Genomic DNA, 72,089 nt, shown 5'->3' on the forward strand with positions numbered 1-72,089 from the left:
ATTTTCTGCTGGATTGCCACAGAGACACTGCCTCTGCCACTGTTGATATAGCTGCCAACCAAACCAAACAACTGGCAGGCCAACCTACCAGCCAGCCAACCAAGCAAGTCATTCCAACAACCATTTGATGAGGCCTCCATCACCTCAAACTTCGTAGAAAACATATTTATAGATGGAATGGATGGATAGATGAATGGACAGACAGACAGCGAAACAAACTGAATGAATGACTGTCATCTAATGTCTCTCGATTTATTTCGTTTTTTTTCGTTTCTTCTCCGAGTGCTTCGTTCAAACATCATGTGTCCAGTAGAGCTGCCACTTCAATGCTATCGCCTAAATCTGTGAAAGAAGATGGTGAGAACGGTGATGATGATTAAGATGGGATTCTAACAACATTATTTTTTTCGTTCCTTCTGCCATCTGTATTCCTCCATCCTTCCTTTTGCGCCCTGCAGTTGATTGATACGATTCGAATGATAAAGCTCTCTGGATGACTGACTGACTGGATGCCTGGCTGAATGAGTGAATGAATGACTGACTGGAAGTAAGTTTTAAGTAGGATATACAATAATACTTTTTGTTGTTGCTGTTGTTGTTTTTTGTTGCTGTACATCAACCTTTAAGAATATTTCCCTCCATCGAACTACATGGCGCACAGTTGGATGAATTTGCTCCAACTTCTGGATCATTGTGTATTTTATGACTTATTTGTTATGCCATCGTTGTAGTAGTTGTTGTTGTTATTACTGTTATTATTAGATTTGTAATAAATTCCATTTCATATTCGTCAGATGACTTATTTTCATTGCAGATAAGCAGACAGGAAGGAAGGAATGGAGATTAAAGAGCGCGCTCCTTGTTATCTTCAATGAGATTTGTAGCTATGATACAGCCTAGGTCTTATATCATTTGGATGATATATGTAACCATCATGAGGACATAAAATTTTATATTTGGATTATTTAATATTTAGACATATTTTAGGATTTTTTAAAGACCAAAGGACCATCATAACAATAGTCGTGGATTTTTTAAAGAATATTTTTACAAGGACCTTCATACAAATAGGCGTGGATTTTTTAATGAAAATGTTTTCAAGGACCTTCATACCAATAGGCTTGAATTTTTTAAATAATATTTTTCAAGGACCTTCACAGCAAAATAGGCTTGGATTTTTTAAATAATATTTTTCAAGGACCTTCACAGCAAAATAGGCTTGGATTTTTTAAAGAATATTTTTTCATGGACCCACCGAATAATAGGAGTTGCTTTTTTGAAGAATATTTATCTAGGACCTTCACAACAATAGGAGTGGATTTTTTAAAGAATATTTATCAAGGGCCCACCGAACAATAGGAGTGCATTTTTTAAAGAACCCATAGCCCAATAAGCGTGGATTTTTAAAGAATATTTTTTCAAGAACCCATAGCCCAATAAGCGTGGATTTTTAAAGAATATTTTTTCAAGAACCCATAGCCCAATAAGCGTGGATTTTTAAAGAATATTTTTTCAAGAACCCATAGCCCAATAAGCGTGGATTTTTAAAGAATATTTTTTCAAGAACCCATAGCCCAATAAGCGTGGATTTTTAAAGAATATTTTTTCAAGAACCCATAGCCCAATAAGCGTGGATTTTTAAAGAATATTTTTTCAAGAACCCATAGCCCAATAAGCGTGGATTTTTAAAAAATATTTTTTCAAGAACCCATAGCCCAATAAGCGTGGATTTTTAAAGAATATTTTTTCAAGAACCCATAGCCCAATAAGCGTGGATTTTTAAAGAATATTTTTTCAAGAACCCATAGCCCAATAGGCGTGGATTTTTAAAGAATATTTCTTCAAGAACCCATAGCCCAATAAGCGTGGATTTTTTAAAGAATATTTTTTCAACAACCCATAGCCCAATAAGCGTGGATTTTTTAAAGAATATTTTTTCAAGAACCCATAGCCCAATAGGCGTGGATTTTTAAAGAATATTTTTTCAAGAACCAATAGCCCAATAAGCGTGGACTTTTAAAGAATATTTTTTCAAGAACCCATAGCCCAATAAGCGTGGATTTTTAAAGAATATTTTTTCAAGAACCCATAGTCCAATAAGCGTGGATTTTTAAAGAATGTTTTTTCAAGAACCCATAGCCCAATAAGCGTGGATTTTTAAATAATGTTTTTTTCAAGAACCCCTAGCCCAATAAGCGTGGATTTTTAAAGAATATTTTTTCAAGAACCCATAGCCCAATAAGCGTGGATTTTTAAAGAATATTTTTTCAAGAACCCATAGCCCAATAAGCGTGGATTTTTAAAGAATATTTTTTCAAGAACCCATAGCCCAATAAGCGTGGATTTTTAAAGAATATTTTTTTCAAGAACCCATAGCCCAATAAGCGTGGATTTTTAAAGAATGTTTTTTTCAAGAACCCATAGCCCAATAAGCGTGGATTTTTAAAGTCGTGAACTTTTTTAATATGTTTTATTTCAAAAATAAACCATCTTCCAAAAAATATTGATTGAGTCTGTTGAGCTTAATATCCAACATAATTTAACGATATTGAACGAAGTGACAGAACTGCAATCGAATTGAATTGAATCGAATTCTATCCAGTTATGGGGTTGACACGAGTATTAATATGAATTTTGCCAAAAGCAGTAGCAACCGTTTGCCTTCGCCAACCAGCCACAGCAGCATAGCGTTGCTGGCTGGTTGGCTGTTTGAAGCCACATTTTCGTTCGCTTAACAATCTGACAAATTCCTTTAGCCTCGTCGAGGTGTTAAATCGTAATGACATGATATGCCAGAGTCACTGAGCGACAACATAGCATAGCATGGCGTGAACATGACGCACATATACTTGTGCACTCTGATACACTTATATCAGTGGCAGCAAAACTACATACAAATATTTTGGAGCACCACCAGCAGGCCAGAATAGCAACAACAACTGCAACTACAAAAATTCGTCGTACAACATCACCTTTAGCTTGATGTAAATGAACAACAGCAACAAGATTGGTGACAAGTGTACTGATCGGTCTGTATGTCTGTCTGTCACATGTACAACGCACACAAGGTGTTGCGGAACACAAGGTGTATTCAGGTCCATTCTACTCGTTCCAGGAAGATTACGCAAGCATAAGGTTGAACATTTTATGGCAGAGCATACATTTTTGGGGATATCCCGATGATGGTGATGATTAGATATGCAGTGACAGTGATGGAGAGTGAGTGAGAGTTACATGTATGCGGAATGCCATCCCAAAAACTGGAGTTAGTTACCTATCTCCAGATGGGCGTGTGAGTGATATGTGATTTTTACATATGACTTTTAATACTTTTACATCAGAGATTAGGTATTTATTTCGCCAAAGGTCCCAAATATCGTTTAGAACATAAATGTTGTGTTCGAATAGAAATTGAAAATCGAAAATAATGCACCCAATAGTAAAGCAGCCCTCGTCATCACCACAAGTACTTAACGTGCGGCATACTCAATCGATATCTCCCTCGACCCCTTCCCCTCACCACTACATAATCGTGTTATGATTTGATGTCGTTGATGACAGTATTAACTTCACGTCTGAATAAGCAATTTAATCGCATTAAATTGTATCGATTTGATATATCCCAATAGCTTAAAGAAGGTCATAGCATAACTGGAATGATTTCGTTTATTTTTTTCTGTTTGGGATGGGTATTAAAATATCACAAAAAGGAGGAAAATAGTTTTTTTCATGTATACAAAATGAGGAGGATTTTTGGAAAAACAATTTGAAATCAAGGTTGGTTTTGAATTCCAATGTTTAACCCAAAATTTTAATTCTCGTTTTCAATGCATATATTTTGGTGGGATAAACGATAGATCTCTGAATCGATTTTTTATCATGGTCTATTTCACAGAGACCGAACCGTAGAACGAATAAAAATTCCAATAGGTTCGACTGATACGAAAATTGTATACCCTCGACCATGATTTGTTGTTCTCTGTGAAAACGATTAGGCAAAGAACGTACCTAACAAAATTCGGGACATTAGGGGTTTCCAAAAAAATTGGATAATATAAAACCAGTAAGGAAAGTTCGACACAAAATCCAATACACGTTATTCTATGTTCGATTTGTTACGTTTTGCACTAATTCGTCCTAAGCGGACAAATTTTAGTTATTTGGTACATAATTTTGATGAAATCGGATGAAAATGTATATGGAAGCTATATCTATACCTGAAACGTCTTCAATCCAATACGCTATACAATATTTCATGTAAAGCGAACAGACATAGGCTCCTCCATTTGCATAAAATCTATATTTTTATCTGAAACGATCTCAACAACAAAATATCGTTCGAATATAAAAGGATCTATAGCGCACCACTTACATAAAATGGGACAAAAGTATATATGTGAGCTATATTTAAATCTAAACCGATTTCAAACTTAACAAAGATCATTCTAGACTAAATTCCATACCCGCTGCTAAATTTCGTGAATATAGAACAAACATAGACTCCTCGGATCACCATTTACATAAAATCGAACGAAAATATATATATGGGAGCTATATCTAAATTTGAACCGATTTCAACAAAGCCTGCATTAATTTCAATACGGATGTCAACTTGTAGTAACTTCAATATGTAATGCACAATTTTTTCTCTTTCGGACAAACATTGACAATATGGTGCAAAATTTACATAAAATCGGAGGAAAAATATATACCTAATTCTGAACCGATTCCAACAAAACTTCGCATACCTAAATTTGGACCTAATTCAGCACGCTGTGCAAAATTTTGTGTCAATAGGCCTAAATTTGACTTTTTGGTGTTCCATTTACATAAAATCGGAAGAAACTATATATGGGAGCTATATCTTAATCTGAAACGATTCAAACAAAACAAAGCATACATCAATCTGGACCTAATTAAGTACTCTGTGCAAAAAGTTGTCTCAGCCGGACAAATATTGGCAGTATGGTGCTCCATTTACATAAAATCAGACGAAGCTATATATGAGAGCTATATCTAAAACTGAACCGATTTTCTAAAATTTCAAAAAGGTTTGTTCTTGGACCAAATAAGTGATCTGTTCCAAATTTCATCCAGATTGGATTATAAGTTCGACATATTCTTGGTTCGACGCAGAAAGTAATTCTATGCCTATTCTCAAAAGGAACCATGGGTCTATCTCGTTTCCTTTTGCCTGTTACAAACATATGCACAAAGACATTATACCCTGTACCACAAAGTGGTGAAGGGTATACATATTTTCTTCCAAGTCTTATTATTTTATCCTCCGAAACCTTAAACCGAAACTCCATCCTTATAGATATATTTCTTGGAAAGATAGGCTGTTATAAACAAATTATTTAAAATTTACCAGGACTTTCATATGAGACCCATATGTAAATTGTTCTGCGAATAAGTTTTGTACGCTCCAGAAACATGGAAGTCATAGTCGGGACCGTATTCTGTTCGATTTGCCATAGCACCATTTAGATCAGTGTCGCTGAGATGTAATGGGTACGAGTACAAGGAATGGGAGGATTTCAATAACTATTTCGTCATCCTTTATTTAATCAGCGGGTCTTCGTCATCTATGGAGTATAGAAATCTAACGCAATATCTTTACCCGCAACCTATTCTATGTACAAAGATTCCGAGGTAAACATAATAATAGAGTGGACTTCACATCATGGTCGACGAGGGCGGTCTAAAAGTCCATAATCCTACATCCTAAAGTTCTGAAACCAGTACTTTTCTGATCCAAAGAGCTGAGCTAGTTATATTGACGCAAAGCGAAAGGTACTACTACCGCTGAGAAGGACCGAATTTCTACCCTAATATTAAAAGATCTGCATCAGCCGGAAGCCGATTAATGTCCCCCAATTTGGTATTTTGGCTTATAATTTAATAGCAAATCTTCCAATAAAAATTATTTGTAATTTCGAGGCAAGTTGTTCAACAGGCCTGGATCTAATTTTATATGGTTGTATCTCATCATCTTTTTAACAATTATCAATATCGGCCCATTTTTGGTGTATAACGATGCACCCATTTTTCGATATTTTGAGGATTATTAATTACAAAGGCTAAGCGAAATTTTCGGTCCCAGCCCAACCTTCTCTTCCAGAATATCTGTAAATCGACGTTAGATATTTCGAATGTCCTCTTCATTGCGGAAAGCCCAAAAAAGTTCGCAGGGCCGAATTTGTCGCTTGTTTTATTCAACGCAATGCCTTTCAGGTGTGATATCGCGATTAAAACCAGCATTCACGAACTGCCTTTTGCTTAAAACTAAGTCCCAGTTTCCCATGTCTTCATTTCTTGAAAATGTCTTACCTGAGAACAGACTAAAATATGGTGGTGCCTGATATTGAAGAGATGAGAAGGAGTTTTGGCTTAATGTAAAACTTCCTCGTTCCAGGTTTCCACAATTTAAAAATCCGATACATCAATTTCAAACGAAGTGGTTTTATTTTATAATTTCTGCTTCTCAAATGATAAAATACCTTCTCAGAATGACGTCACCCTTATAGTTGGCCCGTTCAATTTTAATCATTTTTTGAATGATAATCCAGGAGTCCAGTCTTTGGGAAAACAGCCCGGACTTCTAATTCTTTAAAAAAAATACCCTTCAAAATCGATTGTTATTGGTCTGTGGCTCCTTAAAAATCCTGGCTTATTTGGTCATTTAAAATATATTCTTTAAACCCCCACGTTCCTTCCTTTTCATTCCTTTTCAGAGCAGATTTTTTCTTGTAGTGACGGACATTTTTTCCATACAAACTACAATATTTTTCTTCAATGGTATGCATCTGCATATTTGTGCAACCTTAGGAAGATAAGGAGGGGGCTTTGAACGCTAAGGCGCCGGACATCAACAGATGACATGGGAACCAGGGTTCAAATCCCAGCCGGGCTCAAGCTGAATTTTTGAGTTTTGTTTTTATGCCTTTTTAGGGCGAAGGATCATTCATGTAAATGTTTTTTATTAATTTCTCTTTCGAGATGAGCTACATTATCGGAGTTGCAATGAAAAGGAAAGCCAGAGAGATGCTACATTCCCACCACTATGCGACGCGATTTGCCGTTGGTTAAGCGGCTCATCAGGCATATTGGGCAATGTGATTCAACAGATGCCATGGGAACCAGGGTTCAAATCCCAGCCGGGCTCAAGCTGAATTTTTGTGTTTTGTTCTTATGCCTTTGTAGGGATTTTTATTTTTAAAGTGGGTTATGGTCACATTGATTACTATCGGGGAAGGCAGAGAAGACTATAGTTTCGGATTTCGCCACAAATCCTCATCACTTCTCTTAGTTTTTTGCTTGGATCTTATAAAATTTATTATGTAAACATTCACGCTTGTGGCTCTGAAATTATTTTAAAAATATTCGTTAAAAGGCCTTGATATACGGCCTGTTTATACTTTAAAATTCTGGGACATTAAACGCATTTTCAGCGGAAGTGGACCAATATCTCGATATCACTTCGAGATAACCCATCTTTACCAATAATTAGAAAAACATGGAAAATTGACGACTCTCTTCCGGACAACACAGTTCCAGCTTGCCTAGTTGGATCTAGGCGCTCTCACCTTTTTAACCAAAACAAAGATATAACACCTTCTCCCCAATGTGATCGAGCCAATTGACATTTTATTTTTGTTTACAAAAAAATATGTTTGATTTCCACTCTACACCCTTAAGAAATTTCAACTTTAACACCTATTTTACCGTGACCCGAAAAGGAAACAATTCAAACACAAAGAAACAACAATAACAACAAAGCAAGAAAGGCATAAATGTTAGCAAACGCCCTAATTGCATGTTTCTTGAACATTATTAACCAGCTCTTTGTGGCGCTTCGGGCCAACCTCTGTCATGAATGAATGGCTCGTTGTTGCAATAAGACAAAAGCCAGAAATAAGGACATAACTCGGAACAAAAAAAAAACAAACATGGGACACATTAACTAAATAAACATCTGTGCAGAAAAAAAAAAACAAAATACACAAGAATACAGGTTATTCAAAAGACACACGAGCCCAAAAACACCAAAGGTGGACCATTTAAAGGCAACAACTACAACAATGCTTTGAGGGAGGAAGCTGATGAAAGGCAAGGAAGGAAGATCGAAAAGAAACATTAACAGATGAAACTGTGGCAAGCGAACAATACTAATTATAATAATCATCATTTCATAATCATATTTTTATGTTCACCTTTTTTCTTGTTTCTTCCCCTGCCGAACAAATTTTGCAACATACGAGGGGCGTCAACACCCCTTGTGCCGGCCCCCAACTGTGTAGCCGGTTTACCTTTTGTCACCAAAAACTACAACAAAAAACAACAATAATAGATGTTCTGTACGCCCTCCTCTCCACTCTGCAGGGCAATTTGTGATGAATGAATGAAAGTAGAACCCACACTGTGGAGTGAAGCTGCTACTTTGTTACTCTTCGTCCTGCTGTTACTGTTGTTTGGATGAAAACACTACAATGACGGTGATATCTGTTAACAAGAAATTGCAATGACTCATGTCGCATTGTTTGGACCAAATGATACACACATTCGCATCCATTGTCAGCACATATGCCCACATCCAGAATCCAGATGAATATTTTTTTTTGGTAAGACTATTTAGCGTTCAGCCAACTATGTTTGAAATGGCACAAAAAAGAAAATTATATTACAACTGTTAGATAAAGGTGCACGGTGGGATTGGGGTAAATAAAATATGCTTTAAAAATCCACGCCTATTGGTGTATGGATCCTTGAAAAAATATGCTTTAAAAATCCACGCCTATTGGTGTATGGATCCTTGAAAAAATATGCTTTAAAAATCCACGCCTATTGGTGTATGGATCCTTGAAAAAATATGCTTTAAAAATCCACGCCTATTGGTGTATGGATCCTTGAAAAAATATGCTTTAAAAATCCACGCCTATTGGTGTATGGATCCTTGAAAAAATATGCTTTAAAAATCCACGCCTATTGGTGGTATGGATCCTTGAAAAAATATGCTTTAAAAATCCACGCCTATTGGTGGTATGGATCCTTGAAAAATATGCTTTAAAAATCCACGCCTATTGGTGTATGGATCCTTGAAAAAATATGCTTTAAAAATCCACGCCTATTGGTGTATGGATCCTTGAAAAAATATGCTTAAAAAATCCACGCCTATTGGTGTATGGATCCTTGAAAAAATATGCTTTAAAAATCCACGCCTATTGGTGTATGGATCCTTGAAAAAATATGCTTTAAAAATCCACGCCTATTGGTGTATGGATCCTTGAAAAAATATGCTTTAAAAATCCACGCCTATTGGTGTATGGATCCTTGAAAAAGTAGGCTTAAAAAATCCACGCCTATTGGTGTATGGATCCTTGAAAAAGTATGCTTAAAAAATCCACGCCTATTGGTGTATGGATCCTTGAAAAAGTAGGCTTAAAAAATCCACGCCTATTGGTGTATGGATCCTTGAAAAAATATGCTTAAAAAATCCACGCCTATTGGTGTATGGATCCTTGAAAAAGTAGGCTTAAAAAATCCACGCCTATTGGTGTATGGATCCTTGAAAAAATATGCTTAAAAAATCCACGCCTATTGGTGTATGGATCCTTGAAAAAATATGCTTTAAAAATCCACGCCTATTGGTGTATGGATCCTTGAAAAAGTAGGCTTAAAAAATCCACGCCTATTGGTATATGGATCCTTGAAAAAATATGCTTTAAAAATCCACGCCTATTGGTGTATGGATCCTTGAAAAAGTAGGCTTAAATAATCCACGCCTATTGGTGTATGGATCCTTGAAAAAGTAGGCTTAAAAAATCCACGCCTATTGGTGTATGGATCCTTGAAAAAGTAGGCTTAAAAAATCCACGCCTATTGGTGTATGGATCCTTGAAAAAGTAGGCTTAAAAAATCCACGCCTATTGGTGTATGGATCCTTGAAAAAGTAGGCTTAAAAAATCCACGCCTATTGGTGTATGGATCCTTGAAAAAGTAGGCTTAAAAAATCCACGCCTATTGGTGTATGGATCCTTGATAAAGTAGGCTTAAAAAATCCACGCCTACTGGTGTATGAATCCTTAAAAAAGTAGGCTTAAAAAATCCACGCCTATTGGTGTATGGATCCTTGAAAAAGTAGGCTTAAAAAATCCACGCCTATTGGTGTATGGATCCTTGAAAAAATATGCTTTAAAAATCCACGCCTATTGGTATATGGAATCCACGCTTATTGGTATTTGTTCTGTGGATCCTGGAAAACATATTTTTGAAAATCCACATTTATTCTCCTTAGAAATATAGATTTTAAAATTCTTTCCTAAACACTGTGCCTTTTTGTTAACCGACCAGCTAAAAAAGGAACACCAGCATGGCCAAAAATTGTGGTCCCCTGAAGTTATCTCTGTTATGGTGGGGGATTTCACTTTTTTGTGGAATTTTTTTCAACAGTTGCGAAAAAATATAGTTCCCTTTTGTATAAAAACAAATATCTGCAAGCATAATGTATCCTTTTTTCTTCTTGTTTTTGTCCATGTTAACATGGTTAGTGTTGTTGTTGTTGCTTCTTTACTGACAGACGCGACAGATGTGTTTCCCATTCAACTTTTAATATGTGGCCAATCTAACAGTAATTGGTTTGTTATTGCATTGCCGCGGTCTAGTAAACACCCAGCGACAGGAAAAAAACACAACACACATATTTGGAACTCATCATCCCGTCATCCCAGAGGACAAAGAAGACCCTCGGAAACTGATAGAGACTAACACAATAAAAAAAAGAAGGAAGAAACAAAAAGATACAAAACAAAAATACTTTTGGGCTGAGGTAAATTCACAAGAATCCAAAACAAAAATCCATCATTCTATGTGACTGGATGTCTGTCTGATCTATGAGTGTTCTGAATGAGAGGTGGGGGGGAACTACACGAATGCAACTTCTATGTGATTGTCATCATCATTTCAGTCACCCCCGTGCCCTAACCGTCCCTTAAATTATGTATGGCAGCGTTGGCAAACAGCCTCAGGAGACTTTTTCTTGTTTACTTTCGTATCGTATCGTTTTGAATTGCTATGGCTGGGGGAATTTTGAAACAGAAACCAAAATAGAGAAGATAAGCCAGGACCAACAAGCAAACAAACAGTCAACCAACCATCCGAGCAACAACAAACCCTTAGCTTTGGCAAGTTTATAATATTTACATTTATATTCCTATGTGTATTGGTGTTGTTGTAGTTTTTATATTTTTAATGTTATTACATTTAGTCCTGGCCCATGTCCTTGCAGCCCTCCTGCCTAGTTGGCCGGCCTCCTGTCGAGTTAAACAACATCGATTAGGGTTTTGCTTTTATGATGAGCAGAATTATTATTATGATTGTTGTTGTTGAATTTATGAAAAATGTTGTTCACACTTTCCCCAGAAGAATTCTCCGGTTATCTGTGTGCGCGGGTTTTTCTTCTCAATTTGTTCTGCTGGATGGTGTCTGACATGAACCCTTGCTGGCATTTGGTTCAGCATCATTGCCTTTGAAATATCTACAAATAAAGTTTGTGAGGGTTTCACTGTGTTGATGTTGTTGTTTTTGGTGTTCTATGTTTTTTCTAACCTGCGGAGATGTGTGTGAAGTTGGGGGGTAATTTTGAATGAGCTTTTGAATTATATTTCATGCTACAATGATTTCGATTTATGAACAGCAGGTTGTTGTCGAAATACAAATTGTTATTGTTGCGGGTGGAACGAACATATTTTTAGGGACACAAAGGCGAGCCGTTCAAACCCCCACAGCCTCTCTCCTCTATGTATTAAGGTCCATGAAAAACATGTTTAAAATTCCACGTCAATTCGACTGATGGTGCTTCAAAAACTATGCTTTAAAAATTCATGCTTATTGATATGGAGGTCCTTGAAAAAACATTATTTAAAAATCCAGGCTTATTGATATGGAGGTCCTTGAAAAATCTTCTTTAAAATCCATGCTTATTGATATGGAGGTCCTTGAAAAATCTTCTTCAAAAAATTCACACTTATTTTTATGAAGGTCATTGAAAAAATATTCTTTAAAAAATCCACGCTTATGGTTATGAAGGTCCTTGAAAAAATATTCTTTAAAAAATCCACGCTTATGGTTATGAAGGTCCTTGAAAAAATCTTCTTTAAAAAATCCACGCTTATTGTTATGAAGGTCCTTGAAAAAATCTTCTTTAAAAAATCCACGCTTATTGTTATGAAGGTCCTTGAAAAAATCTTCTTTAAAAAATCCACGCTTATTGTTATGAAGGTCCTTGAAAAAATCTTCTTTAAAAAATCCACGCTTATTGTTATGAAGGTCCTTGAAAAAATCTTCTTTAAAAAATCCACGCTTATTGTTATGAAGGTCCTTGAAAAAATCTTCTTTAAAAAATCCACGCTTATTGTTATGAAGGTCCTTGAAAAAATCTTCTTTAAAAAATCCACGCTTATTGTTATGAAGGTCCTTGAAAAAATCTTCTTTAAAAAATCCACGCTTATTGTTATAAAGGTCCTTGAAAAAATATTCTTTAAAAAATCCACGCTTATTGTTGTAAAGGTCCTTGAAAAAATATTCTTTAAAAAATCCACGCTTATTGTTCTAGAGGTCCTTGAAAAAATATTCTTTAAAAATCCACGCTTATTTAGGTCCTTGAAAAAATATTCTTTAAAAATCCACGCTTATTGATATGGAGGTCCTTGAAAAAATATTCTTTAAAAATCCACACTTATTTATATGGAGGTCCTTGATAAAATCTTCTTTAAAAAACCTCGCTTATAGTTATAAAGGTCCTTGAAAAAATATTCTTTAAAAATCCACGCTTATTGTAATGAAAGTCCTTGAAAAAATCTTCTTTAAAAAATCCACGCTTATTGATATGGAGGTCCTTGATAAAATCTTCTTTAAAAAATCCACGCTTATTGTTATGAAGGTCCTTGCAAAAATATTCTTTAAAAAATCCACGCTTATTGTTATAAAGGTCCTTGAAAAAATCTTCTTTAAAAAATCCACGCTTATTGTTATGAAGGTCCTTGAAAAAATCTTCTTTAAAAAATCCACGCTTATTGTTGTAAAGGTCCTTGAAAAAATATTCTTTAAAAATCCACGCTTATTGATATGGAGGTCCTTGAAAAAATATTCTTTAAAAATCCACGCTTATTGATATGGATGTCCTTGAAAAAATATTCTTTAAAAATCCACACTTATTTATATGGAGGTCCTTGATAAAATCTTCTTTAAAAATCCACGCTTATTGTTATAAAGGTCCTTGAAAAAATATTCTTTAAAAATCCACGCTTATTGTAATGAAGGTCCTTGAAAAAATCTTCTTTAAAAAATCCACGCTTATTGATATGGAGGTCCTTGATAAAATCTTCTTTAAAAAATCCACGCTTATTGTTATGAAGGTCCTTGCAAAAATCTTCTTTAAAAAATCCACGCTTATTGTTATGAAGGTCCTTGAAAAAATCTTCTTTAAAAAATCCACGCTTATTGTTATGAAGGTCCTTGAAAAAATCTTCTTTAATAAATCCACGCTTATTGTTGTTGTTGAATATTGTGATTGATCGCATAAGTGGCAACACATATATTTAAATTAGAGAACCCTACATTGTCCAGTTACAATAAGCAACAAATGGTTATTTGTATTAAAGATAATACTAGAAAGTAGTCACTAAGAATAATCTAGAGTTAGAAGTTACTAGAATAAGATAAAAATGTATAAAAGAAGATGTAACGAGAATAGAGTTTGCCAGTTCGTAATAAGTAGCCAGTTTGTAAGGTAACGTCTGCCAGTTTACTAAGTGTTCGCCAGTGCTAATAAGTGTTGTAAAGTTATCGTATAAATAATAAAGTCTGCCAACAACTCCGTATCGTCCGTGTTTTATTTATTTGGTGGTCATCAGCATCGTCCGTCGAATGCACTAGAAATTTAAATTTCAACAGTTGTAAAGGTCCTTGAAAAAATATTCTTTAAAAATCCACGCTTATTGATATGGAGGTCCTTGAAAAAATATTCTTTAAAAATCCACGCTTATTGATATGGAGGTCCTTGAAAAAATATTCTTTAAAAATCCACGCTTATTGATATGGAGGTCCTTGAAAAAATATTCTTTAAAAATCCACGCTTATTGCTATGGAGGTCCTTGAAAAAATATTCTTTAAAAATCCACGCTTATTGCTATGGAGGTCCTTGAAAAAATATTCTTTAACAAATCCACGCTTATTGTTATGAAGGTCCTTGAAAAAATCTTCTTTAAAAAATCCACGCTTATTGTTATGAAGGTCCTTGAAAAAATCTTTTTTAAAAAATCCACGCTTATTGGTATGAAGGTCCTTGAAAAATTTTCTTTAAAAAATCCACGCTTATTGTTATGAAGGTCCTTGCAAAATTTTTCTTTAAAAAATCCACGCTTATTGTTATGAAAGTCCTTGAAAAAATATTTTTTAAAAAATCCACCCGTATTGTTATGAGGGCCCTTGAAAAAATATTCTTTAAAATATCCACGCTTATTGTTATGAAGGTCCTTGAAAAAATATTCTTTAAAAAATCCACGGTTATAGTTATGAAGGTCCTTAAAAAAATATTCTTTAAAAAATCCACGCTTCTGGTTATGAAGGTCCTTGAAAAAATATTCTTAAAAAAATCCACGCTTATTGTTATGAAGGTCCTTGAAAAAATCTTCTTTAAAAAATCCACGGTTATTATTATGAAGGTCTTGAAAAATCTTCTTTAAAAAATCCACGCCTAATCGACTTATGGTGCTTGAAAAAATCTTCTTTAAAAAATCCACGCCTATTCGACTGATGGTGGTTGGAAAAATATTATTCAAAAAAAATTATCTTAAAAATTCCATTTATATTGTTCCAAGGGTTCACGAAAAATATGCCTTATGCTTGATTGGCAATGAAGTGTGGAAGTGCTAGTTATGCCCCAGTTCGGGACGACCGAGGTTTTTGAAAAAGAAAATATATTTCCGTTCAATAACCTCTCATATTCAAATGAATTGATTGAAACATCTGTGTAAATATGCATGTATACATGTGTGTGTGTGTCTGTGTCTATTTGTAAGGTACGAACATTGGCCTTATGTTACATAATGATAATTGCATACAAATCACTATTTTGGCAGTAACCATTAATTGCTTGTGAAATTTTTATGAAGCTCATTCATTGCCTCAGCCATCACCATAATCATAACCAGCAGCAGCCGTAGAAGCGGCAATAACTACCACCAAACGACCGTCAAACTGGCACGACACTTTAAAAACTTGTTTCGACGATTCTTCTTTTGTTTTTATTTTTGTTGTTCGGTTGGTTGGTGCCAGACACTCGTGTTACAATCAAAACCGACAACTAACCCTCAACCCAAAATCCTCAATTTGTTAGATGACACCGTTTTTATTGTCCTACTCTGGTTTCCGATGCACAGCAAATCAACCCAAATTTCGGGGTAAATCTTGTTAAACCGATTCACAACAAAATTAACCACAAAATTCATCGTTTGACTGGAATCACATCAATAGAAACAAAACAAGAAAAAAAAACGATTCGGAACAATAGCAATCGTAACATGTTACAAAAGTGATAAAAACATATGACACCATTTTTATCAAAACAGACCAGAGGTTGGGTATGGGATGAGCAGCAGCAGGAGTCGCATGCCCTTCGAAAGAAAATCAAAACGATGTTAGTTTTGTTGTTTGACGTTTTTTTGTCGCAAGGTATTGTTAGAGGTTATTTGAGGAGCGGTAACGAAGTAACGGCTAGAGGTATTTAACTACCCTAAAACGAGGATGCTTTTGTTATCCACCTCTCTGATATGACAGAATTTAAATTTGATATCTTAGATTACAAATAACAAATATAGATTGTAATAAGAATTTAAATATTATGAAATAGATAATCGGATATAATTTAAGGGTTAACAGGACTAAGGAATCCTACGCCAATAATCGTGGATTTTTTAAAGAATATTTTTCAATGACCAACACACAAAAACATTTATTTTGAAGTTATTTAAAGAATATTTTTTGAAGGACCTTAATCAAAATTTTGGATTTTTAAAAAAAAAATTTTTCAAGGACCTTCATCAAAATAAGCGTGGATTTTTAATGAATATGTTTTGCAAGGACCTTCATCGAAATAAGCGTGGATTTTTAAAGAATATTTTTTGCGAGGATCCTCATCAAAATAAGCGTGGATTTTTAAAGATTATTTTTTTGCAAGGATCTTCATCAAAATAAGCGTGGATTTTTAAAGATTAGTTTTTGCAAGGACCTTCATCAAAATAAGCGTCGATTTTTAAAGATTAGTTTTTGCAAGGACCTTCATCAAAACAAGCGTGAATTTTAAAAGAATATATTTTTCAAGGGCCTTCATAACAATGAGCGTGGATTTTTAAAGAATATTTTTGGAAGGACCTTCATCAAAATAAGCGTGGATTTTTAAAGAACATTTTTTGCAAGGACCTTCATCAATAAAGCGTGGATTTTTTAAAGAATGTTTTCAAGGACCTTCATCAATAAGGCGTAGATTTTTTAAAGACATGTTTTCAAGGACCTTCATAACAATGGGCGTGGATTTTTTAAAGAAATGTCTTCAAGGACCTTCATAACAATGGACGTAGATTTTTTAAAGAAATGTTTTCAAGGACCTTCATAACAATGGGCGTAGATTTTTTAAAGAAATTTTTTCAAGAACCTTCATAACAATGGGCGCAGATTTGTTAAAGAAATTTTTCAAGGACCTTCATAAAAATGGGCGTAGATTTTTTAAAGAAATGTTTACAAGGACCTCCATAACAAGAGCGTAGATTTTTTAAAGTATATGTTTTGCAAGGACCTTCAGAATAATACGCGTGGATTTTTTTAAAGTATTTTTTCAAAGGATCTTTATAACAATAAGCGTGGATTTTTTAAAAAAAATTTTAAGGACCTTCGTAACAATAAGCGTGAATTTTTTAAAGATTTTTTAAGGGCCTTCGTAACAATAAGCGTGAATTTTTTAAAGATTTCATTTAATAATTGGGATTTTTTAAGATTTTTTCAAGACCTTCATAAGCGGGGATTTTTTAAAGACCTTTTTTATAGATTTGTTTGGCAAGGACTATATGTCGCTTTTTTTTAATGACTTTTTATCCATAAGGATATTCATCATTTACTACTTAAATGGATAACGAGATATACAACTGTATATTAACCCTTTTATAACCCTCCTCATCAGATATGACATACACAAAAACTCAAATAAATATTCCAGCCAAAATACCATAAATCTTTGTGGAAAATATTCCACATCAAATCTATAAACGGTTAAAAATCACAATATGATGTTTACAACGATCATCATTTATGTAGAACAATAAAAGAGAATTGTAACAGCAAAAAGTAAAACCAGTAGACCAACAACACTTTCAAATTCATCCCTCCCCTCTGCATAATTTGATTTTTGGGCTACAAAACTATTTTAAATAAGTGGCATGCGTGACGAGTTTACGAGTGTTTTTCATCAATCGTGGCATACCTTTGGCAGTTCCATAAATATCAAGCATATCCTCCCCTCCCTACAACCCTACCCTTACCAGTCCACATTCTTGCATACGGTAATGTCAAACATTTTTACAATGAATCCTTTTGCTCTTATGTAAAGTTTGAACTTTGAACACTCATCAAAAGAGGAAGGACAGAAAAATAGAACCTAGTCACCGAACCAACCATTGAACAAAAGGTATGACAACCGACAACATCGTTTAGATTATTCTTTATGACTGAATCATGGCATTTCGCCAACAATGGCAACAACAGATGAGATTGTCAGCCAGGCAGCCAGCCAACAACCCCTTTTTTTGTTTTGAATTTGAATTGGACCTAAAATACGCCCAAATGTGCAATTTATCATTTCCACACTCATCATGCCCTCGTCCTCATTACCATTTACCAAGTGAATGACACTTTTTTGTGAATCGGGGGGAGTTGGGGTGACGGGTATATGAATGTATGTATGTTTATGTTAGTGGTGCTTTGTGTATTTACTGGTGACATTGAAAAATTCCCAAAGTACCAGTTTGTGATAAGCACTTGTACGTTATCAAGCTTACACACACACATTCACATATGTGAATAGAAGCAAAGGATACATATAAAATTCTTAAACATTAAGTCAAGAGCAAGGTAGAAATTTGAAATATTTTTTAAAGGATTTTCGAGAGTTACACATAGGAATAGGCGAGGATTTTAAAAGAATATTTTTCAAGCACCATTAGACCAATAGGCGTGGATTTTTAAAGAATATTTTTCAAGCACCATTACACCAATATGCGTGGATTTTTAAAGAATATTGTTTTTTTTTAAAGAATATTGAAGAATATTTTTTCAAGCACCATTAGATCAATAGACGTGGATTTTTAAAGAATATTTTTTAAGGACCTTCATATCAATAAGCGTGGATTTTTTAAAGAATATTTTTTCAAGGACCCACACACCAAAAGGCGTGGATTTTTTAAAGAATATTTTTTCAAGGACCCACACACCAAAAGGCGTGGATTTTTAAAGAATATTTTTTCAAGCACCCACACACCAAAAGGCGTGGATTTTTTAAAGAATATTTTTTCAAGCACCCACACACCAAAAGGCGTGGATTTTTAAAGAATATTTTTTCAAGCACCCACACACCAAAAGGCGTGGATTTTTAAAGAATATTTTTTCAAGCACCCACACACCAAAAGGCGTGGATTTTTTAAAGAATATTTTTTCAAGCACCCACACACCAAAAGGCGTGGATGTTTTAAAGAATATTTTTTCAAGGACCCACACACCAAAAGGCGTGGATTTTTTAAAGAATATTTTTTCAAGGACCCACACACCAAAAGGCGTGGATTTTTTAAAGAATATTTTTTCAAGGACCCACACACCAAAAGGCGTGGATTTTTTAAAGAATATTTTTTCAAGGACCCACACACCAAAAGGCGTGGATTTTTTAAAGAATATTTTTTCAAGGACCCACACACCAAAAGGCGTGGATTTTTTAAAGAATATTTTTTCAAGGACCCACACACCAAAAGGCGTGGATTTTTAAAGAATATTTTTTCAAGGATCCACACACCAAAAGGCGTGGATTTTTTAAAGAATATTTTTTCAAGCACCCACACACCAAAAGGCGTGGATTTTTAAAGAATATTTTTTCAAGGACCCACACACCAAAAGGCGTGGATTTTTTAAAGAATATTTTTTCAAGGACCCACACACCAAAAGGCGTGGATTTTTTAAAGAATATTTTTTCAAGGACCCACACACCAAAAGGCGTGGATTTTTTAAAGAATATTTTTTCAAGGACCCACACACCAAAAGGCGTGGATTTTTTAAAGAATATTTTTTCAAGGATCCACACACCAGAAGGCGTGGATTTTTTAAAGAATATTTTTTCAAGGATCCACACACCAAAAGATGTGGATTTTTAAAGAATATTTTTCCAAGCACCCACACACCAAAAGGCGTGGATTTTTAAAGAATATTTTTTCAAGCACCCACACACCAAAAGGCGTGGAATTTTTAAAGAATATTTTTTCAAGGATCCACATACCAAAAGGCGTGGATTTTTAAAGAATATTTTTTCAAGCACCCACACACCAAAAGGCGTGGATTTTTAAAGAATATTTTTTCAAGCACCCACACACCAAAAGGCGTGGATTTTTAAAGAATATTTTTCCAAGCACCCACACGCCAAAAGGCGTGGATTTTTAAAGAATATTTTTTCAAGCACCCACACACCAAAAGGCGTGGAATTTTTAAAGAATATTTTTTCAAGGATCCACATACCAATATATTTTTTCAAGGCTATACATACCTAAAGGCGGGGATTTTTAAAACAATTTTGTTTTCAAGGATCCACACACCAAAAGGCGTGGAATTTTTAAAGAACATTTTGTCAAGCACCCACACACCAAAAGGCGGGGATATTTAAAACAATTTTTTTTTCAAGGATTCACACACCAAAATGCGTGGAATTTTTAAAGAACACTTTGTCAATCACCCACACACCAAAAGGCGTGGATTTTTCAAGGATTCACACACCAAAAAGTGTGGATTTTTAAAGGATATTTTACAAGGATTAACACACCAAAAAGCGTGGATTTTTAAAGGATATTTTTCAAGGATAAATATTTTTGTTAAGGATGTTTTATAGAGCCATAAGAAAAATTTCCAACAGGCTTTCAAATTTTTCTCACGTTTCGAGTTTTATATTTACAAACTTATCTTAATCCGAATTTACTACTTCTCGGATGGTATCAATTCGCAAAAAAAACCTAATCTGAAAATGTGATTAAATCAATGCGATAACGATTTCGAAACAAAAGAAACTTTCACACTTCATTTGCCACCTTCGTTCTGCACCCTACCATTCCAGAATTCACCCACCCATAACCATCAACGTCATTGTCAACCAACCATCAACCCAATCCAACAACAACTCTACAACTAATAATAATTGTAATAAGAATGTTATATAATATGATTATGTAAAACAACACCCAATAAATGGATTCACAAAAGAGTTGGTCGTCGGAAGTCTACGCCCGCAATTGTAACGGAAATTCGAACTAAGATTTCACGTGCTGCGTTCCTCCGAAGCTAATGAAAAGGAGCCACGACCGAGGACGTTGGTCGGGCATTCGGATTCATTCCTTTCAGTTTTTTGCTGTGTTGTGCCTAATCCGGAAGAGTGCTGATAGCGAGTGATTGAGACCATTTCGTATGGCTTATCTGTGTGGGACCAGCTATGGCAATGCCAGCAGCATCACGTGCAGCAGCATTCGATGTCACGTGTTGGCACGTGTCATCTTTAAGATAAATGTGAATGGATGGCAACGACAATGTAAATGTCATTGGTGGTGGTACGGGGCAATGAGATTTAAAAGAAGTGTATCTCTATGTTGTTTTCGCCATGATTCTGCAGTAATGTTTTTTGATGTTGTTTGCCAAGCACATGAAACCGGAGTGGCCGAATTTTTATACCACACTGTAATGCACGACTTCACTTGTTATCTTGATTTTGCCAATGGGTGATAAGTGACAGTCAGTCAGTGACAGTGACTGTGTGTATGATGCCATGAAAATAACAGCTATTTTCTAACGTTCGTTGTATGTGTCACACAGAGCAACAATACAACTTAATTTAAGTATTGTTTCGCAAAGAGAGCGCACTTTCTTCTGCCATTGACACAAGTTCCGACAGCATGCATGCGGTCACACTTCTGCATTTGACAAGTGGGTGTCACCCACAGTGGGAATTCTAATGTTTCACTGGGTACATTCATTGTATGCGGTAATTGTTGTAATTGACAAGTAACAGATTTTTCTTTCCTTTGATGTGATTAGCAGCTGGGACTGCATGCAACGAAGGTCGTGGAAGTCTGACCTTAATTTATGGTTACTCGAATTTTTTTCAAGCACAGATATAGCAATAGGTGTGGATTTTTAAAGCAAATTTTTTCAAGCACCATCAGTCGAATAGGCGTGGATTTTTAAAGAATATTTTTTTCAAGCACCATCAGTCGAATAGGCGTGGATTTTTAAAGAATATTTTTTTCAAGCACCATCAGTCGAATAGGCGTGGATTTTTAAAGAATATTTTTTTCAAGCACCATCAGTCGAATAGGCGTGGATTTTTAAAAGAATACTTTTTTCAAGCACCATCAGTCGAATAGGCGTGGATTTTTAAAGAATATTTTTTTCAAGCACCATCAGTCGAATAGGCGTGGATTTTTAAAGAATATTTTTTTCAAGCACCATCAGTCGAATAGGCGTGGATTTTTAAAGAATATTTTTTTCAAGCACCATCAGTCGAATAGGCGTGGATTTTTAAAGAATATTTTTTTCAAGCACCATCAGTCGAATAGGCGTGGATTTTTAAAGAATATTTTTTTCAAGCACCATCAGTCGAATAGGCGTGGATTTTTAAAGAATATTTTTTTCAAGCACCATCAGTCGAATAGGCGTGGATTTTTAAAGAATATTTTTTTCAAGCACCATCAGTCGAATAGGCGTGGATTTTTAAAGAATATTTTTTTCAAGCACCATCAGTCGAATAGGCGTGGATTTTTAAAGAATATTTTTTTCAAGCACCATCAGTCGAATAGGCGTGGATTTTTAAAGAATATTTTTTTCAAGCACCATCAGTCGAATAGGCGTGGATTTTTAAAGAATATTTTTTTCAAGCACCATCAGTCGAATAGGCGTGGATTTTTAAAGAATAGTTTTTTCAAGCACCATCAGTCGAATAGGCGTGGATTTTTAAAGAATGCTTTTTTCAAGCACCATCAGTCGAATAGGCGTGGATTTTTAAAGAATAGTTTTTTCAAGCACCATCAGTCGAATAGGCGTGGATTTTTAAAGAAGATTTTTTTCAAGCACCATCAGTCGAATAGGCGTGGATTTTTAAAGAAGATTTTTTTCAAGCACCATCAGTCGAATAGGCGTGGATTTTTAAAGAAGATTTTTTTCAAGCACCATCAGTCGAATAGGCGTGGATTTTTAAAGAAGATTTTTTTCAAGCACCATCAGTCGAATAGGCGTGGATTTTTAAAGAAGATTTTTTTCAAGCACCATCAGTCGAATAGGCGTGGATTTTTAAAGAAGATTTTTTTCAAGCACCATCAGTCGAATAGGCGTGGAACAAACGAATGATTTTATTAACGTTCGGAAATTAGTTATCAGTACAGCTCGTCGATGATAGAATTGTCGATAATAATGGTTTCATTATCGACACAGTAAAAAACGGGAGACTTTGATTTAAAACGTGTGTCTAAGCAGGCGTGTGAAGAAGAAGACTTTTTGGGAATCTTATAAACATTTGTACAAAACAACACACGGCCTAACAATCTGGTCAATTACAATTACATATCGCGGAAAGGTAAGTATATCTGGTAGCTGTTGCACATAAGAAAAGAAAACAAAAAATGGAGGATTCCAGTAATGCGAAAATGTTTGATGAAGAAATAGATGAGGCCGAGGTAAGTGTGTTATGCCAGACGATGGATTGAGTGATGTTAAGTAAATTTCCCCCTCTTTGTTTATGTTGACAGGAAGAGGCTCTCCTAAAATCGGATGATGAAAATGATGGACCCAAAACAAATGTATCTCTTTCAGTACTGCGACCGCCCTCTGTTGTGGAACTAATGGAGGACAACTCTTTGTTAAATGGCCCGCTGCCCATTGATCAATTGGATAATGGGGATGATGAAGATATGTCATTGGATAAGGAGATCGAAAGTGTTGATTTGGTAGATGGTGATACAAATGGTGGTGGGGGTGCTGATGATGATGCCGGAGCATCTTCTGCTAGTGATGAGGATGATGACGACAACGATGATGAAGAACTCAAAGCTTTAAAAGAATTCCAAGCCATCTTGGAAGAATTGGCGGTCAATCAATATGCCTATGATAAATATGTGCGGTTGTGTGAGTTGTCGCAGTAAGTATTAAAAAACCTAAACAGATTATGTGAAGGTATTCATTAATAATTGATTTCTTTGTTTTAATATTGCATAGCACAACTGGCGATTTGGATAATATACGAAAAGCCTACACAACTTTTTCAAATGTTTATCCTCTGACACCGGAACTATGGCAGCGTTATATTAGTGTAGAACTTACATTGGCCCAATCGGAAAGTGAAGTCCAGCAAGTCAAGAAGCTTTTTCAACGGGCATTAAGAGATTATTACTGTAAGTAAAATGAATACCATAATTTAGATACTAAGACTGCATAAATTATAAGTTTTTTATCAGAAGATATTTAATATGTTCCCGTACTGGAAGAATCTACTGCTTTTTACTACGACAACGAATTTTCCTTTATGATATCGAAGAAAATAGTAAAATCTAGTAGATTCTTGCAGTACGGGAACAGACCAATTGTGTATCCACGACAGAGGGGTCTACTATCCGAAACGAACCGAGTCTTACTCGGCCAACGTTTTAAAACAGACAATTAAAGTGGCTAACTTGTAGCTAAGAAATTCAAATGCCGAAAAATGTTGATAATGGCAAACAGGTGAACATTTTTGAACTTGACCTGACTTCATAAAACGGGCAGTTGTGCACAAAATATCAGTTTTTATCGGAAGATTTTGTGATTACAATAACCTATCAAAGTGGTAACTGAAAGGAAGTCGAAGGCCTGTAAAGTTAAACAGAGAGTTCTCCAAGAAGGGGTGATATCTCCGGAACTGTTTAACCTCTACCTCTCTGGAATTCCACGCCCACCGGACGGCATAAAGATCATGACATTTGCAGATGATTGTACGATTATGGCGTCAGGACCTAAAATTGATGACATTTGAGAGAGGCTGAACCAATATATCGTGAACATTACAGACTTTTTCCTGCCGAGGATCTGAGATCATGATCTGAGAGAGAGGTCCAAAGGTACAAAAGCGAGCCTCTAGATTAACAGGCCTTTAAAGCAGGATTGAATCGTATTCACACGGATGCAGTTGAGGAAGCAATTCGAGAATATCGTTTGAATACAATCCTCAGAGATCACTCGCCTATGATAGCTGCAGAAGAACAGCTGCTACCTCGACAAAACAGAGTAGCTTTGGCACAATTAAGATCGGGATGGTGTAGCCGCCTCAATTCATATTTGGCACAAATTGATGGAGATGACACGCTACACCTATTCAACTGGCCAGCCAAACCCACTCACCTAACCCCATCTTCTCTTTGGACTCAACCAATACAGATCGCAGCAGAACCAGATTAAGGAGAATAAGAAGAAATATACAGCGGTACAGGCTGCTACAACAACCAAGCAGTCATACCTTGAAGACGGAGAAGCTTTTCAACAATACCTTTTGGGTTTTCAGAGCCCCATACGCAACAATTTTGCTAAGACACCGCGATGAAAATGGCAGCAAATAGACACATTTTTTTTATCACCTGCTTGAGATCTTTTTTTATATGAACCTTAACGGAACTGTTATGCCCAAGAACTCTCGCCGTTCTTGTAGATTCCTCGATACCACCTTTCATGGAAAAACCTGTATAATCATTATAGGGTCCTAGAATTATCTGCAACAATTACAAATGGAAAATCAAAATCTAATAATTTTTATTTCTTATTTTTCAGCATGTGATCTTGCGTTGGAATATGCCACATTTGCTAAACGTTGTACGGACTCAACGGCAATATGGGAAGAAATTCTCGGAACATATGGTCTAAATTGTCATAAAGGACAAGATTTTTTTAAATTATATCGTCAACAATTCCCCGAGGATACATATCGCGATGAATACATTCAAAGCTTCTTAAAAGAATTACGCTATCCTCTAAATCAAATGGAAGAAAGTTATATAGAATTTAAAGTCTACTATGAAAAGAATAAAGAACTATTTGCCGATCGACAGGACATAGATTGGGAAGCAATAGATGCTAAATATTTTAAAGCCAAAGAACATTTAAAGAAAATCCTACCATACGAAGAAAAATTACAAACGTTGGGTGCCAATTTATATCGAGAACGTGCTGAGGTATATTTTGATTATATCAAAGAATCTGATAAATATTTAGATGAAAATGTCCTGCAAACTATATATGAACGTATGGTGGCTGAATGTTGCCTGAACGCGGATTGTTGGCTTAAATATATTGACTTTATAGATTATCGTGATGAATTTGGTAGGCCAAAAGATTTACAAAAATTACCACTGTTCGAACAGACGCCAGATGATATTTGTCAGAGGGCTTTGAGGAATTGTACCTGGTCACCGGAGTTGTACATAAAAAGGATACAAATATTGGAAAAAATGGATAGATCAAAGACTGAGGTACAGGAGGTATTGGAAAGTGCAGCTGTGGCAGGTTTTCAGACACCAGAACCAGCGGTGACAGTGTGGTTGGAATATTTAACATATTTAAGAAGACATACCGATTGGACCGATCCAGATGAATGTGATATAATAAGGAAGAATTTCAATTTGGCATGGACTATATTGGGCCAACAATGGGGTGTTTTGGCTGATTGTAATTGTGAGATATTACAATTTTGGGGGCGACTAGAATATGGGCCGCTGCAGGATCCCAAAAAGGGTAAAGAATTGTGGACTACGGTGATGGGTAAGTTATATAGCTATTTCTATTGCATTTTAAAATGATTCTAATTTATTCGTTTTCATTCCATAGAGAGTGCCGATAATGCTTTGAAATCTGGTCTATGGATTGAGTTTGCCTTATTGGAAATGCGTAGAGATTTGGAGGCCACAAGGAGGTACGTTAGATTATCATTTTCTTGTGTATTGATTATAATTTTATGTAACTTTCTTTACAGATTATTTAGTAAAGCTTTAAATACCCCCGGTTTGGATAATCCTTTGGTAATAACATCTGCCTGGGAACGCTTTGAACGTTGTAATGGCAATGTAAAAACTCTCAATAATTGTTTAAAAGAGTGCAATACATTTAAACAACAATATAGTGTACAGGCGTCAACAACATTTGCACAGCAAAAATCACAAAAATCCTCCACAAAGACAGCGACAAAAAGAAAATCGAATAACCAAACCGAAAGTACATCAGCTCCACCATCCAAACAAACCAAATTTGGCGATGAACAACCTGCCCCAACAACATCACAATCTAAAGTTGGCGATGCCAAAAAAGAAGCCACATTTAAAGAACATGAAAATCAAGAAATTGATTTATCTAAAGATCATCTACGTATATTTCTTTCGAATTTAGACTACAACCTAACAGAAGATGAAATTCGAGAAGAATTACCAGAGCTGAATATTGTCGATATTGAATTGATACGTTCGGGTAATGGAAGAAGTCGTGGTTTTGGTTATGCTGTGCTGCCTAGTGAGGTGAGATTGATATTCATTGGAATTTAGGGTTCTGTTATTTATTTGCGATTATTTTGCAGGCTGAGGTGGAAAAGGCTTTATCCTTAGATCGCAAAGATGTCCGTGGAAGACCGGTATTTATATCCAGTGTTTTGAGAGATAAAGAGCAGCGTCAGAAATTCAAATATTCAGGTAAAATAGTACAATGAAAAAGCAATAGAAACCAATCAGAATCGACACAACGTTGTTGGTGATCCGGCGAATTAAGTTATTGTGTTAACTGAACTTTATAAGCCTTAATAATGTAGATAGAATGTGTCCCGAAGACCTCTAAAGGGTTTCCGTTAATTGTAAGACCTTCCGAAGGTCTTCAGAAGAAGATCATCTATTGTTATTTCCTTAGAATAAGTCATTTTATAGATAAAAAGCTTTAAACTGGATAACATTGTTTTGTTTATTTTTTTTTCTTTCTTTTTTAGCCGAAATGGAACCCCAAAAATTATTTGTAAAAAGTTTACCCAATGATGCCAACCAAAAGGAAGTGGAGGATTTATTTAAACCCTATGGGGGATTGAAAGATGTGAGACTGGTATACCATAAGTAAGTTACAAACTAAACTTTTTAATATTAATACAATCTAATTCCCATCATTACTTCTTCTCTCCCAAACAGATCTGGTAAATTTAAACAAATTGCCTATGTGGAATTCGAGCAAGAAGCCTCAGCCGGTAAAGCTGTTATGGCATTGGATGGTACGGAAATAAGAGGACACAAGGTAAACACAATTAAAAATCAAACCCCAATCGAATAAATAACTAATCAATTATTTCCCTCTCTCCAGATATCCGTGGCAATCTCCGCCCCACCACCAAAACCCACAGCCGGCGCTACAACCTCAAACCCCATGAAAATGCTCGGGTTGGTCAGTAAACGTAATAAAGTATTCGAACAGAAACCACGAATGTCCCTCATACCAATGTCGGTGCGAAAGAATTTAACAAATAAGGTAGCAACACCAGCGGCGACAGCCGCAATAACGTTAGAATCTTCTATCCCCGCGCCGCAAGATGCACCCAAAAGTAATGCAGATTTTCGTAAATTTTTAACAAAATAAAATTGTGTGTGTGAGTGTTTCTATATCTACTTACGTCGTCCTCCTTAATACATAATATGTGTTTTAAAAAATATATATATTTAATTTAATGTAAATACATTATATTTACAACAAAAAGAACAACAACAAAAATGATAATAATAAAAATCCTATACATATATTTTTTGATGAAACAAATTTGAATTTGTAATACTCTTTTTTAAGGATTGGATCTAGGTATTTAAAATTCAGAGTAAGCTGTGATTATTTTTATTTATCGTACCTTTAGGATAATATTGTATTTCGGTGGGTAATTTTAATTTATCCACTTGGGTGGATAATTTCCTCTCGGGATGATCATATCAATTTTCAACTTAGACGACAATTTTTTTGGTCCACTTGGATGGATATTTATTTATAATTTCATCTTAGGTAGATGCCTAGGGGAGTTTCCAATCTGATGGTGGATCTGACATAGGTCAAACTAGGCCGGATCTTTTTTCTGCACTTCGTAGAAACCTTGGGGATCTTCGGATCTCCCGTGGACCAAAATGGATCGGGGTATTGCCCTTAAAATAATTAACAAAGATGGTAAAAAAATAGGAGAAATAAAGTTACGGAACAGGGGGTTAATAACCCAGTATCGGCGGCAATCTTTGGTGAGACCACAAGCCACGTGTCGTCGAGATCAAGCGATTGTGTTCCGACTGCTCTAGTTGTGGATGCCTTGGCCAAGTCTACGCAAGAGGATTGCTGTTGCATCAATGAAAGATGTGTAGACCCTGTTGACCGGCCGAATTCAAGACTGACTCCAACCGGTCCTATGTCGACAATAAGCTTCAAAGGTATACCGCGACTGAAGCGATGTCCGACGATGGAGAATCTATAGGGACCTCAGCAACGAACAAAGATTCAAAGGTTGGAACCCGAGAAGCATCCAATGCGAAACACTTTAAACGTGCCGTATCATATCTCCGCAAATTCGTAGGGCGAGATGTGTATTTGCTTTCGGAGAGGGAGGTTCATATCATCAAGAGCAAGATGAAATTCGTAAGGAAGTTCGAAAGAACTTGCCGTGGGCTCCAGATGGACAGGATCTCCGTCCCGAAACAGACGCCTCGGCCAAAAATCTCCAAGGAGACCTCGGAACCAAGCAAAGTAGCAGAGTCGGCGAACTCCACTGTCAAACTCCTCTGACAAATGTGTGAAGCTGACTTCTGTTCCGAAGCCTAACCCTAGTCAAAAGGCAATGAAAAAGGCTGTTGAGCACACCCTAACACAAACTGTCATCCATAAGGGTGATCGACGTGTTGAGGGCTGTGTCTCAAAGCCCCGATTCTACACCAATTGACAAAGATGAAGCGGTTGTTGCTAAGTTTTTGAGTAGCCCCACCTTTGGTCGGAATAAGAAAAAGGACAAGTCTGGCAAGGAACCATCATCTCATGGAAGAGCAAATACTTCCCCGCAGAACAATTCACAAACCTGAAATTCCAACTACATCGACTTCGATTACACCAAATACCATAAAAACACCTTAAATAACTAGAGCGGGACCTTTATTTGAGGTTATGTCAACGCATAACCTCAAATAAAGGTACTCCGGTAAAAGTACTCCGAAGGAGTACCGGTAAAAGTACTCCGAAGGAGTACTTCGCCCCTTAAAGAAATCCGAAAGCCAAAATACATCCACTTCGTTTAAAAAATTAAACTTAGGACCTGGGAGGACCATATGGAGGCAATATCAAAACATAGATCCGATATTGACAATTTTCTACAAAAAAACTTCGGTTGGAAATTAGACTTAAGACCATAAACATATCTGAAATAGATCGGGGCCATTATATAAGGTATATGTCCAAACATTGATGCGTATTAATTTTTTTTTTTAACTCCAAGAACCCGGAATGCCAAAATGCAAACCATTACATGGGGTTAGGTCTGAACATAATTCTAATTTTGAGGGACAAATTACACTTCAATGGAAAAATTTTTCTAGGACCTTGAATATACCTAAACCTGCTAAACATTGACCTATAGTGATAATTGTTTGCGAAGAATTTTTTCGCCTTCGAAGAACCTGGAATTACAGCCCCCCCTTCAGTTGGCAAATTCATCTAGGACCATGAAAATATATAAAATATGAAAACGAGGCCTGTATTGAAAATGTCGTACAAAAATTTGTTCTTTTTTCCAACCTCCAGGAATTTGGACTTCCATGTTATAGCCCCTTCTCTTGGAACATCTAGCCAGATCCTTAAAAATACCAGAAAACGGTACCATATGGAAATCCTAAACATCCGAGGGGTAGTACCCAAGTATGAAGCTTTATATTAAATATGACGATATCTACGTTATTACAAAAGACAGACGGACATGACTAACTCGCCGACACATATTTTTGGTCTTCCAAAAGTCTTGACAAATTTAAATACAGCCACTTTTGAATATGGAAAAATTTCGCATTTCGGAACGAAGAACAAATTAATTTTATTATTTGACTTTAACTTCAAAAAGAAACAATAATCGTAACAAATAAGCCAAACATGATTTACAACATTCAGAGCAAAGAGGATCTGGATAAACATCTATCAGCAGCCACTAACAAATTGGTGGTGCTCGATTTCTATGCCACCTGGTGTGGTCCTTGCAAACTAATAGCACCACAATTGGAAGAACTTTCAACGCTTTACTCCAAAGATGTTGTGGTACTAAAAATAAATGTAGACGATTGTGAAGAAATTGCAATGGACTATAACGTGAGCAGTATGCCAACATTTGTGTTTATGAAAAATCACGAGATTATGGATACAATTGTGGGTGGAGATTCGGAGAATCTAACAAAGGCAGTAGAAAAATATCTGCCCAACGATACTCGCATTAATACAAATAATCAGGCAATATCACTAAATCAAGATGAGAACTAATTTTGTAACCGGATAGAAAAATCAAAAATCATCTTTTTTCAAATATTTGAAATTCATTTTCTGTTTTGTATATTTTCTCTTCATATACGTAGTAATTTTGTAAAATGTCTTACAAAAGAAAAAAACTCGTTTACCTAAATTATAAATACGATTCTATGGGACCCCGCCAATACATTGTGTCGTATTGTTGAATCCTTAAAAATCCAAAAGCAATTACACATATAGACTCTTAGATGTTCCACCTTAAACTATTTCTTAGCAAATGTAATCTTCATAGCATGTGACGGTGTAATCTTAAAGCCTTGCAACGCTTCCTTGGCAGCATTACTTTGTAGTTCGGTGGCAAATTCCACGAAGGCAATGTCATGACGATTTGGTACCAAACGAACTTCTTTGAAACCGGGGAATTGATTGAACAACATAGACAACATCATTTCATTGGTCTCCTCTGGAAGATTTGTAAGGAAGAGAATTTGATTAGGAGGCTGTTCACTTTGGGCATTGGGATTGGAATTCTCAGCATTGGTGGTTTTCTTCTTTTTGTCTCTGCAAAAAAAAAGAAACGAAAAACAAAACATTAGCGGATTAAGTAATTCACAACTTCCCCCCAAAGCAACTCACTTTTTGTCCTCAGCCGGCGCCGCTGGCTTGGGTGGTTTAACTTTCTTTGGTCTCTCCTTGTAGGTGCCCTTCATCTTGGCCACCACATCCGAATCTGTTTTCGCATAAGCAATACGCATTGGCTTGTCGTAAAAAGGAAAGCCTTGCATTGTCCTCAGCGCATTTGAGGCGCTTGAAATCTCCTTGAAAATAACAAATGCCTGGCCACGCATTTTCAATGTTTTCAACGCCACAATATCCAGAATCTGCCCAAACTGTGAGAAAATGGCGTAGAGAGACTTCTTCAGCTCTTCCTTTTTAATTTTCTCATTGAGATTATTGATGTATATCGTTTGGTTGGGCCGTACATCCATTTTGATAGCGTTTAACTATACTATTTTCTATAAATATTTATTTATTTTCTCGACACAATTTTTGCCCCTCAAATCGTTTGCTTTACTACTTCACGCTTTTGACATTTCAATTCTTACAGCGTTCAAGGTTTCATTTTCATTTATCGCATATGCCGGCCGATGACATTTAGAATGTGTTATCGATATCAAGTGATGCCATATGAAGATATTGCCAGATTGTAATTTGTTATTCAGAATTAAAACATGTTTCATAATTCAATCACCACTGAGGAAGACCTATTCAAGAAATTAATTCGCTTCATCAAAGAGGCAAAAATTAATCTGTGATCCTGATCCCTATCCCATCCCAACCTGTGATACTAGTTTAAGTTTTTAACCGTTTTTGGATCAATCACTAATTTGTGACGTTTTTCCGACTCCCTCTTTTTGTCCCTTTTTTCTATTTATTAGCCCGAAAGCGCATATAGGTCTTGGAGAATCAACTTTGTGTGACCTGGAAGCAGTTTTGGTTCCAGAAATTCTTCGGCTACGGTTTGCAGTTTTCGTCACTACTTGGACATCTCTCAACCGGTAGGTCGTAAGTCGGATTAAGTCGAAACATTTAAAATCTTTGATTACTCTATTTCAAGTGTTTCTATCATTAAAGTACTGTGCACTATCGTTCTTTTTTGAATTTCCATCAACTGTTTGTTGCAGCTTTCGTTGTGAATCTACAGTTGGACTGTGGACTACCATTACACTGTTATCGTAGTAAAAAGTAATAGATTCTTGCAGTACGGAAACTGAACATACGTTAACAATTTTTCCTTTATGATGTCGAAAAAATAGTAAAAATTAGTAGATACCAAAAAGTGAACATATACCGATAATTCTACAAACCGGTTTATGTAAATCATTATCTACACCAAATACAAATTAATGACCGACATATGTAAATTTCGAACCCAATATTTTTGTTTTGTGTCTCAATTCTTTCCTTCAGGAGGTATAATTATATAGAGGAGATGCCAAAATGCTGCCCGATATATTTCACCATCGTCAGGTTCGAGTTTTTTTTATCACGATTTCCTTAGAAAGCGGAATAGTACAACCGATGGCTAAATCGTCTTACAATTCCATAATTTGTACGGTAAACTGACTATTTCGAATAAAGACTATCTCCTATACTATGGTAGGAACTAATCGGCTGAATATTTTAATATATGATGAACTATCCCAAAAAGGAGGCAAATATTAATAATTTTGGGAAGGAAGATTTGTTACCGCATGCGACTACAAAATACGAAATTACAGGTTATTCGGTTGAAAAACGCGCTCAAGAACTCCAAAATACGGAAAATTGAGGGTGCTCCTATACGAGGGCTACGTGAAAAAATTGACCTATATTTATAATACTTAGTGGAGAAATTTGGTGCCCAATAAGAACCCATTGTACCAAATTTCAACGAATTCGGTTTAAAAACCCGCTTAAACCCTTAAAATACCTTAAATTGAAGGGTACTGTTATATGGGGACTACCAGAAAAAGTGAACCGATATTTATAACATTTAGGGGAGTCATTTGGTACCCAAAAAGAAGCCAATGTACCAAATTTCAGCTGAAAAGCGCGCTCAAGAATCCCAAAATATCGAAAATTGGGCGGTACCCTTATAGAGGGGCTATTCCTAAACATGGTCCGATATAACCCATCTTCGAACTTGACTTGCCTGCAGACAAAAGGCGACTCTATGCTCTCGATATTTTGTCGTGATTACAACAGACGGGCGAACAGACATGGCTAGATCGTCTTAGAATTTTACCCCGATCAAGAATATATATACCTTATAGGGTGGGAAATTAATATTTCGATGAGATACAAACGGAATGACAAAATTAATATAACTTCCTTCCTATCATTGAGGGTATAACAGTTAAGATTGCCGATGCTTCCGTATACAGGAGGGTAAAATATCTTGTGGGAAAAATGTTGAATGAAGGTTCATGTCCATAAGGTTAAAAGCATATTTCCCAGGAGATTTTGTGTTCTTAAAACAAGGTGATCTCTCGGAACAGAGCTTTATTATTTTTTCTATGGGCAATACCCCCAATTTTCTATTTTCTCAACATAGATATCAGGGTCTTTGTTTAAAGTTCTTTGACGGTAAACTATCTGCTAGAAAAATATATGTTCATGTCCATTATGTCCTAGAAAAGGTTGAGTTCTCATTAAAGAAGTGTTGGAGATTTTCTTATAGAATATCTGGAGGCCTGCTTATGGAAAAGCTGGAGGTCTTCTATAAGAAGAGCTGGAGATCTTGGAAGAACTGTTCTTTTATCATATTTATATTAAGGCTCCGATTATATACTCCGCGACATGATAGCCTTAAGGGCCCTTTGACTATTAATTTATATAGTTACCGGTTCTACGTTACTAAACACATATTTCTTGTCTAAACGTTGCATCAAATGGCGCAGATCGTGGCACACTGCTTGATTTGGACAGAGCATTATGTTGCCAAGTGTCTCTTGCTTCTGTTTTTTGCATTGCATCTATCCAACCCAAATGCAACGCAACAGACCTACATTCTGATTTTCTATTGTATGCAAAAGCGTTTTTATCCCGCTTTTATCGTATTTATTGTCCATTTAATGATTGAATGGATAATTTCCGTAAAACATATCCTATATAAATGCAGTAATATCAAAATATTCCAGAAATTTAGAGAAAACACTGATTTCCTTCCATTTTCATTTAATATGGCATAACCCAAAGACACAGCTATCGATTCATAACATGCTATGTTATCATTTCACAGTGAATTTATGGCTGCTGCTTCTTCTCCCCAAAGATCAAAAGCCGACTTCGACTTTGTAATAACTCGATTAATCGAATAGTCGAAAATCGATTTAGTTATCCCTAAATGTGTGTGTGTGTTCATATTTTCTACAGTAAAACATTTTTCCTTTTTTATTATTATTTTTTTAATTTAAATCAAGTAGAACAAAAACGAAAATCCATAAATTCCAACAATTAAGAAACCACCTACAAGTGCCTCAATCGTCAGCAACCATTAAACGGGAAAACTGTAAATGGTCTGAAAAAAGAAAAGCTCAAACGACAGAAAAACAAGACAAGAAAAAGAAAATATCGAATCGAAGTGAAGTGAAGAAAACCAAACCTCCTCCTCCAGTGAATTTCTGTGAACAGAAAATGTCGAAAAATAAGTTTCACACATTACCAAATGTAACAACAAATATAATTGAAGTGAAATCAAAGGTAATATCACATGAAACGCAACACAAAATGTTATGACGAAAGAAAAGAAATTAAGAAATGAAAACAAGAGCCAAGGAAAAACGGTGTGTGCAACGCACAACATACATAGCCGTGTCGTGTCGTGTCGAATTGAATCGAATGTAAGCCTTTTTTGTTTCAAGTTTAATGGCTAGCTGTGGCAATGGTTATATGGATGGGCTTTTGGCCATAATGGTTTTCTGTTGTTGTTGTTCATTCGGTCAGTCAGTATATGGAGGATTGTTTGCTAATAACAATTTCTGGAATGGTGGACGGATGTCAGTGATTCATAGTTTGCATATACTCTCCTGTTATTTTTTATGTGTTGTTGTTGTTGCTTTTTGTTTTAATACGCCCGTTTCCATGATTTACAACAACAATGTATATACAAAATATGTATGTTTACTAGACCGCATTCAACAATTATTACTCCGAGAGTCAAACAAAAAAGATATTTTTGTTCGTACTCGTTGTTGTTGTGTATCGGGAACGCACAATGCGAAAAACAATCACAACTACCTGTTGCTGCTGCTGCCGTTGCCACTGCTTCTGTTCATTCTCTCTTCGTACGAACATATTTCACATTGTGGTGAACATATTAATTAGAACAAACTCCTCCGTTTCGGTTCTGCTCTGCTTGCAGCTGGGATGTAACAATTTGTATGCTGTGAGGGATGTGCGGCGACGCCGGCGGCGGGAGCATGAATGTTTTTGTATTCTTAATTTAGTTTCAATGCCTTCGATTTATAGTTTTGTGTCAGTCAGTCAATGACTTTTTTGTACTTGTTGAATGCAAAATATTGGCTGGCTGGCTGCTACTTTTATAAATATTCTCATTGTGCGATTGTATGTTTGACTGTTTATTCATTGAATAGGTATGCTGGTGCTTGCTGCTGCTGCCGATTAACTAATTCGAAATGCAATTGATTAACAACAATGTGTACTTGTAGATAAAAAAGTTTTGAATGAAAACTTAAGTAAATTGCAAAATAACAAGTACGCGCATATCATTAAGCTATAAAATTAAGGTGCAGGAAAAAAATTCTTACAAAAGCAAAGTAAACAAATTAAGGGCGTTGTAGTGGATTTGGAGAAGGAGAAATGTGAATTGAAATCATTATATTCTCAGAGAAGGCTACTTATCTATTTGATCCGGATCCGTACATAGGCAAATATATGGGTCAACAATTGTGAAATATCACCACCACCACCCTTTCTACTGTATTAAGTTACTACTAGACTGGTCACGTACATCCCATTAAAGTTCTGTAAATACTTATATATCTATCATGTGTATTATTTTTAGATAATTAAGACCAGTTTTTATTTAATTTTGTTTTAGATTTTAGAAGGAATGGTCTATCAAAGGGTTCCTTGGAATATCACAATTCTGAAAGAACGGAACATAAAAAAAAATATTTTATTTTTTAGTCATATCGGCTATAAAGACGGTAGCTTTAATACACTTTACTTCCCTCAGAAGAATTATGAAATGTTTACCATAGGCACCCTTGAGGTTCAAAAAATAATACACTTTTTATTAAATATCTTTAAGATTACCAATACGAAACGTCTAAGATTTGTCTTCGGATACGGATTAAATAGTCCTTTTGGATACTGATAAAAGCGACATAAATTTTTGGGATGTTTAAAGGAGTTGAATTTATTTTGAAAAATTTAATTAAATATCTGCTCGCGTAGCGCACTTTTCCTCTATTCTCGTAGCCCAATCGTTCGTCGTCGTTCACGCAACACGCCGGATAACACTTTATATGCGATGGGAAGGAGACTTCCTCATTCCTCTATAGTTGGTACATATCGTCTTCTCTCCTTTTTTGTGCACGGGACACAGGATGCTGAGGTTTCAATCATTGGGCATGAATTCCTCTAGCCAAATTGTACAAATCTACATGTGCATGCTGCTGAACAGCACCTGGTCTTGAATAGTTTGACTGGTAGTCCATCGGCACCTGCTGCTTTATTGTTCTTCAGCCGATTTATTGCTACTCTGATCTCATCTTGGCTAGGTGGTATACACTTTATACCGTCATATATGGTTGATTGATACCAGAAGTTTTCAAAATGCTCCTTCCAGATCCTCAGCACGCTATCTGTATTTGTCATCTTCATCTCTGCAGGAGGATGTGCCTGCGCCAACCCATTTTTATAGTTCTTATAGGTGAACTCGCGGCACATATTATCATCCCCTACGTCACTTTGGTACGATAGGTGTTCACACATTCAATTGATTTAATCAATTTTTTAAACTTGGCCGGATCGAATTTCGCCTTTGCTAGTACCTTTGAATGACTTCAGAAAGGGGACCCTCCAGCCATTAACCATACACTTATTTTCAGCAGTTTTAGCATTAACATAGAGATTCCTCTACGAATGATACCACTTGTGGAGGTACATCCAGTGTTCGAGTGCGACTTAATTGCTGCCCAAAGTTTCCTCACCCGTTGTAATACTTCATATGACCTAACAATTTACTCCGCTAATAATTTTTTGACTTTCAACATGAGTTCAATGACCTGGGAACTCATATGCTAGTCAAACTGCCTCTGCTGGAAATTCGGCCTTATCTCGTATTCGACCAGAAGGAATAAATTTAGCGGCTGCAGCAGAAGGAATTGAATATTCTCGGAAATGATGGTTGGTGAACTCTCTGAAACCCTGGCAGTTAGCTTTCCTATCAATAAGGAAAGTGCGACGTTCAGAAATGATGAAATGTGAAATGACGTGCTGCTAGTTAACATAAATTATCAAACCTGGTGACACTTCCCTTTTTTTGAGCGGTAACCGTCCAAAACGCCAAGCTATCAATTTGCTCTGCCAGCGCTGTTCCCCTTTTGGTCATTACCTAGGGCGAAATGCCATAAACCATATTGAACATTGTAATTCCCTAGGTCCAGAAGATTATTGCCCTCCAATTAGAAGATAATATTAGGCCATAAACCCGGTTCACAGCTATTAATCGGTGGCATATAAACTTTAAGCACCACTTGACACATTTAACTGCATTCATTTCATGTACGGAGATAGGTCTGTATTGAACAGAGTGCATAAGGAATGCTGGACCCCCACATCCACTTCTGGTACGATCCTTCCTCATAACGTTGTAACCATCATAACGCTATATGTACTTTTTCCTTTGAGCTTGGTATCGTGCAACGCCGCTGCTATGAAGTTCGATTTTAGGCATTTTGATTGTCCAACACAAGGTGGAGGATATAAAAAGTTAGACGCCTTTTGGAAAACAATATTATGTTAATCTCCGACGATTAGATCATCAACAGTTTGTACTTCCCGATATATTCTGTATGTAAAACAAAGACCGTCTGAACATTTTCAATATACGACTCTGTGGATCTTCGGTATAAAACAATTTATATAGTTTATAACCACTATATTTTATACATTATATATTTTATACATTATATACTTCCTCAAATAGTCATAATATAAAATCTTTATTTTTTTCTCCACTTTCAGTTTGATGCCGAATTCCGACGATTTGGTATAAAACGCAGCGATGAACCGCCAACATTCGATAGTTTCAACGGCCTACTGTGTCAATTACATGGCTTGAAAAATATCAAATTTGTCATACAATATGTTGATCCACGCGATCAGGGATTACTGCCAATCAATAACGATGATAATTTTGCACGTGCCTTGAAAACCGCCCAACCCATTTTACGAATTATTGTACAACGCGAAGAGGATTTAGAATATAGTAATAATGGCCGTAGAGCACCGTTCAGTATCAGTCATATATTGGGACAAACACCGGGTAGACCGAGAGCACCACCCATTTCAATGCCACACGATTTCCGACAAGTATCGCAAATTATCGATGTCGATATAGTGCCGGAAACACATCGAAGAGTGCGATTGCTTAAGCATGGCAGTGACAAGCCATTGGGTTTCTATATACGTGATGGAACATCGGTGCGTGTAACAGCAAATGGTCTGGAAAAACAGCCGGGTATATTTATATCACGTTTAGTGCCGGGTGGTTTGGCGGAAAGTACAGGCCTGCTGGCTGTTAACGATGAAGTTATTGAAGTGAATGGTATTGAAGTTGCGGGAAAGACATTAGATCAGGTGAGTAAAAAAACAAAATGATAATATATTTTATTATTTAGTACTTAATTGATATGCTTTGGATTCCAAATTTTGAAATTATTTATTAATTCACATTAGACAACATAAAATTAAGAAAGTACGTGAGCAGTTTGGAAAGTTCTTAGCCTAGCACAAAAAGCGCGGTATAAACATAAAAAAGTTAAGGGTTTTGGAAACTTCCATCTCTGTTATGAACACATGTTAAATTTTGTTTCGAACTGCCCTCGTATGTTGGTCTATAGCAAATTAGAGAATTCTACAATTGTGGCTGAAAACCGCTGTAAACTTGACTTAGTTTGTCATAACGAGATTTGTTGATACTTTTTTGATAAGAGTACGTAAAACTACTGGACCCCTTGTATTGAATCATCAATGTGTGAAATACTTCAAATCTTTTAAAGCTGAATTTTTTTTGTATTTATTTTAATATTCATTGAATGTTAATTAGCATTTGACATTGCTGTTAAGCGAGACACTGTTTTGTCTATTTAAAAATTGTTTGTATGGGAAACAAATTAACACCAATTAATTTTTTTTTTCTGTTTTAGGTAACCGACATGATGGTGGCCAATAGCTCAAATCTAATCATCACCTTTAAGCCGGCAAATCAAAGGACCTTAACATCTCCACGTCGCGGTTCCTTCTCGCGAACTAGTCAATTATCGAGCGGTTCACATCATACCAATCATACAAATACATCGGATGAATTGGATCAGGACGATCAAGATGAGATTGTCGATATGACAGGTATTACGTTAGATGATCAACCAACAGCAGCAGCAACACATCCACATCAATTGGCCACTGGTGGTGCAGTGGCCGGTGGTGCACCAATTGTCGAGTCCCGAGATGGTGTTTTACACCTCTGAGAGAAGAAGATGTGGGTCTACATAAGTGTGTAATGTTAACTATAAACAACAACAAGAAACAGAACAATTCAATTCTTCATGTATTGTATGGGAACCAATTACGTTTTATTTTTATTTAATTTTTTGCTAAAACCAATCACTTCACCAAACTGTTTGACGTAACTTCTGTTTACAATGATTTATTTTTATTATAAATTTTATTATTGCTGCCGCTACTGTTATATGATTTGGCAGGCAAGGAAAAAACATAACAAAAAAGGAAAATATTGATTATGCTATGTTGATACTATTAAGACTATCTACTACTTACTACTGTTGAAATTTTCCGTCCGTTGCTTTTTGCTTTGGCCATTGAACTGATGCAAAAAAACCAAAATTTTATTACGGCCGTTACTTAACAAACAAAAAACGACAAGACAAAACAAAAGACATTGATGAAAATCAAAAGAAATTATTACAAAATCATTCCATTCTATTTCGATCCTCCTCCTACTTCCTTCCTATAAAATATATTATCTATCTCTATAAAATACTTGACAATCGTGTTAATAGCACTTTAAATAAACAAAATGTTAATAAAACATATCTTATAATATCTTTTCTCTGTATGTATGTGAAATTTGTAGAGCTTTCTTAAAAGCGTTTGCAATTTCACGAAAAGAAAAAAAAAACAAATTCACAACTTCCGGTCAACACCCATTCATTGAGCGAACAAACGACCGATCGATCAACCGCCACATAAACATTTAACCAACAAATGACAAATAATACCAAACAACAGCCCGCTAGGTCGCTCGTACGCCTTCATTCCAAACACCTGTATAAACCACCACCACCCCCTTGTATGTCCACCGCCCCCACACTTCCGCATTCCTATTAAATTGTTTTTAGTTTTCTTTTTTTTAATTTAATATTTTTTAATTGTATGTCATTCACACACACATAAGAGATCAATTGTCACACACAATCGGTATTTGTTGTATTTTATTATACATTTATTATTATACACATAATATACTTTTAAACTATTATTGTATTTTATTTTATTATTAATATATAAAGATTATTTTAAACGTATATATTTTTTATAGTTTATAAAGCTACGACATATGTTTTTATTTTCTCTTTGAATACTTAACATTGTTAATAGATCAACAACAACAATAACCACAATATCCTCTGTTTTGAAATAAAATCCATCCAATAATAATGCTGAATGTGAGTGCACTTTGTTCTAGCACCTTATCACAATTGTATCTTTGAAGTAAAATAATTTGTAATTTTCAAAAATGTTCTTAGTTTTTTTTTAATTTAATGTATGTATAGGAATGTTAAGACAATAATCCGTCAATATTTGGAAAGCGAGGAATATAAGCAAACAAATTTAATATATCAATATTTGATTAAAACCAATCATAGTTAATATTTTTGTGTGAAAGAAGTTAGATTTGAGGAATTGGTATGCGATATCTTTATGCTATTCAATTTATTAAATCTCCGTGGTCGAAGCCAGAATTTTATATACTCCTAAGGATATATATTTTGAAGGTGAAAATAATACCAAATTAGACAATGTATGAAAAAAATAATATAATGATTTACTTAAATTCCTATATTTATTTTTCGTGGATATCGCGCATTGCTATTTAAAAAAAAAAAAGAAAATGCGTTTAAATTTACTCACACTTTAAATGGAGTGTGTGGAAATATTCTTATGAGTTTTTTTACACAACATGACATTTTTTATTCGAAAATCACGTCCTTCCTATTAATTTATTTAAAAGTTTCCTGATAAAATTTCAATATAGGAACATACTTTATTAGTACTCCCAGGATGTTTGGTATGGAAATGGGATATATCGGTACATGTTTTGGCATATCCTCCATATAACCAAAGTATTTGTTGTTTTTGGTATGCTTCCAACCGAATTGATTGTAATTCCGTATTTTAGGTTCTCATGGGGTAGCAAATCTTCCTACCAATAAATATCAATAATGGTTCACTTTTTAGAGTAGGCTCGCCACTTAGCTGTGTTATGCATCCTCATTGATTAGGAAATCTCTCTATGAAAAATTGTCAATATTGGTTCGAGTTTCGGGGAAGAATCCATATAATGGTCTCCCTCATTTTTCGATATTTTGACGATTTTGGACACGCTTTTCAATCGAACTGACTTTAAATCAATACTTTAGGTTCTCATTGGTTGCCAAATATTCGTACAAGCATTGCCCGCATTTAATGGTCCCGATATATTGAACGTATTTTGAATGTCCGCCTCACTGTGGTTCGGTCGAATTAAAAGTGTTTTTCCTTTTTTCTGAAGCGATTTGTGCATATTTCCCCGTCCGTCTGTCTGTAGTCAGAGTAAAGATAGCCGCCTGAGAACAAAACCATTTTATTTGGCTTTGAGCGGATTTGAGAACCCAATTAATTATATACTAAGCGATGAGGAACTTTAAGGGGGTTTCCAATGAATTTTCATGGAATTTTATATTAAGGGCTCTGAACTGTCTAGAAAACCTGTTCTCAATCTAAGATTATCTCTCTTAGATCGACGATTATGGTGTACAAAAATATTGTTTTTTCGAAATTTCACCATTATAATCCAGTTCTTGAAAATAAACTGGCCATCTGATACCACCAGAAGATTTGAAATTCCTGATCCCTTTAACAAATTTTTATTATAGTAACATTAAATTTAAAAATTGTATTACACAAATGGTAGGTCACGGTAAATAAGGAACGATCACCATTAAATATTTTTATTATTTTTAATTCCCTAAATATTACCCATCTTCTTTAGCCGGATGCGAACTTACTTGAAAGCTGTATATTGATTATAATTTATAATGGGATATCGAGGGACAGATATATGATCGTTATACTAAAAATAGGGTCTAGGGTAATATTTCGTGGCGTTTAGCTTGGTTGTTACACCCCAATATAATGGTAACACCCAATTTCCCGCATTTTGCGGTCGGTCATAGCCCCATTTTCTAAACGAATTCCCTTTATAAAAAAAAGTATTCGATGGATGGAATAGCTCCTTGCAAAACATTTCGATGTAAGTCCATATTTCAGAATAGCTTTTTGGCGGTTTTTGATATTACCTCTTTTTAACGTATATAACGTATTTTAAAAAGCGCGTTCGTTGGTAATTTTTGTCTAGTTTTGTAGTTTGGGAATTTTACTGATTCACACTGAAGGAATATTCAGAATGTTGCTTTGAGGATGAGATTGGCTCAGAATATATCTTCCTTGCCTAGAAAGGGATCTATAAAGGAGGGAGGTGATTAAAATAAAAAATATTTATAAACAAGTTCAGGACATCGGTAAATTTATGTTTTGGTGTAAATGGACTAATGGTAAAAAATAGGTCATTGACCTGGACGGTCTACATTAGAAAATCCATGATTGTAACTCTGGCACATCTTCAAAATTATTTGTTAAAATTGCTTTGGAAGGGCTGGATGGAATACCACCTTGTGGTGACTCGTGGCAAAAAAATATATCGACGTGGTGACTCGTGGCAAAAAAAAAAAAATATATTTTTAGGTCACCCTTATGTCCGATTTTTTGTATTTTAAAAGTCCTATATGCATAACTCAAACAAATTTTCTGTAATATTAGTTTATGTAGGAATGGAAATCCTCATATGAAATTGTTGAATTTGTTCTCCTCATTATGAAGGTTGTGTGTGATACTTCCTACCGTGCGTGCGAAAATAAGTAGTTTAATGTGTATGAAATTCCATATATTATTTTCTGTCCATCACATATGGTTCGGTTAAATGCAATATCAGTTTTTGATTTCTATAGCCAGTTTATTAAGAATATTCCCTATTAATACTTTTTTCCATTAAAATAATAAAAAAATTAAAAAAAAAATTATTTTATTATCAAAGATACAATTGAACGTGCTGCACTTACACTATTTTTACTTATTGTTTTGATGCCAAAATAAAAATTAAACATGCAACGTTTCCCATATACAACAAGAAACAAAAAACGTTCCCCTAATAACGAAATTATTCTGTGTGATCATGTAACTAACTCAATAGACTAGAAGAGTATATTTCTAACAAAATAGACGTCTCATCTTATATTTCAAATACGTTACAAAATTCACACATAAAAAATTAAAAAAAAGTAGACAACATCAAGTATTAGTGAGAAATCTTTACAAAAAATTTTATATTTAAGTAGATTAAAAAAGAACATAACAAAGTAACACACATTAAAAGATCCAAAAAGAAAATCATGAATCACCGCATACTGACATATGAAATATGTTAAAAATTTATTTGCAAAATAAAAACTATTAAAATTTCTGTTTAATATTTTTTATGTTACTAATTTATTTGGAACTTATTTTACTTAGACTCAGAAACACCCCAATTAAATATCCTTACCAATTACCCTTTACCTCCAAAGGGGCAAACTTATTTCTTCCACATAATTTTTTGTTTGTTTTTGTAATTTCATGAAAATTCTCCATAAATAAAATCTCCATAATCTACATGTGTATTTATTATATTTTTTGTCGTGAAACGTTATATATATTTTTTGTATTTATTTATCTCAAGTATTTCTTGGAATATATTTTAAAATTAAATTAGTTGCATATTTAGTAAATGTTTTCTTAAACAAAACATTCCATTAAAAAAAAATCACACACTTTGTTTCGATTCACTCACTTGTTTTATTTTTTTAATGTTTTTTTGATTTCTCCATCTTTGTTCTTTGTCCCATGAAAATAATGTGAAACACTCAAATTATTAGTGATGTCTAGATTGTAAAACAATAACATTTTTTAAATAAAAAAGCAAACATATATTTATAGAAACATTGAAGATCGTTTACATATATACAAATATGTATTAAAAAATATAGAATGCAAATTTATCATTTTGTAATCAAGAACATTGTCATTTTTTTAGCAAACATTACCATTCGCATTAGCATCATTATGTTTCATATGTATATGTTATTGAAAAAAAATAAGAAGAAAAAATTATTGCTACATAAAGAACTAAAAAACTACACCTTTTTTTAAAAAAAGAATAAGCATGTGTCTTATAGCTCCGTAAGTGAAATACAATAAAAATTATAAAAAAAAATTCTAAATTATGTTGTTTTATTTCATTTTATTTAATGAAAGTAGCTGAAGATTGTAGATAATTGAACCTGAATATATCACGGGAGTGGAGAATTGATATACGAATCAACTTAATCAGTATTCGCAGACAACTATCGTCAATACGACTTCTGTCTTTTTTGTTTCGGAGTCGTTCATTCCTCTATAGGAGGATTAACAAATCCACATTCAATCAAGGATGCATGTATAAAGCTCCCGGGGTTTTTTAATCGTCAGCATAAACCAGCGCTATAAGTGAAACGTTTATTTAACTTTTAAACAAAGTCCTTAAGTCATTCACCTCATATAAAAAATTGGTACATTCGTTGCTAATTTTTGTCTAGTCTTGTAGTTTGATAATGTTGCTGATACAGACTGAAGAATGAGATTGGCTCCTTATTATGCCAATAGAGCATTTACATCACGACGTAATTTTAAAGGATGTCCGAGTAAAATGGTCAACTAGGCACCTCAGTATATCTTCGTTTCCTAGAAAGAGATCTATAAAGGAGGAAGGTTATTGACATAACAACAATTATAAAAATTAAAAAAAAAGATATTTATAAATAAATTCAGGACATCGGTAAAATTATGTTTGGGTGTAAATTGGACTAATGGTAAAAAATCGGTCATTGAACAGGACGGACTTCTTTAGAAAATGCATGATTGTAGCTCTGGCAGATCTTCAAAATAACTCATTAAAATTGCTTTGGAAAGTTTATCATTCATATGAAGTACTATCGCACATGTCTTCTTTAAAAATAAATATTATTTTTAAAACGCACAACTCTGACAAGTCCCCAAAAATATTTTTATAAAATCTACGATAAATCTAATAAAATCTGAGAAATATTTTAAAAATCTTAACCAATAAGGAAGGTTCAAAAGTCAAACGGGGCCACTTTGGATACATACAGGAGATGCTAATATATACAATATCCTGTAGATAGAACATACATATAATCTTTAGAGGATCATTGAATGCGGCGAAACTAAATGTGTGATCTATATAGATATTTGAACCAACTAAAAACCCATACACGTACCATTCCGAAATCTATGAAAAATTTTATGTCATTCGGATTCTTTTGTGTACCATTTATATGATATCGAGCAAAAAATGTATGTGGAGCTATATGTAAATCTAATTGAGGACCTAATTGAGAAATATATATTTAAAACTGTACCGATATCATCAAAACTTCACGTACATCAAACTGGACCCTGTGCAAAATTTTGTCTGAATCGAAAAAATTTTACATAAAATCGGACTATACTCTATATGGAAACTATATATATCTATATATCTATATCTAAATCTGAACCGATTTCAACAAAACATGTACATCAAGCTGGGCCTAATTCAGTACGCTGTGCAAAATCTTGTCTCAATCGAACAAATATTGCGAGTTTGGTGCACAATTTACCTATAATCGGACGAAAATATATATGTGGGAGCCATATCTAAATCTGAACAGATTTCAACGAAACATTCTTGAGATTAATTCATATTAATTTTAGTACGTTGTGGAAAATTGCGTGCCAATCGGACCAAATTTGGGTCTTTAATGCACAATTTACATAAAATCGAAAGAAAAGACATATAGGAGCTACATTTAAATCTGAACCGATTTTCATGAAACTTAACACAAATCATTATTGACTTAATTCAGCACGCTATGCCAAATTTTGTGCAAATCGAAAGATATACAGGGACTTTGGTGAACCATTTATATTAAATCGGACGAAAATATATGGGAGCTATATCTAAATCTGAACCGATTTTCACGAAACTTAACACACATCATTCCAGACCTAATTCAATACGCTGTCCGAAATGTTGTGCAAATCGAAATATATATATACGGGGATTGATACACCATTTACATTAAATCGGACGAAAATACATATGGGAGCTGTATCTAAATCTGAACCGATTTTCACGAAACTAAACACACATCAGTCTAGACTCAATTCAGTACGCTATGCCAAATTTCATGCAAATCTAAGCATATATAGGGACTTTGGTACACTATTTACCTAAAATCGGAGGAAAATATATATGGGAGCTATATCTGAATCGATTTTTCCCAATTTCAATAGGGTTCGTCCTTGGGCCAAATAAATGAGCTGTGCCAAATTTCATCCAATTCGAATCAAAAATGCTGTATTTTGTTTACAATTTAACATAGACAGACGGACGGACATGCTTAAATCGACTTAAAAAGTGATTCTATGCATATTCTCAAAAGTAACCATGAGTCTATCTAGTTTGCTTTTGTCTGTTACAAACATATGCACAAAGACATAATACCCTGTACCACAGTGTGGTGAAGGGTATACAAATTAATTACATTTGAGTTACGTTTAAAGTGCCTAATTTTCAGCGAGAAGGTATTTTAACTTCTAATTACAGCTTGGAAAATCCGACTTTAGACTACTTAAAATCGTTTACTACGTGCTTAGTTGCCTTGTGACAGAACATTTGTTCCATAGGCCGAGCTTAAAAAATGTTTCCATGCGCGTCGGTCTAGTGCGCAGCTCTTTTCCACTTGATCTTTCCATCGAATTTGTGGCCTTTCCCTTCTGCGTGAACCATCACTTGACTCGCCTTTTGAGCTGGGGCATCTTTATCCATTCTCACAAGATGGCCTAGCCAGCGTAGTCACTGCAGCTCGATTCGTCTGACTATGTCGAGGTCCGCGTATAGATTGTAAAGCTCGTGGTTCATTCGACGCCGATATTCACCGTCGACGCAGATCCTTCGTAGAATTTTTCTCTCAAACACTTTAAGAGGTGCCTCATCTGCTTGCGCAAGTATCCATGCTGGTCTGGCGGGAAGTGTCCTTGCTTTTGAGTTGCTTACTCAGACCATAGTAGCATCTGTTGGCCAACATTATCTTTCTCCGAATTTCAAAACGGATGTCATTAGTTTTATTTATGGCGGTACCAAAGTATATAATATCTTTGACTACCTCGACACTGTAGTTCTCAAGTTCCACAGTTGGTCCGAGTCTACCGGACGTCTTGCCCGTTGATACCATTAGCTTTGTCTTCTCGCCATTTATTGCCAGAGCCACTTTGGCAGATTCCTTCTCAATTTGTTCAAGGTTGGCTGTTACCGATCGCAGTGTTCGACCCATTATATCGATGTCGTCGGCGTAGGCGAGTAACGTGTGTTGTTTGGTGTACAAAGTCCCATTTCTGTTCACATTTGCGTCTCGTATGACCTTTTCTAGCAGGATGTTAAAAAGAACACACGACAAACTGTCACCTTGTCTGAATCATCCTTCGGTATTGAAGGGCTCTGATAGGTCCTTTCCGACATTAACTGCTGACCATGTCCCACTTAAAGTTATCCTGCATAGCCGTATTAATTTTTCAGGAATGCCAAACGCAGACATGACTGTAAGTACCTCTGAACGGATAGGGCTGTCGAATGCGACTTTATAGTCGACGAATAGGTGGAATGTGTCGATGTGTTTTTCGTGGGGGTTTTCCAGTATTTGGCGCAGAGTGAAAATCTGGTCAATGGTGCATTTGCCAGGTCTGAAGGCGCATTGGTATGGTCCAATAATGTCATTGGCCATTGACTTTAGCCACTTCACACAGCACGCTGGATAGCACTTTATATGCGATGGGAAGAAGACTAATTCCTCTATAGTTGGCACATATCATCTTGTCTCCTTTTTTTGTGCACGGGACACAGGATGCTGAGGTTCCAATCATTGGGAATGCATTCTTCTAGCCAAATTGTACTAATCATCTGGTGCATGCTCCTTACCAACATCTGGCCACCAGTCTTGAATAGTTCGGCTGATAACCACCCATTAGCTCCTGCTGCTTTATTACTCTTCAGCCGATTTATTTCTATTCTGACCGAACTTTATACAAATTATAAGTGTTTATGGCCTTGTTTATTTTATTATTTTTATACCCTACACAACTATGTTGTCAGGGTATTATAGCTTTGTGCAGCCCCAAAAGTTTGTAACGCCGCGAAATATTGGTCCTAGACCCACCTTTAAGTATACCGATCGTCATATCTCGACTAGCTGAGTCGATCTAGACATGTGTGTCCGTCCGTCTGTCCATTATAATTTGTAAACACGATACAGGCCACAGTTATGGACCAATCTTCACGAAATTTTGCATGTATGATGGGTTCTGGCCAATGAAGACCCCTATTGTTTTTGTGAAAGATCGTTTAATATTTAGGGGATGAAATGGACCAAATACTAATTTTTTTCGGTTTTCCTGGTCGCTCCAGAGGCCGCAATAATGGCCCTAACTTCGTGAAATTTTGCATGGAGAAGGGGATCGGGCCAAAGAATAAGCATGCCTGTTTTGATAAAGATCGGTCAATATTTAGCGGGCCAAATGGACCCTGACTTTTGTGTGAAAATGGCAAAATTTGTATTCTATGGCGTACATATTTGCCCCTGAAGGACATAGACCCGAGAAGTTGATTGTATATCCAAGAGGAGTGGTTGACCTTAAAATTTAGACCAATTATATTGTCGTATGTACTCGGATTTGGGAGTTACAACTAAATATTTACAGGTATCTCCGCATTCGTATATTAGTTAGTAACCCATTATCAGTCTAGAGAGCGGAACTATAGCGCTGATCGCTTTGAAATGTTTCATGAGGTTCCGGGTATGGTCAAGAACAACGCCTACAATTTTCGGTGATGATCAGATAATAATTTTGGGATGAAGTGGACCGAAAACTTAATTTTTTGTGTTATTTTCTAGTCGATCCATGGACCACAAATGAAAGCCGAACATCACAACACAACCCACAGTGAAGGGAATCTGGACAATAGCTGTACTGAATACACGTAATATTCGGAAAATATGTCAGTGTGAGGAAGATGTGCTTTTTACCTCTAATCGGGCAAGAGGGTGCAAATATCACGAAATATTGCCCAGGCTCGGAATAAACATCCGCAGAAAATTTGAGTTCCGTGGTAGTTGTGTAGGGTATCGTATGGTCGGCCCCGTCCGACTATACTGCTCCGCTCACTGGTTTTACCTACCTTTTGAAAAATTACATAGTTCCATATGGGGTTCCGGAAATTACCAAAATGCCTAACTTTCTGCCAAGAGGTATTTTATCTTTGGAGGATACAAAAAGATCATCAGGCTACTCGCTGTGTAGATTATCGCAAAGTGGTGACAATTTATTTATCTATACCGCGATAATTTTTACCTTCACCATTAATTTTCCGCTATCTGATATTAATACATTGTTTTTCCAAAATAAACACAAATATTTCTGTTCACACACGCCTTCAAAATATATTATTTTTCAATTATTGCTGCCCTGATTAAAATCTCGACAATCAAATAAGACACCATCCCTCAAAGTTAATGTCACACCATTCAAACACACTACCAACCAGATTGCCTGTCTGTTTACAGTCCGCACCTGTATTCCTCATAGGCCAGCAGCACGGCATAGCAGCGGTTGGATTCGTAAATAGTACTGCAGCCACCAAAAAAATAGTGTCATCATTGTCATTGCTGGCTGATGCTATTGTTGGTGACATTTTGGTTACTTAGTTTGCAGTTAGTTGTTAATGCGCTTTCTTTACAACAAAAACAAACAACAATCGGTGTTTAAGTTATTGTGTATCGAATCGTGGTGACAAAAGTTTAATAAACTCTACAAAAATGCCAGCACCAGCATCATCGTCGTCGTCATCTTCAGCTTCAATTTTCTATGAGGCTGCCAAAGAGACATTGGTTGAATATTTCCAAAAAACAAGCCTCAACGGTTTTGGCCTTTTGTATTATATACGACGGCGAAAGTATCAAAGGTTGGTTGGTCGGTTGGTGGGTATGTTTATGGATTTGATGGTGGACATCAATGCAACCTGGTTGCTTTTCTTCGGTTGGTTGTTTGACACGCAAGAATTCTGTGAATTATGTTGTGCAATAATAAATTGTCATCAATCACAGATTTTTGGTCTGTTGTGTGTGTATTGGTGTTGTGTTCAATTATGTTATGTGAAATGAAGCAATTATGGGATTAAAGTTCAATAACGTTAAATTAAAAACAGCTTGAAATGTGGAGATGTACAAATGATGTGGTGAATGGGAAAATATTAAAGCCTAACATTTTCTAAAGAGGGAATTTCATAAAACATCACATGAAAAGTAAAATGATTTTCCCACATATACAAATTCACAGATATAATTTATAGCTCCTTAAAAAAAATTCACGCCTTGTGTTGGCCCTTGAAAAAATATTCTTTAAAAAATCCACGCCTTGTGTTGGCCCTTGAAAAAATATTCTTTAAAAAATCCACGCCTTGTGTTGGCCCTTGAAAAAATATTCTTTAATAAATCCACGCCTTGTGTTGGCCCTTGAAAAAATATTCTTTAATAAATCCACGCCTTGTGTTGGCCCTTGAAAAAATATTCTTTAATAAATCCACGCCTTGTGTTGGCCCTTGAAAAAATATTCTTTAAAAAATCCACGCCTTGTGTTGGCCCTTGAAAAAATATTCTTTAATAAATCCACGCCTTGTGTTGGCCCTTGAAAAAATATTCTTTAAAAAATCCACGCCTTGTGTTGGCCCTTGAAAAAATATTCTTTAAAAAATCCACGCCTTGTGTTGGCCCTTGAAAAAATATTCTTTAAAAAAACCACACCTTGTGGTTCGATGAAAAAAATATTCTTTAAAAAAACCACGCCTTGTGGTTCGATAAAAAAAATATTTTTTAAAAAACCACGCCTTGTGGTTCGATAAAAAAATATTTTTTTAAATAATCCACGCCTTGTGGTTCGATGAAAAAAATATTCTTTAAAAAAACCACGCCTTGTGGTTCGATGAAAAAAATATTCTTTAAAAAAACCACGCCTTGTGGTTCGATGAAAAAAATATTCTTTAAAAAAACCACGCCTTGTGGTTCGATGAAAAAAATATTCTTTAAAAAAACCACACCTTGTGGTTCGATGAAAAAAATATTCTTTAAAAAAACCACGCCTTGTGGTTCGATGAAAAAAATATTCTTTAAAAAAACCACACCTTGTGGTTCGATGAAAAAAATATTCTTTAAAAAAACCACGCCTTGTGGTTCGATGAAAAAAATATTCTTTAAAAAAACCACGCCTTGTGGTTCGATGAAAAAAATATTCTTTAAAAAAACCACGCCTTGTGGTTCGATGAAAAAAATATTCTTTAAAAAATCCACGCCTTGTGGTTTCTTGAAAAAAATATTCTTTAAAAAATCCACGCCTTGTGGTGGTTTGAAAAAATATTCTTTAAAAAAATCCACGCCTTGTGGATACCCTTCACCACTTTGGGTATATTCGACAGATGCATTCTAAAGACGTCGCATTTTTACATAAAATCGGACGAAAATATTTATAAAAGCTATATCGAAATCTAAGCCGATTTAATCGAAATTTGGCACAGAATATCGGCCACATTCTGATTACTTGGTGCATCATTTTCTTAAATCGGGAGAAAATAATGGTAGCTATATCCGATTTCAATAAAACTTTCCACATGCTAGGTTATATAAACTTCAGAACGTTGTGAAAATTTTGTGTCAATCGACCTACCTATATTTGGGTCTTTGGTGCACCTTTTACTTAAAAATGGAAGAAACTATATATATCTACTATATCTAAATCGGAACCGATTTCAACAAAACTTGCCACACGTTATCTTATAATAACTTCAATAAGTTGTGCAAAATTTTGTGCCAATCAGACCCATCTAACTTATACTAAGTTCAGTACGTAAGATATGTGGACTTTGGTACACCATTTACCTCAAATCGGACGAAAATATATATGGGAGCTATATCTAAATCTGAACCGATTTTCAGGAAACTTAACACGCATCATTCCTTACTTTATTCAGTACGCTATACCAAATTTCGTGCAAATCGAAAGATATGTAGGGACTTTTGTACACCATTTACCTCAAATCGGACGAAATTATATATGGGAGGTATATCTACATCGGAACGGATTTTCAGGAAACTTAACACACATCATTCCTGACTTTATTCAGTACGCTATACAAAATTTCGTGCAAATCGAAAGATATATAGGGATTGTGGCTTGAAAAAAATTCATTAAAAAATCCACAATTATTTTATTTCATTTTAGGCTCTTCTGGTTCATGTTCATTGTACTGGGTGTGGCCTTCGCCATCTATGTCTGCATCTCCACAATGTCTTCTTTCCTGGCTGAGCCCACTATAACCACACTGGATCCGCAAGAACATACCATATGGAATGTACCCTTTCCCTCGATTGCCGTTTGTAGTCACAATAAGTTGAGTCGAACTGCCATGCAAGCATTGGCCAGAAATTTGTAAGTAGTTCGACCTACAGTGTGTCACAAAAAACTTTGCACTCACCGAGAATATTTAATGCACCGCCAATTTGTTGTAGGTCCCGCGATTCATTCGATTTGAATTTCTATGATTATTGGTTGGAGAAATTGAAGCTGTTTGCAGGTTTCTTCAATACAGACTCAATAGATTTTGATGAAGCACAAAATTTACAAGATATTTTGGAACGTCAGGGCGGTAAACCCTTTAATACGGCAAAGTTTTTGAGAGGTTTGGCTCCGCAGTGCAAAGATTTGTTGTTGGCATGTTATTGGGCTGGTGAGGCCATTAATTGTGAGGAGGAGCTAAAATTGGTGGGCTTTACAAGGGGTTATTGCTGTGTGTTTAATTATCAATATGAGAGGTATCTGAGATATGCATAAGATGTAATCCAAAGCCCCTTTAAAATTTGATTTTAATTCCAGAACCGAACAGAATTATTATTATGCCCGACGTGCTGGTAGTGATATGGGCCTGGTGCTGCTCCTCAACTCCACGACAAAAGACTATTTTTATGCCGAGGATAGTTTGACGGGATTTACAATACAAATATTTGGTAAACAACAAAATGCCGATAGCTCCACAGGACACATGGGCCTTGTCCAGGTGGATGCTGGTGATGATATAGATATCCGATTGAAATTAGTATCACAAATTACAACAAATGCAGTGAGACATCATCCTGTGGCGAAACGGGGCTGCTACTTCCCCAATGAGGATAAAATGGGTGGCTATGGACAGGCTGGTTGTTTGATGAAATGTAAAATTCGTAGCATAGAATCATTGTGTAATTGTATGCCCTTCTTTGCCTTTGGGGATAAGGTGGAGATGGACAATGATAGAGAACCGCTGGTACAGTGTTCATTGGCCCACACCGAATGTTTGAAAAGATATCGAAGTGAGTTTTTTAGATTTAAACAAAGGCGTTTTAATATATGGATGCCCATTTCAGTTACCTGGCAGACCTACAAACCCCCCTTGGAGTATATGAATCTACACATGCAAGCCGAACTTTTGGATGCATTAAGCTGTCCCGAATGCCTGCCTTTGTGCACCTTTCATCGTTATAATTTTTACAAGGCCAAGAGTAGCCTCAAGGATAATCCTCACTCTCCGGATAATTTTAAATATTTGTAAGTTAATTAATGACAAGAAAGGGAAGCGAGAAATGATATCCACAACTATTTTCTTATTTCGGATTTCAGGAAATCTTTACCAAAAGACGCGCAGGATATTAGTTTGATAAAAATATACTATCCCACGGAATATGGTACGCAATATCAAAAGAATGTTTTGTATAATTGGTATCAGATGTTGTGTAAGTTTTTGAAGCTTTTACAGAGAATTTATAAAATCTGAAGATTTATTTCTATTTTAGCAAACATAGGTGGAGTCATAGGGATCTGTATGGGCTGCTCATTGATCAGCGGTATTGAAATTATTTATTTTGTCTTTATACGTCTGGTGGAAAATTTTTTGAAACGTCGTCAAAATGGAAATTGAATATAACAATAAACTTTCAATTCATGACGTCGTTTTTTTATTAGGAGGTCTGAGGGGAGGATTTTTTTAAGAATATTTTTCTAATGGATTCATAAGATTTTTTATTAACCACATTTTTTTTCAAGCAACCACAAGGATTTTTAAAGAATATTTTTTTTAAGCAACCACATATTCTTTTCTTGGAACCACAAAGCGTGGATTTTTTAAAGAATATTTTTTCAACCTACCATAAGGCGTGGATTTTTGAAAGAATATTTCTTTCAATCAACCACAAAACATGGATTTTTTAAAGAATATTTTTTTTCATGGAATCACAAGGCGTGGATTTTTAAAATAATATATTTTTTCAATTTTTTTTTCAAATTTAAGAATTTTTTGTAGACGTTGATTTTTAAAATTTATTTGGAGTCCTTGATTTTTGTGTTTTTTTTGAGTCGTTGATTTTTAAGAATTTTTTGTAGAATTTGATTTTTAAGAATTTTTTTGGAGGCTTTGATTTTTAATTGAATTTTTAAAATTTTTTTTAGAGTCGTTTTGTATATTTTCTTTTGTAATATTTTGTAGAGATGTTGATTTTTTGTGGGATGGATCTTGAAGAAATTAGGTAATTTGAGATTTGGATTCTTTAAATGAATATATTGTAGGTGTAGACTTCTAAGAATTTTGGCAGACGTGAATTTAAAGAATTTTGGATTTTTATTTTTCAGATTTTTGGTCAAATTTTTGAAGTGAATTTTTTGATTTTTAATGCTTTGGAGACTTTGGTTTTTAGAAGTTTTTTGGAGGCTTCGATTTTTAAAATTTTTCTACACTTTGATATTTAAATTTAAAATAAAAAGAATTTTTTGTAGACTTTGGTTTTTAATTTTTTTTGGAGACCTTGATTTTTATACATTTTTTGGAGGCTTTGATTTTAAAGACTTTTTTATAGACTTTGATTTTTAAGATTTTTTTCGGAGAGTTGAATTTTTAAAGAATTTTTCTTGCAGGCGTGTTAGATATAGCTCCCATATATATTTTCGTCCGATTTAATGTAAATGGTGCACCAATGTCCCTATATATCTTTCGATTAGGACGAAATTTGGCATAGCGTTCTGAATTAAGTCTAGAAAAATCGGTTCAGATTTAGATATAGCTCCAATATATATTTTCGACCGATTTAATGTAAATGGTTCACCAAAGTCCATATATATCTTTCGATTTCCACGAAATTTGGCATAGCGTACTAAATTAAGTCTAGAAATGTGTGTGTTAAATTTCGTGAAAATCGGTTCAGATTTAGATATAGCTCCCATATATATTTTCGTCCGATTTTATGTAAATGGTTCACCAATGTCCCTATATATCATTCGGTTTGCACGAAATTTGGCATAACGTACTGAATTAAGTCTAGAAAAATCGGTTCAGATTTATATATAGCCCAATTTTATTTTAATTTGACATAACATACCGAATTGAGTCTAGAATGATGTGTGTAAAGTTTCCTGAAAATTGTCCGATTTTAACCCGAACAGAGCTCTAATTATTTTTTTTCGAATTGTGGGACGAAACTTTTAGCCTGTTTAGATTGTGGGCCACTGAATTCAAAAAATTTATTGGTATCCTTTTTTCTTATCAGGATAATCGACAGGATCAATTTTTGGACTGTGGCCGCATGTTCACACTGGCACTGCTCGGGTACAGGTTTTTTAGATGATTTATTGATCGTATTATGAGTGTGACGATGTGATGGTCACGCTAGCACAGTTCGGTTAAGACCATAAGGACAAAACGTGCATAAATTAGTCTAACTTAACTTGTGACAAGATTCGTTGAAAGCCGTTCACATTTGGCTATAGAATAGAATGACGTAATTGCGTGTAGAAGTACAGATGTAGCCCATATATATTTCCGACCGATTTCGTGTTAATTGGGCTCGATTTACATAATTGTGTCCCATTGTAACAAACGAATGACATGTTTATGGATTGATCTAAGTCGATTCACATTTATATGAAAGTCACATATTTTAGTTCATCCAATTTCATGTTAATGGCCCTTCTGTTAGGATGCATCTTTTTAATATACCCGTAGTGGTGAAAGGTATCATATAGTCGGTCCCGTCCCACTTTACTACTTTCCTTACTGGTTTTTATTTGTTTTTTAATATGTGTATTTTTAAATATTTAATATTTTCGTCTATATTTTTGTTAGAACTCATTTTTTAAGATTTTGTTTAGAAATTTATTTTTTTTTTTGATTTTTTCGAAATTCTCAATCTAAAATTCAATTAATTACTTGAAATCCCAATTTTAAGGCCTTGTCCATAATGATTATTTTTATCTTGGCCATTATTAAAGACAACAACCATAAAATTTATCTAAAATTTACAATGTCTTTGATAGAAACCACATTGAGAGTTTATGTTAAGAGAGTGAGCGCATGTCTTGTCTTGACTTAACTTTAAGCTTAAGAGAAGAAAAGTCGAGGCTTTGTTTGTTTGACGTTTTCTTTACGGACGGAGAGCAACAACGCACACAAGACAAACTGGATTTTTTGGTTGTTATGGTACTACCAAACATTTCTTGGGCCACGATGATATTCAGTTTTAAACAGACTTGGCTAAGAGGCGGTTGTGCTTAACGGCATTTGTGTGATTCGCTGACGAAGAACAATTTCAGCAAAAATATCGAAACAAATGTTGCGGTTTGGTCACTAAAGAAAAAAACAAAAAAGTATTTGTTGTTATTTGTTGTCTTATATGGCTATATCTTGTTGACGCGATCGTGATTGTTTTTGTTAAAAAATATTGCCTTTCTAAACATCAAGTGAGAGAGAGGGAGTTTAGTGGTGATTTTTACGCGAGAGTTGTTGTGTTTTGCAGCGGTACCAGTAGTAGTAGTAGTGAATGTCACTCACTCACTCACTGCAATCAGTCCTCCATCAAGAAGTTGTTGGGGATTTCTTTTTGTTTTGATTTGCAAAACATTGTTGTTGTTGTTTTGTTGTTCGGTGTATGACGTATGTGCATTGAAATAAAAATTATTTGCTGAATGCAATGCTGTTGACATTTTGCTCGCTTCACATTTAACATTGTTGAGGATTTGAATTGGAGGATTGAGGCAGTCATAGTCGTCGTCACCATCATCAGCACCATTGTTGTAATGGTTGTACTTATAGGGTACCACCAGCTAGTAATGTGAGAAGTTATTTGTGGTGTGGTGGTCGCACGTTGTGTTGCAGTTCGAAGAACGGCTCAATAATAACAAAAACAACAACAATTTAATATAACGAAAATAACACCGACTTTGCAGCTAACAACAAAACAAACCAAGAAACGACCAAACTTAGTTGGAATTGCAGCAGAACATGTTACAGCAGAAGTGCAGCAGCAACAGCAGCTAGCAAAATAAACCACGAAGAACCACTTTGGACGACTGACTAACCACGGCCAGGCAGTCAGACAGACACGGCACGACAATAAACTGCAGCTAAACTAACTAAAAATAAAAATAAAGAAAAACCAAACCCAGTGCAGTTTGTGCGCATGCGTGCCAGCCATTCAGCCCCACATTGCCTGGTATTTTACTTTTTAAAAAGTGCATTTATTAGTACAAGTGTGTGTGTGTGTGTGTCTATGTATGTTTGTGTGTACGTTTGTTTAAGCTTGATTATTTTTTGTGATGGCAGGAAAGTTGCTGCTGAGTGTCCAAGACAAGCGAAAATAAGAGACGTTTTTCTTTCGAAAAAAAGAAGCCAACAACAAAAATCTTCAGTTGCGCCACCACTGAAGTAGAAAGTTGCTGTCTTTGAAACGTCTTTTCACGGCGACCCTGTTGGATGCATCGTCGCAAGTCAAGGCGGAAATTCTGGCGCGTTTAACAAAAAAGTAAACCGCATAAAAACGCATAACAAAAATTGAGAAAAATAATAAAAACAACCACCAAAATATGAAAAATGCAAACAAATCATAAAATTTACTGAGCCAATTAATTGTGTTAAAACGAAAAAAAAAATAATAATTAAAAAATTAGTACAAATTAACAAGCCAAGAAATTTTATGCATTGCAAAACAAGAAGAGTGTCACTGAAAATCAAGAATAAAACAAAAATAAATACAAAATAAAAAGAAAGAAAATAAATCCAAAAAAGTGAATTGAAAGCATTTTTTCTCAAGATCACCCAGTAACCCTAAAAGTGTTTTCAAAGAAAAAATTAATTGTTGTGGATTTTTCATTTTAATGCTGACCAACTAACAACTCCAACAACAATGTCGGATATTTATTATTGCAGCAAGGTAAGTTTGCAGCTCCTTTTTAGAGACATATTTTTTGTAATAATATTTTTGGATGTTTAAATTTTTAATGGTTTTTTGAGGGTTGAATTTTTAGGAAATTTGCCTTATTTTTTAAATTTTTTGGAATATTTCACTTTTTTGAGAAGATTTTTAGATTTAAGACGTCGATTTTTTAAGATTTTTAAGCAGACGTGATTTTTTAAATTTTTTGGAGTTTTGGATTTTTTTTATGTGTTTTGAGGTTTAAATTTTTAAGATTTGGATTTTTTAAGGCGTTGATTTTTTATGTGTTTTGAGGTTTACATTTTTAAGATTGGTTCAGATCAACGTGTTTTTTAATAATTATATTTTTAGATTTTTTTCTTTCTTTTGGGGATTAAATTTTTAAGAGTTTTAAAATTCTTTGTGTTTGGAATTTTTTGAAAGTTAGTATTATTTATGATTAAGAAGTTTTGAAGACCTCGATTTTTTTGAGGTTTTGATTTTTAGTAACTTTTTGATGACTTGTTTTATAAAAAATGAAAATTTGATTTTTTTAATTTTTTTAGAAATTATTTTTTATTTTTAAGAATTTTTTTGAGGTTTGTTTTTTGGAAAATTTTGGAGTTGTTTTCTAAAAATTTGTATAGGTTTGGGTTTTTTGAAAATTATAACTTTTAAGATATTTTTTGAAGAAGTCTATTTTTCATAAAGTCGTGAATTTTTACGATTTTTTAGCAGAAGAGGATTTTATTTTTTTAAGTTTGGAGTCATGGGAATTATTTAAAATTTAGTATTTTTTTTAATTTTTTTGTAATTAATTTTGTTTTTAAATTTAAGATTTTTTCGAATACGTCTATTTTTTGTATGTTAAACATTAAATTTTTAAGATTTTTTTGGATTTATTTTTTTATTATTTTGGATATTTTAAGAATTATTTTCGATTTGGTTTTATTTTTGGAATTTTTTATATTTGATTTTTATGGGAAGTTAGGATTTTAAGGAAGTATTTGATGGCTTGTATTAAAAAAAGAGCTTTGAGTTTTTTTTTAATTTTTTAGAAATCTTTTAGGTTTCCATTTTTAGACATTTTTGATAGGCGTGGATTTTTAAGATTTTTTTTATTTTGGGTATTTTTAAGGTTTGTTTTTTTAGTTTCGATTTTTAAGTTTATTTTAAGATGGCGCTTTTAAGAGGTTTTGGTTTTTAGAAATTATTTAAGGTGTGTAAGTGTAAATTTCTTTAACCTTTAAATTTTAGTCTTTAAAAGTTTTGTATTATTTGGAGGTTATTATTTTTTAATACGTCATTATTTTAAGAATTTTTCATTCTGTTTTTTATTTTTAAGATTTTGGTTCAAATTTATAGAAATTGTATCAGCTTGTATTTTCTAAATTCTTTGTTTAATTTTTAATGTATGATTTTTTTAAGTATTTTATTGGTTTGGGTTTTTAGAAATTATTCCCATTTTTGGGAATTTTTGAGGATTTTACTCTTAAGTCAATAGTCATGTATTTTACATTTTTTGGAGGTTTTGTTTTTATTTATTTTTGACGACTTTAATGTTTAAAATCTTTTTGAAAATTAGAATTTTTAAATTCTTTTAGAAACATCGGTTTTTATTGCAGCATTTGTTATTGCAGCGTGCCTTTTTTGTTTTCAAAATGATTGTTTTTGTTATTCTTGATGTTGAAATTTATGCTCAAATATGGTGCTACTAGTTGGCTTAAAGGCCTTTTCATTCACGCTAACCATCATTTGTTATGACTCGCAAAAAAAATGAGGGGAGGTTGACCAAAATGTAAATTGCAAATAATTGTTTATTTATGCGGTTGTGACAAGACAGTCTCTTAAATCTGCTTAGCCTTTTTTCTTTGTTACTGCAATGGTGGCCAACAAAAAAAACCTTAGTCATTTTAATTTTTTTTTAATATTTTTTGCAAATTGTATCAAACAGTGTTGATTTCATGTTTATACAAGGAGTGCTATTTATATTTTGGATTATTGGGAATACCAGCGCTTAGTAGTTAATTAAATAAAAAATGATACAGGAATAAATAAATTCCTCGTTACTTTGGATGACCTAGCGGCCACTCACTTGGCGTCACTGTCATTTTAAAGGAACACAAATAATGTCTCAACATCACTGATAGAAAGCTATGAATTTCTATAAGGCTTTTATTATATTGTACAGATTTATTTTGCGCCAAAATAATTGACAGCACAAACTCAAACGCACAATTTCACACTATTCCAATTGGAAAAACATTTGACACTTGGTTTGCTTTGCAAGCCGTTCTTTAACTCTCAATTGCCAATAATAACAAAAACAACACTACCAAACGGATTCTCTCACATGAACACACACTCATAAACAAAGGAATGATATTTATGTTTCTCCATGATAATGCAACGAAGAAACATTATTTGTTAGCGATTCTCTGCCGAACATGTATTTATTTTACAATAGATTTATTAAACACATTATAAATAATGTAATTTCACAACTTTTCTTTGATTTAAATTAATAATTTCATAAATTTTTCACATTTTCAATTAACGAGCACAAATCACAACTGATCGACATTTTAAATGTTTGACAACTGAAGGAAGAAGTGAATGGGAGAAAAAGTGTTGCATACACACAGCTGATTTAAAATCTCTAAAATGGTTGAATGAGAACTATTGGGCAGTAGAGTAGCAATACAATATTATAATAAGAAAACAAATATGAAACTTGTTTCTACAAAAGTCAAGACTGCTGCTAGATGTGAAATTATTGCATTAAAAATGTTTGTATAGTTGTTTCTTTGTATTTCAGTAAAGAATTAAGATTTGAATTAAGATTTTCAGTAAAGAATTAAGATGAAAATGCAAAAGTTGTAAATTCTTGCAATTTTTAGAAGCACCTTTTCAATATAAGGCTGATCTTTGGCGCAATGTGTTTAGATTTCACAATTTTTAAGCTTTTTTAATTTTATTATTTTATTATTGTATTTGGCCACATTTCATTCCTTTTTCTTTATAGTCTTTCAATAATTTAATTTTTTTCTCCGCACTTAATATAACACTTCTACCCATGGTATAATTATTACAAGGTAGGGCACAGCTACCAACTGTACTAAATCACATGTTGGATATAATAAACATTATATACGAAAAAATGTACTTCATCGAAATAGCGGTTTTAGACCCCAAATTTTATTGGACCAAATTAGTTTCGGACAATTTGAAGCAGGGAGGAAAAAATAGGTACAATCGTACTTTTTTCTGTATTTTTTAATCAAAAAATACCGTAGTACCCCCACTCCCATTTCAGTACCACTCCAATCATTCATTAGGCCATAATAATGGTTTATTAATGACCGGCAAAAGCTTTGCAAATAACGTTATTGATGTGACTGCAATATCCCTTTTGACAAAATGATCTGGGTTACAACTGATAACTTTTTAGTTATGATAGAAAAATAAAAAAGTTTATTAACATTACAAGCTTTACAATGAAATCTGAGTTCTAATGTAGTTGTAGGCGGATGTGTCTGTCACATATTCAATTTGGTATTCGTTCTGATGACTTCAATAACCCTAAGAGCTCCTAGGAACTAAGATTCATTATATTCTGGGGTATGTTGGTTTTCGATATTATTGAAAATGAATAAAAACTTTATTCTCCATGTCTAATTTTGATTTATAAATATCGGTCAATTTGGCTGGTATACGCCATAGACTAAACATATGACTTATTGTTCCACTCTTTCCTTTACCTCTCACACAAAGGACCAAATTTTGAAAAGTTTTAAATATCGTTTGAAGCGAGCGGTATATTCATTTTCATTCAAACGTGATACATTGTAATACTTTAAGGTCCACTCCTTCTGGTGAAACCTCCAAAAGTGTCAAAATTTTGGAAATTTCATGTGAAGCAAATGGAGTATATGGAGTATAATTTATACCGAATGTTTATTTCTGCGTGGTCTTAACTTAGTAGACCTTAATATGAATACTAAATATATATTTAGTGAAATTACAGTAGATATCGGATATAAGAAAATCAATAAAAGTCAGAGATTTCTTTCTTATATGCGTTTTTTTATACGAAATTATCAGATATAAGAAAGTTGTTTCTTATAAGACTGCATACGCATATAAGAAATCTATTTCTTATACGAATATATTTTCTTAAAGTAAAATGTTTAAATGAAAAGCATGTTTTAAAGAAGAATATTTTATTAAATAAAATAATTCAGTATATAAAAATACAAAGTAACGAAATTAAACTATAGTTTGGCAAGAAAAAATTTAGTATCTTAAAAACTAAAAATTTAAATAAACCAAAATAACATAATTAAAATCAGTTCATAGTTTGACTAACAATATTTAAATATATTCAGTGTGGCCAACAATCTAAAATATTTTCTTATATGAAACATTTTGAAATACCTTTGTCAACTTTGGTGTTTGACAAACATTTCTTATATCAGTGTTTTTCTTATTCGCGTTTTTTTCTTAAAAAGGCTCGGTGTTTTTGATAATCTTTCTTATATCCGATTTTTTCTTATATGAGATGTGCTTATATCCGATATCTACTGTATTAGATATATAGATACAACGTTCCTGGTATCTAATTGATATCAGGGTTAATGTATACTACATACGGTATCCCATAGGCTGTTGGCAACACTGACTGAAACTTTTTATTGTTTTTTTTCGGACATAAGTCAGAGCGTGATATAAACTATAAACAAATATTACGTTGTTAAAATTATTTCTTATGGAAATTCAGTACTACAATTAAATTATGATTGTTTGTTAAATAAGTACAGTGTAAATGCGCCCTTACATTCATTACTTCAGTTGATTTGCATTCCCTTTTTGACTGCAGTCAATTTTATTCGTAGCATTGACAACACTGTTTCCTTTAGTTGTCAAAAAAATCTAACAACGGCCGGTCGCGAATTAGTTCTTATTCTTGTCAATTGAATTCTTAATTTTAAAAGTAAAAGTAAATTTTAAAAATTAATTTGTTTATAATTAAAACAAAAAAGTAAATTATTGTAAATTAAAAGCACAAAACAAATTAAAAGTGGTTTTCCTTTGAAATTCATTTAACAAATGTATTAAATGCAATGAAATTACAATGTGTTGTTGTCTTTCGGCTTTGAGTGTATTCGTGAGAGTGTTTGTGTATTGTGTTGCCGGTAGAGCAGGTTATTGTGCTCCTCGTGCATTTTAAGAGTGATCTTTCATGTTCAATTGTTATTGTTTTGCAATGGTTAAAATAATATAGAGCATTTATTGGATATTGTCATATTAATTGTGTAATAAAATAAATTATATATTTCATACAAACCAAGACAAGTGCTGAAGAATTTATTGGCGAAGTTCAACCAATATGATTTTCTCTATATTGTTTACATTCTTATTGGACAATGTCAACGGTGTTACCTAAAGCATCGACAATGTCATAATAATATTAACTAATATCATGATATGAAAAACATTTGCTGATTATTAATTGAAATATTTGCTTGAAAATACCTTTAAATATGTAAGTAAATTAACTTAATGTATCATATTTTAATTATTTCCGTGATTCCGAAGAGTTCAAGTTTTGTGAATCTTGATGACCATTTTATTCACCATAGCATACATAATTATTTTCAAAGGCAGCATAATTTTTTATAACACCAACAAATACATGCGTTTATTTAATGCGTTTTTAAACAACACATACAAAACATGTTGTCCATAAAGTTGTAATTAAATATAATAAAAAAAAACTATATATTTACATACTTATTTAAGGGGAAATTAAAATATACGTCAAATTTCATATTATAAACATTTTAATTTTCCCTCTAAAACTTAATAGATAACTTTCATCAGTTATTACATACATTTTTTGTTTGGAAACTTTTCAAATTGCATAATCAGAGAGAATTTGAACTTAACCGTTACGATATGAGATATCCAGCAGCGTGAAGTCAATAATTAAAAAAAGAAATATATATTGTTGTATGCATGGATATGTTCGACATGTAAAGTAACTGCGGATAATCTGATTTTACTTAACTATAATTTGTAGACAAAATACAGTTTTTAATAGTTACAAAATACTTATTTTCGGGAGCTTTGATAAAAATGTTTCACAAAAGACTTTATATCGGAAAATCAAATAGGCAGAGGTTAACAAATTTCATATGTTTTTCCAGATGTATTCCAAAGGCGTATAATTAAAGAAAAAATAATTTGTATGGCACTAAGTACCATATGCGTGTATTTCTCTTAGGGACATTCTAAACTAAAAATGTGATTTTTTTGGAATATGTTATCTGAGTTATTTAGGACCTTAAATTTGGAATTTTGGTAACATTTTGTAGGAAATTTTAGAAAAAATTTTTAGCGACGTTTCGGAACCCAAAGTTGTTTTTTGAGAATTTTTTTCAATGACGTTCAAAATCCATATCCAAAGCAAGCCCCAAGGGTATTTTTTGAGAATAAAAGTTATAAGAATGAGAACACTAATCCAGGATTGTTATAACCGGAGTGTATTATGAATTTCTCATTCCGTTTTTTATATAGCTCGCATATTGTGATTCAGCCTCATTTTCGGTATTTGAAAATGTGGTCCTACATTTTTTACTCGCCAAAAATTCGAATCCAACCCCTTGAAAAAATTCGGTGAAAAACATTTTATAAAACCTTCCAAATACCGAAAATGAGGCTGAATCACAATATGCGAGCTATATAAAAAACGGAATGAGAAATTCAAAATACACTCCGGAGGATTTTTCAACCGAAGTGGTTTTTATTTGGCCTTCCAGTTTCTTCGTAAACGTTTTTCAAAATTGGTCCATGTTTTAACATGGTCACCATATCAATGTGACGAACCATTTTAAATACTTTTGATGATCCCAGACAGAAGTGGCTGTTATTTGGTATGTGGGTAAGTAATGTTTTTCTAAATTTACATTTGGCTCTATTACATAGGGACTATGTCTCCATATGGGCCAAATTGGGCCAAAGGAAATTTGAAATTTTATATCATCATACACCCATTCCATTGTATCCACCAAATTGTAAGGCAAACATTTCAATATAGATGCATGTTTTTATAAAGCTATAATGTAGGGATATTTTGCTCTATATAGGGCGTTTTGAAAGTTGTAAATGTATTTTCAGATCGAAATGGGGTAAATTGATTTTTTATCATGGTCAAGTAAATAGCTTCCTGGCAAAATATCTTCATATAATGTTTTGATGTTTTGTATAGGTGTTAAGAAATATATAGTGGGGAAGTATAAGGCCCATGTAATGTATTCAGTTTAGAAATGACCTATAGAAACACAGACTGACTTCTATAACTCCATCCACTATTTTACCGAAAATAAACTTCGACTAATGGCGACTTCGAGTAATGGAATTAATTATAGCTTACATCATTTAGTGTCGCTACATGTGCTTCGACTTAAAAAAATTTGTATTTATGGAACTTCGAGTTGTGGGAGTTCGGCTGTATAGAAGAGACATGTGCAACTTCAGCATTTTTATTTAGGGGTCTATATCCCTGTACTTATTCAAAACATTCATCAACCGATGTTACCCCAATGCCTAGCTCGCCAAGTCTCACCTACCTACGAAAATATGTTTATACCCTTCACCGCACAGTGGTATAATGTAGGGGAGAGGGGGGCACCTTTGAACACTTTTTGCTTTCAAGCCTTATAAACTTTTTTATTTTATAATTTTTTGTTTCTTATAAATTTTAACTAATAGGCCAAAAGTTAAAAACTCCTTTTTTTACTCGAGTTTAATGGGCATGTTCAAAGGTGCCCCACCCATGGCATTTCACGGAAATTTAAAATAACTTTTTTTGTAATAAATATATATGAAAGAAATTACATTAGTTATGTTTGAAATGATTGTTGGAATGCAAAAAATTTGTTCGACGAAAGAAAACTATCACAGAATTCTTCCTGCGCCCTTACAACCAAATGAATAAAAGTTTACAATGACACTGCGAAAACATGGTCACCCATGCACAATTTTTCGACAACTGAAAAAGCAAGCCAAAGTGGTTTACGCATATAGAGAACAAGATTACCATATACAAAAATGTGGTTGCGGGTCGGAAAAATATTAAACCAAGATTTTATGAGCGCTGTTCAAAGGTGCCCCACGTTCAAAGGTGCCCCCCTCTCCCCTACTATGTATTTGTGCATATGTTTGTAACAGCCAAAATGACATGAGATAGACACATGGTTCGTTTTGAGAATATACATAGAATCACTTTCTGAGTCAATTTTGCATGTCCTTCTACACTTTCCTTGTTAAATTGTAAACAAGGTACAGATCGCATTTATGATCCGAATTGAATGAAATTGGCCCTGGGACGATATTGGGAAAAATCGGTTCAGATTTAAATATAGCTCCCATATATATTTTCTTCCGATATGTAAATTGTGCACCAAAGTCCCTATATATCTTTCGATTAGCACGAAATTTGGCATAGAGTACTAAATTGAGTCAATGTTTCGGGAAAATCGGTTAAGATTTAGATATAGCTCCGATATATATTTTTGTCCGATTTAATGTAAATGATGCACCAAAGTCCTTATATATCTTTCGATTAGCACGAAATTTGCCGCAGAGTACTAAATTGAGTCTAGAATGATGTATGTTAGGTCTCGTGAAAATCGGTTCAAATTGAAATATAGCTCCCATGTATATTTTTGTCCGATTTTATATAAATTGTGTACTAAAGTCCCTATATATCTTTCGATGTATGTTTAGTTGCGTGAAAATCAGTTCAGATTTAGATATAGCTCCCATATATATTTTCCTCCGATTTTATGTAAATTGTGCACCAAAAACCTAAAGTTTGACCGATTGGTACACAATTTTGTACAATGTACAGAAGTTAATATAAATCTAGAAGGTTTGGTTCAAATCGTTTCAGATTTAGATATAGCTTCCACATATATATTTTCGTCCGCGTTTAGGTAAATGGTGTACCAAACTTCTAATGTTTGTCCGATTGACACGAAATTTAACACAACATTTCTAATAACGATGTTTTTAGTCCATATATATTTCGAGATTGACATCAAATTATTTGGATACATATGTAGAATATACCCATAGTGGTGAAGGGTATCACATAGTCGTCTCAGTCCGACTTTACTACTTTTCTTACAGTTTGATATTTGGAAAACCCTTGAAAGATTTTCTGTCTGTGGAAACCGCCTATCGAAATAGTTTTTTTTTCTTCAACCGTTTTCAAGGTTTTCCCATATTTTAGTAGATTATAAAATTAGGAATCTCCCCTAATGGGATTTTTGACAAATTAAATCTCCGGTTCCGATGCTTACAACATGGTAGTAAATATAAAAAACAATATGCGAATTGTTTTTTTTTCTCATATTTAAAGTTAAAGACCTCGAACAGGTCAATTTGCGATGCACAAAAAAGCAAACCATGGTTAATGAATGATGTGTTGTTTATGGAAAAATAAACATAAGAGAAGAAACCAAGAAAAAAACAAGTAGATAAATACAAGCAACCATCATAATTGACAAATTGACTAAGAGTTGACCCTGGATGACATTGTCGATATGGCTGAAGCAACACTTAATGAAAATATTAAACAAAAAAAGAGACAGAGTCAAACTGGGGGGAGATAACTCCAAATAAATAAACACAAAAAGAAAACGTGACATCAACCTGTGTCTCTCAAAGAAATAACAAATCGGGGGAGTCCGTGGATTTTTCACAAAAGTGTTGGTGTAAGCCTAAACCCGGCATCTAAAATCATACCAACTTCGGTGTTGTTATTTTTTCACCAACTAAATATTGTTTTTTTTTTCTATCAAAAAGGGTTAATGTACCTAACAGAACCTCCTCCATAAGCGGATAATAAATGAACGACCAAAAACATCAGTTACCAAAAAAAAAAAAAAAATAGAAATCAATCTTGCAAAAAATAACAGATTTCAAATCGAAGACGTGCCGAATGAAACCCAACATCAGGCTTTACCACAACTGAAGTGTGATTTCATGGCATGGATCTATTGGAATTCACAACGAAGTTGTCCCCTTAGTATTTTTGTTCGACTCTGATGAAAGCTTTCAAATACCAACAACAACAACAAAAAATAATAATAGACCACAGTATAACAAAAAAAAAACCAACCTTGTCATCTTGTTCAGTTTTTGTTGTCAATAATAATACCTTCAAGAAGAGGAGGGTTTTTCTTACGAACGACCGAACTTCTGTCACCAGACCACAAGACACAATCGCTCCCAGCTCCCAAAAGACATTTGCATGAAAATGAACGTTTTTCTTCTTCGTCTTCATCTTCTTTGCCATTTGAATAGCTGATTGCTTTCTAATGTAAACGCTTAGATGTAGCTCCAGCAGCCAGACAAACGTTAACGTTTTTCTTTATTGTCGTCCGAAAACAAAAGCCACCATGATTGGGTGCTGTTGAACAAAACAAAAAAATAAAAAAACGACCAAAAATTTCACTTTCACTATAGGCAGAGGTGGCAGTGAGCTGTGTGCGCACGCGCTTTTGTTAGTTGCTAGCGGGGCAGCCAGCTTGCTGCCACAGCGTTGAGGTTGACGGCTAGAGGCGTTTCTTGTTTGTATTACTTAAGCCGCAACGACGGTGTTTAACGTTTGATGCTTAACGACGATGACGAGGATGATGAATAAAATTCAAAAAATTCAGTTGAGTGAAATTTTTGTCTTTGATCGACAATCAAGAGAATTTATTTCTTCTTCAATGGTCCATTTGAAAGAAATGTCAATCGATTAAAAATTATTGTTATTTTCCAAATCAACAAAATCTTTTGTTAAAAATTATTATTTTTTCAAATTGTTTTTTTTTTCCATTGCAAACAAGTGATTATGGTCTTTGCAAGGAACTGGCTCTGCGACCCGCTTCTCTAAAATAACCAATAAAATCCAAGATACAAAAAACAAACAAGTTTACAATTCCAATAAATATCTGCCTGTTGGTCTGTCATCGAATTGAATGCAGCAGTGAAAATGTTTGAAATGTTTTTGCTTTCAATTGCAGCAGCTGTGCTGCATGTCATAGCACCTCCTGGGGTGAGGGAAGGTTGCTTTGCTTACATTGTTGATAATACGAGAAATTATACATTTTGTATTTTATGGATTAATTAAAGAAAATTAGGTTATAATTATTGTAAGGTAGCAATTAATTAAAGGCGAAAACGTGAGCTAGCAAACCAAAACCAAACAGGTATAAAGGAATCCCCTCAGAACACGCTTACCCAATTTCATCGGAACTTTTGCGGAGTTTGATACCCAAAGAACACCTAAAATATGAAGTTGTAACCAATTCATGCCCATAATATCCAAACTTTCGAATAATGAGTGGCGCTGTTATATTGAGTCTACCCCGAAACCTAAGTCAATATTGATAATTTGGTATGGGGATGTAATATAACAAATTAATTCCAGTTTTTTGCAAAAACAAAATACCAGTCCTTTTAAAAATCACAATCCAAAAAATTGGACCAATATTGATAATATTTGTTCAAGATATTTGCCTCACTATGGAGAACCCATAATACCTAATTACAGCCAATTCAGTAGAAAAAGTGCTCAAAGTAACAAGAATACAGAAAGTTATGGGTTCCGCAATATGAGGGCTATAACAAAATATGGGCTGATATATCACATTTCCTATGCCAACACTCAGCACTCTTTACATACTTTTGATTTAGCTGCCACTTTTTCTCAGATTCCCTTTCAAATTTTTCGATTAAACGCAAAATGTATACCTGCATATTTAAGATAACAGCTCAGAATATTTTCACTTTTTTCCTCCCACTATTTAAAATTGTTGCATTTACCTGCACAGATAATGTGAAATTAAGAAACAACACATCGTCGGATACCACACACAAGGCTATTATTTGAAATACAATAGAATATATGCGTTAAAAACAATAGTCTTCCTCTGCTTCGTTATTAAATATTTAACGTTGATAGCGTATTTCAGAAGACTTGACATTGTCCCATTTTTATTACGACAAAATGAAAGAGATTTAAGATATCTGCACTTTTGACTTGACTGCACTGAAATAATTACAAATGTTGTTTGTGCAGGTAAGTCAAAACTTAAACTTAATTAAATAATTAATAAATTACATATTGCGAGTTCTATCGTGATTTCAACAGACAAACATGGCTAATTCGGCATAGAATTTTATTCTAGTCTCAGGTGAAAATTTCGATAATGTTAATACACATTCTGAAGGGTATACACAAATATAATGCATATATTCCATATATAAAACATCCGAACACGACCATTTCATCTCTGAAAAAAAAACTCTCCAATATAGAGAGAAATGTCATAAGGTCTATGACCTATGAACGACTTGAAAAATTTCTACAGGATCCCAGTCTTGTATTGACAAAAGACACGTGGAAATATTCTGGCTGCGAAAAACACATGGATGGATTTGCTATAGAAGGCTTATGGATTATTTAAAATATATAAAATCTGTTCAGATCATATTAGTTTGGAGAAAAAGAAATCCATTATTTTCATATGAACTATAGGACTTTATTTAACATGCTTCCGAATGTCCCATTTGGGCCAAATTGCACCCTAGTAGTCGATTTTCACAAACCACCTTAGATACCAATTTTTTATTATTAAAGAAATTTTGCTATGCAAG

At 34.3% G+C, this 72,089-nt stretch overlaps 5 protein-coding genes across 5 annotated transcripts; 4 read left to right on the forward strand and 1 right to left on the reverse strand.

Annotated features, from left to right (window-relative positions):
- The first annotated feature begins 22,961 nt into the window (after positions 1 to 22,961).
- On the forward strand, positions 22,962 to 27,963 carry LOC133322150 (squamous cell carcinoma antigen recognized by T-cells 3). The gene is made up of 10 exons (XM_061531196.1): positions 22,962 to 23,018; positions 23,091 to 23,479; positions 23,557 to 23,732; positions 25,138 to 26,124; positions 26,191 to 26,275; positions 26,336 to 26,870; positions 26,930 to 27,041; positions 27,329 to 27,449; positions 27,522 to 27,624; positions 27,691 to 27,963. The coding sequence occupies exons 1-10, from the start codon at positions 22,965 to 22,967 to the stop codon at positions 27,961 to 27,963; spliced, it is 2,835 nt and encodes a 944-aa protein (XP_061387180.1). The 5' UTR covers positions 22,962 to 22,964.
- Positions 27,964 to 30,486: 2,523 nt separating this feature from the next.
- Positions 30,487 to 30,867, forward strand: LOC133322152 (thioredoxin-2-like). The gene has a single exon (XM_061531198.1). It carries the CDS (start codon positions 30,487 to 30,489, stop codon positions 30,865 to 30,867), a length of 381 nt encoding a protein of 126 aa, XP_061387182.1.
- A 241-nt stretch (positions 30,868 to 31,108) lies between these two features.
- Positions 31,109 to 31,841, reverse strand: LOC133322149 (U1 small nuclear ribonucleoprotein A). Its single transcript, XM_061531195.1, has 2 exons — positions 31,489 to 31,841; positions 31,109 to 31,413 (listed from the first exon to the last, which is right to left on the reverse strand). The coding sequence occupies exons 1-2, from the start codon at positions 31,839 to 31,841 to the stop codon at positions 31,116 to 31,118; spliced, it is 651 nt and encodes a 216-aa protein (XP_061387179.1). The 3' UTR covers positions 31,109 to 31,115.
- Positions 31,842 to 35,011: 3,170 nt separating this feature from the next.
- Positions 35,012 to 40,115, forward strand: LOC133322153 (partitioning defective 6 homolog gamma). Its single transcript, XM_061531199.1, has 3 exons — positions 35,012 to 35,097; positions 38,611 to 39,225; positions 39,795 to 40,115. Exons 1-3 carry the CDS (start codon positions 35,032 to 35,034, stop codon positions 40,113 to 40,115), a joined length of 1,002 nt encoding a protein of 333 aa, XP_061387183.1. The 5' UTR covers positions 35,012 to 35,031.
- Positions 40,116 to 50,930: 10,815 nt separating this feature from the next.
- Positions 50,931 to 55,114, forward strand: LOC133322154 (pickpocket protein 11). The gene is made up of 7 exons (XM_061531200.1): positions 50,931 to 51,076; positions 53,386 to 53,592; positions 53,673 to 53,975; positions 54,037 to 54,509; positions 54,564 to 54,744; positions 54,817 to 54,929; positions 54,990 to 55,114. Exons 1-7 carry the CDS (start codon positions 50,931 to 50,933, stop codon positions 55,112 to 55,114), a joined length of 1,548 nt encoding a protein of 515 aa, XP_061387184.1.
- Positions 55,115 to 72,089: the final 16,975 nt, after the last annotated feature.

The sequence above is a fragment of the Musca vetustissima genome, unplaced genomic scaffold, assembly GCF_032173495.1.
Source record: "Musca vetustissima isolate MV318-11 ecotype Yass unplaced genomic scaffold, APGP_CSIRO_Mvet_v1 utg31286, whole genome shotgun sequence".
Classification (NCBI taxonomy): domain Eukaryota; kingdom Metazoa; phylum Arthropoda; class Insecta; order Diptera; family Muscidae; genus Musca; species Musca vetustissima.

Bases quoted from the DNA above. Each gene is read 5' to 3' on its own strand.
- LOC133322152 (XM_061531198.1), top strand. From the start codon at position 30,487: ATGATTTACAACATTCAGAGCAAAGAGGATCTGGATAAACATCTATCA.
- LOC133322149 (XM_061531195.1), bottom strand. From the start codon at position 31,841: ATGGATGTACGGCCCAACCAAACGATATACATCAATAATCTCAATGAG. The intron at 31,414-31,488 runs GTGAGTTGCTTT...TTTTTTTTGCAG, and splicing joins GCGCCGGCTGAGGACAAAAA to AGACAAAAAGAAGAAAACCA.
- LOC133322154 (XM_061531200.1), top strand. From the start codon at position 50,931: ATGCCAGCACCAGCATCATCGTCGTCGTCATCTTCAGCTTCAATTTTC. The intron at 53,976-54,036 runs GTATCTGAGATA...TTTTAATTCCAG, and splicing joins TTTAATTATCAATATGAGAG to AACCGAACAGAATTATTATT. The intron at 54,510-54,563 runs GTGAGTTTTTTA...TGCCCATTTCAG, and splicing joins ATGTTTGAAAAGATATCGAA to TTACCTGGCAGACCTACAAA.
- LOC133322150 (XM_061531196.1), top strand. From the start codon at position 22,965: ATGGAGGATTCCAGTAATGCGAAAATGTTTGATGAAGAAATAGATGAG. The intron at 23,733-25,137 runs GTAAGTAAAATG...CTTATTTTTCAG, and splicing joins GGCATTAAGAGATTATTACT to CATGTGATCTTGCGTTGGAA. The intron at 26,125-26,190 runs GTAAGTTATATA...TTCATTCCATAG, and splicing joins ATTGTGGACTACGGTGATGG to AGAGTGCCGATAATGCTTTG.
- LOC133322153 (XM_061531199.1), top strand. From the start codon at position 35,032: ATGTCGAAAAATAAGTTTCACACATTACCAAATGTAACAACAAATATA. The intron at 35,098-38,610 runs GTAATATCACAT...CTCCACTTTCAG, and splicing joins TAATTGAAGTGAAATCAAAG to TTTGATGCCGAATTCCGACG. The intron at 39,226-39,794 runs GTGAGTAAAAAA...TTTCTGTTTTAG, and splicing joins CGGGAAAGACATTAGATCAG to GTAACCGACATGATGGTGGC.